The 70,000-nt window shown below is 41.5% G+C and overlaps 2 protein-coding genes, 1 long non-coding RNA gene and 1 pseudogene across 3 annotated transcripts in view; all 4 read left to right on the top strand.

Annotated features, from left to right (window-relative positions):
• Window positions 1–1,611, top strand: part of LOC113017700 (mamu class II histocompatibility antigen, DR alpha chain-like) — a gene marked incomplete at its 5' end in the record, with an annotated part of 1,727 nt that extends 116 nt beyond the window's left edge. The window contains 3 exon segments of the mRNA XM_026160816.1: window positions 1–194; window positions 647–928; window positions 1,015–1,611. The exon segment at window positions 1–194 is cut by the window's left edge and continues 116 nt beyond it. Coding sequence (XP_026016601.1) covers window positions 1–194; window positions 647–928; window positions 1,015–1,145 — 607 coding nt within the window.
• A 925-nt stretch (window positions 1,612–2,536) lies between these two features.
• On the top strand, window positions 2,537–6,137 carry LOC113017706 (H-2 class II histocompatibility antigen, I-E beta chain-like). Its single transcript, XM_026160822.1, has 6 exons — window positions 2,537–2,640; window positions 2,749–3,021; window positions 4,829–5,042; window positions 5,140–5,207; window positions 5,295–5,414; window positions 5,774–6,137. Exons 1-6 carry the CDS (start codon window positions 2,586–2,588, stop codon window positions 5,797–5,799), a joined length of 756 nt encoding a protein of 251 aa, XP_026016607.1. The 5' UTR covers window positions 2,537–2,585; the 3' UTR covers window positions 5,800–6,137.
• A 24,532-nt stretch (window positions 6,138–30,669) lies between these two features.
• LOC113017705 (H-2 class II histocompatibility antigen, E-S beta chain-like) lies at window positions 30,670–61,898 on the top strand (annotated as a pseudogene).
• Window positions 61,899–66,865: 4,967 nt separating this feature from the next.
• On the top strand, window positions 66,866–67,977 carry LOC113017704 (uncharacterized). The gene is made up of 2 exons (XR_003271552.1): window positions 66,866–66,897; window positions 67,708–67,977. It is a non-coding gene; the product is annotated as an uncharacterized LOC113017704 (long non-coding RNA).
• Window positions 67,978–70,000: the final 2,023 nt, after the last annotated feature.

The following is a 70,000-nucleotide window of genomic DNA, read 5'->3' as shown; positions in this document are numbered from 1 at the left end:
CATGTATGGACTGGATGGTGAAGAGAAAGCCTACACAGACTTCAACAAGCAGGAGATGATCTACCCTCAGCCTCCTTTTGTTGATCCTATGACTTACCCAGGAGGTTATGAATCAGCTGTGGCTAATCAACAGATCTGCAGAGCTAACCTGAAGGTTGACAGTAAAGGCATGAAGGACTTCCCTCTCAAACGCAGTAAATACAAACATGTAACACCTGTCTGACCTCACCTGTGTTTACCTGCACGCTCTGTAGAGTAACACACTGATGACATCATCAGCGTTGAAGTAATCAGTCCAATCAAACACAGCCAGCTTCAAACTGATTAAATATATGAAATAATTCCACCTTAAGCACATTCAGACTGATCATGTGTACAGAAACACTGACGTGTTTATATTTGTGTTTATATTAAAGATCACAGTTTATTTTATGTTTCCTCCTTTTAGTTCCTCTGAAGCTGAACTGAGTCTGTCTGTAGTTTAACTTCATGATTCTGACCTCACTCTAGCTTCTCTCACACAGACAGTGATGACATCATCTGACTGAACACCTGAACGTTTCATTGATGTTTATTATCATCATGATCACCTGCTGATGGGAACCAGCTGAAGCTCTGATCCTCTGCCTGATGTGTTTGTGCACAGATGCTCCTTCAGCTGTGATGATCTACACCAGAGATGAGGTGGAGTTTGGAGAGAATAACACTCTGATCTGTCACGTGACTGGTTTCTATCCTGCTCCTGTCAACGTCTCCTGGACCAAGAACGAGCAGAAGGTCACAGGATCCAGCATCAACGTTCCCTATCCCAACAAAGACGGGACCTTCACCCAGATCTCCAGACTGCAGTTCACCCCACAGCAGGGAGACATCTACAGCTGTGCAGTGCAACATCTGGCCCTGACAAAACCAGAAACCAAAATCTATGGTGAGAAAACTTTATTTACACTGAGATCACTGATAGAGGTACAGAGGTGAAGAGGTTCATGTCACTCTGTGTGTTTTTGTCTCCAGATGTGCAGGCAACTGGTCAGTCTGATCCAGGTGTCGGACCCTCTGTGTTCTGTGGAGTGGGTCTGACTGTGGGTCTGCTCGGTGTGGCTGCTGGAACCTTCTTCCTCATCAAAGGAAACGAGTGCAGCTGATTGGCTCACAGTGATGATGTCATCAGTGTTATATGATGAGCTCATAATCACTGTGACTGTCCAGATGTTGTTACTCTTTGTGTGTGCAGAGTTCACCTGTAATGAACATCAGATTCCTCTGTCCTGTTTGCTTCCTGTGTGCCTGTTTTAAGTTAATCACATCTTTGAGCTGTTCTGTCTGTCATCATGTGTGTCAATAAAGTTTGACTCTGGAATTCAAAGTAAAGCTTCTTTCAGCCGCTCTCCACCCACAGCTCCACATGTTTGAACCAGCAGATGTTACCTGGACTCTGTTCCTGCCACAAAAACAAAGAAGATGAGAGTCAAATTAATGTTGGTGAAATCAGTTTCATCTGAACTCGGGTGATCTCAGTGTGTTCATAAGCTGCTATAATGACTCAATGTTTATCAAACTGTTTTTCAGATTTCCATATATCAATAAAAACATCTGAGTAATAAACACAAATCTGTGAGTCTGTTCTTTGTGTGTCTTTATCAATCTTCATGGATCCATTTCACTCTCTGTGGTTTGAGTCAGGTGTGTCTCAGTGGGTTCATGTTTTTAGGTTCTGCTTCCTGTTCATAATCATGTGACTTCATTGGTCACAGAAAAAAAACTGAAGTCCAGGTTTTGAGGAAGATTTCAGGTCAAACATACAGTTTAATGAAGGAATCTGTGTCAGACTTTGAGCTGTAACTCATCCTTGTGTTTAACAGTAGACATTTATTGACTGATCATAATGCAACACAAAGATGTAAAACTACATATGTGATGGATTTAAAATAGATTTGAACCTTTACTCTGAATGTAACACAGTGAAATGTGATTCAGCTGCTCTGGAGCCTGAAATAATAAATCTGTACATGATGACATCACACTTCACATTAATTAGAAAACATGCCTGATTTCATGTTTGAGACGCATTTTCAGTCCAATATCCATGAGATCTGTGCTGTTCATGCAGAAGAATGTCAGAGCTCCACGGACGTGTTTCACAATAAGAGTGTTTCTGTCCTTTTAATTTGAAAGAGACAGGAAGTGTGAGTATAAACAGTGTAATGCAGTAAATTCAATTGATTAAACAGGAGGAAATTATTATTTGCATTAATATTACAGCAGGGCTGTGGTCAGTGGTTGGTTCCATGTGTTTGCAGAAAGTTAGATTCCAGCTCTGACTGTGGAACATACATGAAAACAGAAGGTTTTCAGTGCAGCAGAGAGGAAATGTGCTGAGGACGTCTCAGAGTGCCGATCTCTGCTTTTAAAGCTTTAATGGACTTTAACAGACAAACACACACGGTGATGAAGAGTGTGAGCTGTGAGCTGGTGTCACAGAGTTCTTCCTGGTAACAGATGACACTGTGGTCATGTGACCTCTCCTCTGTTTTTAGAGCAGCTCTGAGTCAGACTGAGTCAGTTTGTCAGGAGAACTCAGGAACATGGCTTCATCCTTCCTCTGCCTCAGCCTCCTCTTCATCAGCCTCAGCACAGCAGGTACCATCAATACACTCCTCAATGATCATTAATACACTGATTAATACTCTGATCTATGATGTGATCAGTCCACAGTCTGATGTTTTGTGTGCTTCTGTTTGTTCTCAGATGGATTCGAAATGTATACGGCAACGCGCTGTAACTTTAACTCCACTGAGCTGAAGGACATCGAGTACATCAGCTCTTACTATTTCAGGAAGGTTGAGTTCACCCGGTTTGACAGCAGTGTGGGGAAGTATGTTGGATTCACTGAGTACGGAGTGAAGAATGCAGAGTACTGGAACAATCAACCAGGACAGCTGGCTTCAGAGAGAGCTCAGAAGGAGAGGTACTGCGTACCCAACATTGGTGTCTACTACAGCAACGCTCTGTCTAAATCAGGTGAGTGTGCTGGTCTGTGTGACATCATCAGGTGTTCATGTTACTCTGAATCACTCATGATGGACTCACAGCTGCAGGTCAGACTCTGGTGATCAATAACTGTAATAAATCACTGATCACAGCTCTGAACACTCTAACCTCAGTCTGTGGCGCTCCCTGCTGGAGAAACAGGCAACCTGCAGCTGTTCATCATAACACACTGATGATATTCATTTGGTTGTTTGTTTTTTTACTTTTTGAGCTGAAAAATCGTCCACATTTGTTTTCTAATATTTTCATATAAATATTTGTAACAGCATGAAGCATCTTTACAGGTTAATAAAAAAACCTTTCATTCTTTTCTTCTAATTCATTGATTTTAAATCAGATCAAATTTAGAAACACTGATGTTTGTTTAAAGCTGTCTGCAGTTTATTGATTCTGACTTTCAGAGCTTGTGTAGCAGCTTCACACCTGCAAACATTTACAGCTCAGATCAATGAGTCAGTGTAACAGTGGAGCCATTAAATATAATAAAATAATTATTAAGTTATCATCACAACACACACATATAAATGTGACTGCTGTTATTTAATCTGTGTGTGAAGTGTCTCACTCTTTGCAGCATCTCTGCAGTAAAGTGAGCTAAAGTGCTGAAACATGAATCATCTGCTGTGCTGACAGGCTGACCTGACTGATCAGTGAAATGTAAGCACACACAACCTGTGAGCTGTGTAACATGAGCTTAATAATTCATGTGTTCCAGTGTGACTGTAGTTCATACAGTCAGGCTCCCAGCAGCAGCAGCTCAGAGGAACATGAGGAGAACCAGCTCAGACCTCCTGTGGAGGGGAAGCTGTCTGATAGTGTGAAGTCATCCTGTGTGTTCTGCTTGTGGGTTATAGATGGTTAGAAGTGCACCTAATGCAGCATGCATGCTGAACCACATGAGCAGGCTCTTTACAGGCTGTTTACAGCAGTAACTTCCTCTCTGGAGTGAGACGGTGTGACCTGAGTGAAGGAAGTGTGCGAGAGATTTCCTCCATCATCCAGCAGCTCTCGTCTCACTCGTCCGTGTGTGACTGGTTACAAATATGACCAAATATACAGACACAGCGCCCCCTGCAGGCTCTGGATGGTACAGTCTGATTAGAGTGACCCTCCATCAGGTCCTCGCTCACCACCACCATCACCATCTCCTCCACCGTTGTTGTTCAGCCTACAGTTGTCTATACCTACACCCAAACGTAATGAAGCAGCAACCAATGTAAAACATTCATTAATCAGCTGCTGTGAGTCTTTAGCTGTAAAAAAGTGCATCTAAAAATAATAAATCATTTGTACTTCATAGTTCCTGCTCATCAGTTAAACATCTGGATGAGCAGAAATTCAAAGTGGGACCAGCTGTGGATTCATTCCTTTAGTTTCATGTTGATATATTAAACTGAGTGAAAGCAGGCTGGCTTCATCTATGTGTGGATGATCTATAGCGATAGTTTATCATCTGGTCTCCAGATGTTAGCTTTTAGTTTCAAACCACAGCAGCTGATCTGCAGGAGGATCAGTTCACTGATGGTTCAAACTGGTGTCCCTCTGACTCAACACTTCACTGGATATTAATAAAACCTGATCCAGATCCAGGTTCAAGTCCAGTAGATTTCCAGCACATACAGCTCTCCATGTGTTACTTTATAATAAATGATGTTTACAGCTGCTGATGTTTCTCCTAAAAGCTGATTCATCATCTGATGTCAGACTGCTGATATGTGACTGTACTGTTGACAGCATCTTTATTAATGCACATATATACAATCATACTGTCTTCCAGCTAAACCCTACGTCAAACTTCACTCCACGACTCCTCTCTCCAGTCAGCATCCTGCCATGTTGGTCTGCAGCGTCTACGACTTCTACCCCAGTGAGATCAAAGTGAGCTGGCTGAGAGACGGACAGGAAATAACCTCTGATGTCACTTCCACTAAGGAGATGGCAAATGGTGATTGGTACTACCAGACCCACTCCTACCTGGAGTACACACCCAGGTGAGCATCATAATCCATGGAAACAGACTTTTAATATAAAGTCTAGACTACAATTTAAAAGTTTAAGATCTGAGAGTCACTGATGTTTGTGTTGAAGATCTGGAGAGAAGCTCTCGTGTAAGGTGGAGCACGCCAGCCTGAAGGAACCTCTGATCACTGACTGGGGTAAATACCTGTCTGTATCTACACACCTGTCTGTCTGTACACACCTGTACATACCTACCTGTCTGACTCTCACCTGTGTGTCCTCAGATCCCTCCTCGTCCATGCCTGAGTCAGAGAGGAACAAGCTCGCCATCGGAGCCTCAGGACTGATCCTGGGTCTGATCTTATCTCTGGCTGGTTTCATCTACTACAAGAGGAAGGCCCGAGGTCAGAACTCCCACTCACAGACCAGTTCATACCTGAAACCAGTTTAGACCAGTCTAAATCTCAAACCACATTATATGAGTCTAAAACTGGTTTGGATCATCAGTATTTTTCATATATTGATGTTTCAGGCAGGTTTAGACCAGTAGTGTTTATTTCAGACAACTGTTAGTTACATTAATGTTTCAAACACAGGTTTTGACTGTTTTTTTGTTTTTTTTAAAGAGGACTCTCAGACCTGGTCCAAGCTCTTAAACATGAAACTTCACTGAATCATTGCCATTGATCTGTAAAAAAATCAGCTTCCATGGTTTGTTTTCAGAGTGTGTTGGTGACTGTGTCCTCGTCTCTTCTTCTTTCAGGTCGCATTCTGGTTCCCACTAACTGAGACTGGATCCTGGTCCTGGTTCTGTCTGATGTTATAAAGGCAGCTGCTTCCTGTGTTCAGACTGATGATGATGATGATGATGATCTCTGTCTGGACTCTGATCCAGGACCATCTCAGTGTTGTTGATTGTTGTGATTTCACTGGGATGGTCTTGGATCAGGTCTAATGTAGACTCTGCTGTTTGATGCTTTATGTGCACGTCTGCTGTTTAATCCATGTGATGTAATCCCTTTAATCCATGTGTCTGAATGATTTGGGTGTTTCTGCTGTTCTGATTACCATAGATCACAGATTTGTACTGGAGGTCATTGTTGCAAAATAAATGACTCAAACTTTGAGCTGTGTGTTTGTTTACCTGCATCCTGTTGATGTCAACCTGAAGATTTTATTGAGGTCGGGGAGATGTACCGCACACTAACTCACACTAACCATTTTCCCAAAGGGCCACATCAGTTGGGGAAGGCATCACCAACAGTCAAGCTCATTTGATCTCTGGCAGATCACCTGGTTCTTTTCAACAGATCAAATATGGAAGCATCTGATTTTTATCCCCACTATATTAATTAAAACTAAGAACTCGTTATCTCGGCCTAAAAATGAACAATCAGCATTCTGTGTGATGCACTTTCTGTGATCTCAAACATAACTAGAGAAAGTCTTGGAATTCCTTCAGTTTTTTAGACTAAAACTACTATTTCCACCAAAGAACCTGCAGCTCGTTTGCTTTTAAATGTCACTTTCCTTGGAAAGAAAACTATTGTAGATGGTTGGACCTCAAAGGAAACCAGAAATCTGCATCAGTTATTAAAAAGCTTACTGGTGCATCTCTAAACAACTGAGTATAAATATAATAGCCAACACTACACATGATTTATTGCTCGATTGCTGCTGTTTTAATGTTCAGATAATGATGTGAGGTCAAAATGATGAAGTCCAGATTTCTGCGTGGATATGATATAAATTAAACCAGGCATGAACATTTTATTAATAGGGCCGGGGTTTATCTAACAAACCTGAGTGTATTACAGAATTAAAGCCAAGATAGATCACAGGATATCAGTTTGTATACAGCAATGAATGTCAGCACTTACTTTGTTCAAAAAAAAAAAGTTTAACACTGAAGTGTTTGAAACAGGCATTCAGTGATTTGTAAAACTAGTAGAAAAATTACACTTAACCTTCTCGTTAGTGTGAAAATATTTAATTGAAACATATTTCACTAAGAAATTTAATAAAGTTACATTTGATTTGGATGTAATCAGGTAATGTTTTCTATCCATCAAGCTTTGCATCACGTGACATAAAAGAAGAAATGTCAAATATTTTTGGAAACTTAAGACAGAAAATATTTAGTTATTTCCAATGAATACAATAATGGTATTACAAAAATAAAAACAGCATTGGGGCACTCTTTAACAGAAAATATTCACAGAAAATCCAAATCGAATGAATCTAAAATCTATACAAACAATTCAAACATGACCCTGATTATTTTATATGAGCTGTATTTAAAATAAAAAGATTAAAATATTAAAATGTGGAATAACCTGATGGGGAAGAGATCAATAAACTCACAATCTTATGTTTTAAATCAAATGGTTGTTGGAACTGTGAATATGTCACAGTGTTTGAAACGGACTCATGCGCAGACCAGGAATCTTTGCAAAAGAGACAGTGCGTTTATTTACAGTGAGACACCAGGTGAGTATGCAGTTTGGCAGGGGAAAGGGTCCGGGGCGCCAGGGTCCAGGGGAAACAATCTTATACAAGCTCCTCTCCTCGCCAGATTCCAAAACACACACTCGCTCGGGTCCAGGATCTACACACACAGACAGAAAGATGTCCAGGGGTCCGTTCTTCGTACCTCGCTTACTACATCCAAGATCAAATCATCGCGCCAACTTTGAGCTCGCTATTCTGGTTCTCCGAACACACCTGTTATTGACGATTAGTACAGCTGGATGCAGTAATGTGACATCACTGGGTGTCGTAAAAGGGGCTACGCATCGATAGAAACATTGATCGGCAACCCTTTGATTGGTCGGCGAAAATGTCGAAGGAGCGCGCTCGGTATTTTCCGGCAGCAGAGCAAGAACTCTTGATTGAGGGATTTCAGGAGTTTCAGAGTTTAATCAGAACGCAAGGGAACACTGCAAAGGCTGCAAAAGCAAGGAGAGAGGGCTGGCAGGAAGTTGCTGACAAATTAAACTCGTAAGTAATTTAATAATAACAATAATAATAATAATAATAATAATAATGGATTGCATTTATATAGCGCTTTTCAAGGCACCCAAAGCGCATGACAATGCCACTATTCATTCACTCTCACATTCACACACTGGTGGAGGCAGCTACGGTTGTAGCCACAGCTGCCCTGGGGCAGACTGACAGAAGCGAGGCTGCCATATCGCGCCATCGGCCCCTCTGGCCAACACCAGTAGGCGGTAGGGTAGATTTATTATATTACACTATATTATCCAATATTATATTACATTATATTATATTATATTACATTATATCCCCTTTCACATTAGAGCCACAACAGGACCCACTAGAACATGGGAACAAGTAAAAGTGAAATATAAGAATATTCTACTGAATGGTAATATTTATCACTTATATTGCTTTTAGTCTCTTGAAAAGAGACCCTGGAATAATCTGTTTGTTTATAACAGCAACCAAGAAAAGGGCAGAGGAAAAAAAGACAGGTGGTGGTCCTGCACCCCCTCGTCAACAAGTTGGTTAAGTGAATAATACCCTCACGGGAAAATCGATATCTCTCAATGAGCACACTGTCGCGCTGAGCTAAAGGATCCTGTCTGTCCCGCAATATACGCTGAATTCTGAGGACTCTCCTTATCAATCTTGCACCTTCCGCAATGGGTGGCTCGCATAAACGGACAGGACATGGCTGCGACAGGCTTCCCAAATCCACCTTCGCCTTTATAGCCGTGGTCTCTCATCTTGATTACACGAAGTAATTTACAATTACTACTCTGAAATATGAATTACATCTGTAATAATCACATACATGTAATAGAATGTTAATAGTACATTTCCCTTTTTTAGGAAATGACCTGTATGTATCTGTGTGACATCAATAAAAGGATCAAGTGCTGCATTATCTTTAGTTACATTGATGTTATTTATTTATGGTGAAACAGTGGTGGAATATCGCTGTTGCTTTCGTATAAATGAAGCGGGCATACCTGCGTGGCCGCGATCTAATCCTGTTTACATAAAGTAAACCTGCTCCCCAGCAGGTTTACGCTTACGGCTCTGTTGCTATGACAGCAAGTCCCGGATGAGCTTCGGGGAACCGAACGATCCCGGATCACGCGAAATCGTCAACAATCAAATCCAGCTAACTTACTTAGCGCGATACGAAGAACAGGCCCCTGGTTAGGAACGATCTCAAACTCACAGGTTCAGATTCAGAGACTGACACTGATGGCTCAACAATCCAGCAAAGAAGGACACAGGTCCGCCATCATGAATACTGCTCCAATCAGCTGGGGTCGGCTGCAGGTGTGACAGTGATCACAGGTGCGTGGGCCAGGGGCGGGAGCCCGTAATGAGCACCGCCCTGGCGGGGTGGGGGGAGAGAAAACAAACAAAACAAAAACAGCCGAGACCTCAAATGGACTGATAAAGTCGGGGGAGAGCTTCTTGGATTCTACCCGAAGAGGAACAAAGCGTGTGGAAGGCCGTAGCCGTAGTCAGCCGCTGGCATCCGGCGGCGATCTGCGATCTATTTGTTTTGGTCCTGGGTGCGGCGCAAAGCTGCCTGAGTGGCCCGCCACACCCAGACTAAATACACACAGGAGGTGATCAGGGGAAGTGGGAACACCTGGGGACACAGCTGACACATATTAGCATAATGACAACAACAAGTGAAACTAAAAAGATGAACATGGAAGACCCACAAGACCTTTTTAAAAATAAAACAGGAAACATAACGACACAGACGATACAAGCCTGACAACACAGAAAACGTGACAGATTAATGCACGCAGACTCAACATGACGAACCAAAGAGGAAGACTTAAACACCGGGGGACAGCACCAGTGTTGGGTGTAATGCGTTACTAAGTAACGCGTTACTGTAATTAAATTACTTTTCCACTGAAAAAGTAGAGTAACTGATTACTGTTCATTTTTAGGTATTTTAATTACAGTTACTTACAATGTACCTGCGTTACATTGTAAAATAATTAAACTCGCTGAATATCATTATTTAATTTCATTAATTTATCTTCTAAACGTAGAAGTAAACTCTGCTCTTTAACATGGCTGTAGTGCAGCTACTCGTCATTTCGTGGCAGTTTGCTGCACAGTCGTATTCTACAGCGGAAGCTGTCTGACTCGGCTGAAGCGAGTGGCTGTTTCATGACATGGACATATTCCCGTCTCTTCACTCTTCTGAAACAAGCAGACAAGAACATTACAGTAATATGTAAAAACTATCGGCTGCTGTTAATAGCACGAGTAACCTACTGAAGCGCCTGACACGGAGCATAGACGAACACTTCTGAGTGATCCTTGTTCATCATCCATGGATAACACCGCGGCAGCTCCTGCTGAGCAGCAAAACCTGATTTTACTTCAGCAGCACAGAAAGCACCTGAAGGTGAGCTTAAAGAATGATTGCAGGCTACACTGTGGAAGAGATGCTACCGCTGCGTACTGTAGTCTCCGTCTTTAAAAAATATTCATTATTTAAAGAGTTTCTATTGTTTGTCCACTCAAGGTTTATATGGAATTTATAAAGTATTTCGTTAAATTACTTATTGAGTAATTAAGTTACTTTTCTGACACAGTAATTAGATAAGTATTTTAAATACAATATTGATTAAGTAATTAGTAACTGATTACTTTTTTTTAAAGTAACTTACCCAACACTGGACAGGACAGACCAGTTAATACAGGGAATAGGAACAGATAAGTTCACTGAGTGAATGGGTTAAATAGAAGAGGAATTTCCCCACCCTGAGAAAGTTTGTCTAGGTCTACCTCTGTGAAAGAGAGAAAGATGGCAGCGTGGTCAGCACTCGTGGCCTCTATAAGGTGCGCAAATGTATTTGGGTCTAAAGCCCCGCCCCTTAAGCACGCTCTGGATGCCAAAACAGTGCCAGCAAATTGTAAGCAAAAACAGAATTATGTAAGTGTGAAAACTTAGTTGTAAATAACTTATTTGTTTTAATGTCTATATTTACAGTTTCAGTTCATCTTTTTTCACTATAAATTTTTTTTCAGTTTCATTTTAAGCTGGCATCGTTTTAACCCCACACCTGTGGGACACGATCACTCGTTTCCACTCGTTGTCTTCTCTCTGCTGCCTCACTGTGAGGTTTTACCACAGAGAGCAGAGGATGACCTGTAGACTCACCTGGATGCTGTGCCACAATCAGCTCCTCCATATCTCTGCAGGATCCCAAACAGCAGTACTTCTACTGTTCCTGCATGAATGAGCCCAAACTTACAGACACATGGCGCCTCCTGCTGCACGGAGAGTGCAATAACAACAAAGACTTGCTAAGAGCTTGAAAGAATGAACTGGATTTCTTTTACTTATTGAAACCTCGTTTTGTTTCAGGTTCTTAAGACAAGCACATGTCACATGACTGAGGCCCTGCACAGACGTCAAGATTATCTGTAATTCACTGGCTCAGAGGAAATATGTACAACATCAGTGTGTGTTTGCCCTGTTTGACCGAACAGACAAAATAATGTCTCATGAAACTGTGTGTGTGTGTGAGATTTCAGCATGGCTTCATCAGAAACTCTGCGTAACAGCAGTGCGCCTTAAAAGAGGCTGCCAGCATTAACTGTAGTTATAATGAAAGTCAGACAGTGACTGATGGACATGTCTCAGATGTCCATAATAAAACTACCTCAGCAGTGTGATGGGAGCGTCTCTTCAGATTTGTGGTATTTGAAATCCTGACATCCCAAACTAAAGAGGACAAACCTACACTGTTAAAAATCTGATCTATGCTGTCCAGCATCTATGTAAGAACCCCACCCAGGTCAGTCAGCAGGTGGAGGACAAGCAAGTCAACTTCTGGCACCACCCTCGACATCAGCCAATCACAGGTGGGGACAGTGAAGGGTCAGAGCTGTAAGCTGTAGCTTTAATCAACTTACAAACTAAAACTAATGAAATATGAGAGAATGAGCAGACAGAGGACGTCTTCATGTGGGGTTTACAGCATGGAGAAACAAATCTTTACAGTTTCTAAGTTAGAGTCAGACAGAGCTGATGGAGATGTTCATTTGTGAATAAAGTTTCTTCTCTGTCACATTTACATGGAACCTTAAAAACACGGAGCAGGGACGAGGACAGCAGCCCCTTTGTGGATCTGTCAGGTTAATCAGGAACAGATGCTTTTATTTCAAATATCAACACAGGATTCAGTTATATATAAAGACTGTACAGTCAGTGTGTGTCTCAGTCACATTTAGGTCAGCATGTTGTTACAGGATGAGTCAGAGGGGGCGCTGTGGAGACAGGCTGTGATCCCCCCAGTCTGTGTGGGACCACCCACAGAAACCAGTCATGTCACAGTCACAGCTCAGCATTCACTGTGGTGGAGGTCAGGAACTACCACATGCAGTGATGCTCTTATACTGGTCTTATACTGGCCATGGAGTTGTTCTCCTGTACAGCCTGGAGCTGGGACCACGAGGTTAAACCAGAGGTTACAGAACCAGGAGGTCCTGGACTCCAACAACATCCCACATGTTGGACCCTCAGTGTGACCATCTGAGAGCCAGATCGTTGGGAGATGAGAGGAGTCTGGACCAGTGCAGACACTGATAACTGAGTAACTGAGTGAGTTTATTTACAGTGGAAGGTGAAACACAAAGAAAAGCAGAGCATTGCAGTGAACTAAACTAACAAACTCTAAACTGGGAGCAGCTACAAAATAATAAAACAAAGGAACAAAAAACCTGTGACTAGAAACCTGGAACATGAAAACCTAAGACAGGGAACATTGAACAAGAAGACACCTGGAGATGTCCAACAGGAGACACGCAGACAAACCAGCAACGAACAGAAGCAGACACAGGGCTTAAATACACAGAGGAATAACAACGGTATGAGACACAGGAGGAGTAATGATGATGAGACCAAGGGGAAGTAAAACTGAAAACACTAAGAGAGAACACAGACTGTCAAAGTAAAACAGGAAACACAGAGACGTGGACTTGACGTGGCAGACAGAGCAACATGGAACAGAGACAGAAACCAAAAAGAACTGTAAACAACACTGAAACCAAGAGACTAGAAATGTTAACTAATGAACTCAAAGATTATATCATGATTCAAAATACAAAACACTGGGTCACTGACAGTCAGCTGTGTAAATGGCCTGCATTTGTATAGCGCTTTACTCAGTCCCTAAGGACCCCAAAGCGCTTCACACTACACCTATTCACACACTGGTGATGGCAGCTACATTGTAGCCACAGCCACCCTGGGGCGCACTGACAGAGGCGAGGCTGCGGACACTGGCGCCATCGGGCCCTCTGACCACCACCAGTAGGCAAACACGGGGTTAGTATCTTGCCCAAGGATATTTGGCATGCAGCCAGGAGGCAGCCTGGGATCGAACCACCGACCTTCTGATTAGTGGCTGACCTGCTCTGCCACCAGCTCAGGTGGCAGCTGTGTGGCTCAAATCCTTCCTTCACCATCAGGCTGAGTTATAAACATGACACTGTAATGTCAGAGAAGTGAGGCCCTTCAGTGATGTCACAGCACCTCTATTTATTTATTTAATTATTTATTTATTTTGGAGTAATGATTTATAGAAATGAAATCAGTTAATCATTGTTTTTGTTGTTCCTGACTGTTTTAATAAATGCTTTTCAAACTTGCAGTGTCTTATTTAATTTTATTTAATACTACAAATGACCTGAGGGGGGCACCACTACATTGATAAATTCCAGCTGAAGAAGGCGGAGGAGAAGAAGAAGAGTTGTTCCTATCCGGTCTTTAAGTCTGACACTGTGGCATCACTGAGAGTTACAAACTGTGCAAATTATTTCATCTGTAATAAAATCATCAGTGTTGCTGCTTTACCAGGTGTAACAATTAAGTTTAACATCCAGGCATCCATGAAAACAGAATTTATTAAATTTAACGGAGTTAGAAGTTACCAGGAAGTTACCTCACTAGCTTCCATCTAAATATAATATAGCATGTTCAGACTGAGAGATTTAAGAAACAAATTCAAACGTACAGCCTTGCTGTCGCTTCCAACATAAATCAAGACAGGAGCGTAAACAGCAGTGACGTTTGCAGGGTTACTGAATTTGGGCTAGCTGGTATATAATGGTGTGCTAACGTGATTGCTAGCTACACACATATGTTAGCATAATATAAACAGTGAAGCTGGAGGGCGACTGCTAACGAACGGAGGACTTTTTTCCGCTCAATTAAAGTTAACATGAGGGTTCCCGATGGTTAGAGACAAATGCAATCACATGGCAGGATTCTGTAAACAGACCTAACTTCAGTCTAACATCCTGGGCCATTTGACCTCAGGAAATCACATGATAGGGTGGGGCTAGGGTGGGGCTAGGCTTTACAATGAGCTCACCTGAAACCCTGGCTGATTTTACTCAAACCAACTGTTTGAGTAAAAAAAAAAGAAAAAAGAAAAGTCTCCTCAACTCTGAAAGTCTCCGTGTGGTCAACAACATACACACATTATGCCCTTTTCGTGGTCTAAACCAATCACAGATAGTCAGGGGCGGGACCTCTTTGATTGGCCGTTGTCCAGTTGAAAATGCAGGTGGATAAAGAGAGGTGAGTAGCTTGAATAAAGCAATAAATGAAAGCAGGTACACGGATTCCAGAAAAGAGGAAAACACAGAGCGAACCAACGCATCAGAATCAGCTGTGTCTTTCTTGGCTTTCTCACCTGTTGGCACGTAGACGGACACGCCATCGGGGCTGAAAGCCGACAGCTCACTGTTTCTGATGCATCAGGTCCGCGCTATGTTTACATCTTTTTTGGGCTAGATTCTGAGCTGCAGGTTTTGTCTTTCTCCAACCAAAATTCACTAAACCATCAGCAAAAGAAGATCCAAACTACACTTCACATTTGATAAATGTCGTCATTTATTCCCTGTCTTTTGCTGTTTTGCTTCCACAACGATAAAAATCACACTTCATGCACATTTTTCATTCTCTTGTTTTTTATTATTATAACCTTTATTTAACCAGGAAGATCCCATTGAGATTAAAAACCTCTTTTTCATTAGAGACCTGGCCAAGATAGGCAGCAGCAAGTGTCTCACAGTTACAGAAATTACTCAATTAAACTCAGGCAGCAACAACACACATACAAAAATAAAAAATAAATAAAATAAAATTCAATAAAATTGTGTTCAATAAAATTGTGCCTCACGTGTGAAAGTACCAGGTAATAATGTAATGTTTAGTGTGTGTATGAGAGTGTGTGAGAACAGGAACCTTTGTATATAATCTTTAATTTTTTAAAACATTTCTGTAAACAGCCTCGACCGATTACAATGAAATTGTGATGCAGCTCATTGTTTCAAAGCATACCGTCGTTAGAGAAGGCACTGAACGCAGACTATTTGCTGGGGAGGTTGCATAGCTGTGTAGGTTGGCGAAAACAGCCGGTAGCTGGCCGGGGCATCATGATGGTTGCTAGTAGTGGGTTGGGGGGCAGACTGCAGAGCTTAACTTCAAAACGCTAATTTATGCTGCTGAGTATCATCATATTTGGCTCTTTTAGATTCCAGAGAGAGGCAAGTTCTAAAAAGTTGTACTTTGACATTTTACATAGGATTTCATTTATATGTCAAAGGCTAAGTTTTAAACAGTTTTAACAGATTGAACTACATAAACCTGAATGCAAAATGTGAAGCCATCACTTATGGATATAGTTGTTTTTCTCATCACAATGCTTATCCAGTTTATCACAAGCCAGTATTCTTTGTGTTATTGTTCCTTTCAACAGATGCAGCCTTCCAAAAACTTATAATCATGATAACAGAGCTGATCAGAGAAGTGAGGCCCTCCGTGAGGAGTTCAGAGCCTTCCATTAATCCTGCAGCACCGAACCTGTCACAGCGGGACTGAACGAACTCACGCGCAGGCTCTAGCTCTTGAAAGCACAAGACTCTTTATTACAATACACCAGGTGATCTATTTACAAAGGTGAGGGGAAAGCCGGGCTCCGGGGGGTCCACACATGAACGGGAAAGACGCCGAAAGTCACACACACACACTCCATCCACTCCTCACGCTCCTCTTCACACTCCAATCACTCGAGTAACACAGGGGTGGGTAGTGATGGGACGTTCTGTAGCGAGGCTTCGGAGCGTGTGTCGAGTAATGGAGGGGGCGTTTCCGCGAAGCGCGTATCGAGGCTTGCTTCATTTATGGGAGGAGCTGAAAATGATGACGTCCGAAGCCTCGCTGCCCGGCTGTACCACGTGACTGGTTCATGAAGTGGTTCGAACTTTGCCGCGAGATATGACAGCGATATAAACCCCTCAGACTTCATTCAAAAATGTGGGTGTTTGATGGAGAGTTGCGGTTAGTGAGAGTTTGGAGACAGTTTGGAGGTTTATGAGAGTGAGGAGAGAAAGTCAGGAGAGAATGGAGCCAGCTAAGAAGAGGAGGATGTCCTCCCCTGTGTGGGAACATTTTGATCTTATTCCTCCCAACAAGGTATGTAAATTTCTACAGAAGATGTATTTTCATGATACTGATGGTGCAATACAATTTATGTTGAGCTGTCTTGACTTTTGTACAAGGTGAAGTGTTTGCTATGTGCCAGGGAGCTGGGATACAACAGCAACACCTCATCCATGCTTAGGCACTACAGAGCTTTGCATGAGAATAAGAGGAACACCGATTGTGGAGCAAGACCAGGTGAGCCATCAAATGCAATGATAATATAGGATGCAGTAATGTTACTAAATGATATAACAATATTATACAACTGTTATAAGTTACGTATGTGATATTTATATTTGTGCTTTATCTTTATTGTCTTTCCTCAGGAGAACAATCTCAAATAGATGAAGACCTGGTCAGCATGGTGATTGAGGACTCCCAGCCATTTAGCATTGTGGAGGACAAAGGATTCAAAAGATTTGTTAAATCATTAAATCCTAGCTATGTTCTCCCCACTAAAAAGGTCATAAAAGCAGTGAAAATTTAGTTTTTACAGAATAAAATGTGAACAGGCAGTGTGTAGCTGTCCATACCTCAACGTTACAAAAGCACAACCACTGTCCACACCCCAACCACACCTCACCTCACAGTAAATGATCATTTCCATTTCAAGCATTTCCAAATAATCATTTCCCATACTGCCACTATAAATATACACAGTATACTGCCATCACTACAATATACATGTTTTACACACTCCTTTTGTTGTTGACATTTACAGGCTGTGTGCAAAATGCCACACTCTTCAAATTCATGCCAGCTATTATTTTTACGTCCAGTAGGTGTCCTGCTAGAGCAAATGAAGCTTCATGAAGCTTCGCGTTGGGGTGAACCAATTGGATGAAAAGCTTCAGTGCTTCATGGGGCTTCATCTGCCCATCACTAGGGGTTGGTCCAGGGAATCTGTACAGAGACACGAAGGGATTATAAAGACAAATCGCTGAGAAAACACTCTAGTGGTAACTGAGCTGGGGTTACACTGACGAGGGTCGTCAACAGTCCAGCGACGAGAAACACAGAGCTGCCATCTTATAAAGGAGCTGGAACACTCGTGATGAGCCACAGGTGCGTGATTGCGACCAGGTGCGTGGGCCAAGGGCAGCAGCCCACAGGTGAGCTCCGCCCAGGCAGAGGGAGGAGGGAAAGAGGGGAAGGGAGAGAGCAGGAGCAAAAAAAGAAGATAAAACACATATGTAGCCATACTGAGCCGGCCGGGTAGGCACAGGGACCCTGACAGAACCTGTTGATGCTGGGGTATTGCCTCTGGATTAGCCTTTGCACAACATAGATCAGATGAACTGCAATGAGCGGAGGCAAATAAAACAATGGTAAGTTCTTAAAGGTTATGTGTTGCGCTGACCTAGTAGGTGTGGCTGTTATTCCTCTTTTCCTCCTCCTGCCCTCTACCTGTTCGGTGCTGCTGCTTACCCATGGCCGCTGATTAGACCTTGGGTGCAATCAACAACTAAGCACGGCCTGGTGTGCGCCGCCCTGCCAGGTGAGCCACATTAGAGCAATCAAGGGTGGGCGTGCCGAGTAAACCTTTAAATGCATGCAGCAGTCATTTGACCCGGGTGCAACATACTGAGAGGACGGCAAACAAAGCACTTTTCCACTGTGAGGAAGACTTTGAACAAGACAGGCTATCGGTAAGCTCTTGAGTTCACATTTTGCTTTTGCAGATGTATCTGGGACTATGGAAGCTCAGTTGTGCAAATGTTTTACGCTTAGGGAAATAGTTGCTGCATTTAAGTTTAATTATATTGACAAAAATGAATGTTTAAGTTTGAATAAATTGTTTGTGCAGTTAGTGTTCCCACATATTTATGTTAATTAATATTAAAAATAGTTACCCCAAATCCTTGGGTGGATCGTAAAACTAGTGAATAAATGTTTGGTTTTGATTTAAAGAAAATAATTCTTTGTAAAGAAAATCCTTAGTTAAAGTCTATTAAAATGTTTGTGAACTCTAAAATGTATACTTTAAAATACAATTGTTTATAAAAAAGTGTTAAATGCAAAGAAGACACATTGTGTATATTTATTTAAGAACCACAGTTAAATTAACACAGTTAACCACATGGTAAATGGCTTTACTGAAGTGTATTTTGTTATTTCATCTGTCTTCTGTGTAATTTATCTGAATGGTTAATGAAATGTTCTTTATTTTTGTGTTGAAAGGTTTTTTTACCTGCTGCTACCTAACAACTATCAAACTAGTTGGTCTAAATAAAGTTGAGTGAAATTCAAAGTCTGGTCTTTTTCAAGTGTGGACACCTCACAGTCAGAGGAACACTTGACAGTAAAAAACTGGCCTGGCCAGTAGAGAAACCGGCCTTGACCAGTGAAGACTCCACAAAAGCTCACCACAAAGACGGAGAAGACTCCACCTGGGGGCCTGGAGGAAATCGCATGCCGTTTGCCAGTCCATTCAACAACCGAGAAAACAGCATGGCTGAGTCCAAGTCACTCGAAGAGCTGAAAATAGAGCGAACCACTGCAAAGAGACTGTTTTCCAGACTCACCAACCATATAATAAGGACCCACATGGATATGTCTGTAGAGGAGCTGCAGGATTCCTTCAAGAGACTCACAGTAGAGGGCTCCAAAGTGATTGACGCGAACGAGGAGCTTGAGGCCGCCTACATCACGCAGTGTGAAGCAGAGGGCACACCGGAGCTGATGGGCCAACAGAGAGCAGACGTCGAAAAAACGGAGAAAGAATGTGAGCAGAAGTTGAAGGAGGTGAAGCACCTGATCAGAGAGACACTGTGGACATCATATGGTGAAAAAAAACTGACCCTTGCTCTAAAATCAGCAGAAATGGAGTGTGAGAACGTCACATCCACTCAGCCTGATACACCCCTGGAGGCATATGATTTTATGCTCCACCATCTAGAAGAACTGGTGAAGAAAGCTAAGCAGGCACACCAGACATGGAACCGCTGGGCTCCACCTGCTGAGAGGCGAGATTGTGATCGTCGACTGATGGAGCTCGAAACCTGCCTTCCAAAGCTGGTGTCAGGGAAGGCAGTCCTGATCAAAGCAGAGAGGATTAAAAGAGATGCCGACCAAGCAGTTGTCACAGTCCGCAACGCAGCCTCGGTCGCAGCCACAAAACTGAAAGCCACAGCTTTACCAAAGTTCACCAGCAGCCAGCGTGAGTTCTACAGATGGCGGAAGGAATGGGAGGCTCTGCAAAAGCAAGGTGAACCAACCGGGTCCGTGGAAGTAAAGAAATTCCAACTTCTTGATAGCCTCGATGATAAAGTGGCCAAAGATCTGCGCCTGTCCACATACACCTCGGCCGATGAGATCTTCAGAGTCCTTGAGAACCGCTATGGAAATCAAGCCACCATCGCCATTGAAATCATTGAGGAGCTTCAAGCTATCCCTCCTGTCCGTAGCAACCAGCCTAGAAGAATTATAGAGCTTATCCACGCAGTTGAAAAGGCCCTCTATGATTTGAGTGAGCTGGATGAAGCAAATGCCATAAAGAACCTCTTGGTAATAAAGTCTATTGAAAGGAAGCTGCCTGAGTCCCTAAAGAAAGACTGGCTTACCCACGCTGCTGATCCAAAGAATGCTGTGACTCATCAGAACCGGTTTGACAAGCTGCTCGCATACCTCCAATCTCAAGAGTCCATCTACGAGCAGTTAGACCAGCTGAGAGACATCGACCCTGCCAAGGAGAGAATAAAGTTCCCAGTAAAGTACACCCGTACCAAGTCAGTTAAATCCAGTACTGATCCAGCAGGCTGCATCATCTGTGGGGACCCAAAGCACAAGAGAAAGCTCTACATCTGCAGACTGTTTCGAACCAACACAAAGTTACAGGAGAAAGAGGATGCAGTGCAGCAACTTGGAGCCTGCAAGAGATGCCTCGAGATCCACGATGAACCCTGCAGAAAGACTACTTACCTGTGTGGAAAACCAGAGTGCAAAGACCAGCATCATTACCTTCTTTGTCCCTTGCCACGACCCTTATCACAAAGGCCCAAGTCTGGTCCGGCGAGAGCTGAGGGGAGGAGGTATACAGAGGTTCAAGAAGAGTTCATCTCTAAACTATCGCCAGAGCTAGCGCAGCAGTGTCGGAAAGCTTTCTGCAACGTCTCATCACGAGCCTTCAACTCCATGGCAGCAGAGAGAGGTCTACTGGAGGAGACTGGTCTAAAAGAGTACCCTGTGATCCTGATGCTCCTTGACGTCATCGCCAATGATGGGCAGAGAATTGGGACACTAATTGATCTAGCATCTGACACAAACTACATAACCCATAAAGCCGCAAGTAAGCTCAACCTTCGCAGTGAAGACGTCATGCTTGTCATCCAGGGTATCGGAGGTATGAAGGTGTCTGTGGCAACCAAGCGCTACCTTCTCAAGATCCGTGTCAACACCTCAAGAGGAACTTTAAAGCCTCACCAGTTAGTTTGCTATGGTCTTGACAAGATTGCTGAAGTGACAAGACATGTTCCACCTCAAAAGCTACAGAAGATCTTCCCTGACATCCCTCTCCAAGACCTCATCAGACCCAGAGAGATCCAGCTTCTAATCAGCCATAAAGAAGGCCAGCTGGTGCCCCAAAAGATCCGTTCCATCGGTGACCTGGTTCTCTGGGACGGTCCACTTGGCAAAACAATCGGGGGCACGCATCCAGACCTCTTTGAGGAAGTCACTTTGATGGCCCACACCTCCAAAACTCACTTCGCAAGATCAATGAGAGCTGCTGCACTCAAGTACCAAGAGTTCACTAAAGACCTAGCTTCCTGTCAGCACCCTGATCACCCTGAGACTCTATCCACCACAGCTACCAGCAGCAGAGACTTTCTGAAGTGGTGGAGGTGGGAAAGCATCGGAGCCGCTTGCCAGCCGAGATGTGGAGGGTGTCGTTGTGGGAGCTGCCAGCCAGGGGGTAAAGAAATGACGCTTGCAGAAGAGAGGGAGATGGAGATCGTGAGAAATGGCCTGACTTACTCAACTGGAGATGACCACAACAGTGAACCGCATTGGCATGCTAAATACCCATGGGTAGAAGATCCAGCAACCTTGCCAAATAACAGGAAAGCAGTAGAAGCAACATTCATCAGAACCGAGATGAAGCTATCTAAAGAACCTGAATGGAAGAAGGCCTATGCTGCACAAGTTCATGAGATGGTAAACCGCAGAGCTGCAGTGAAGCTGTCCAAAGAAGTCCTGCAGAGTTGGACTGGGCCAGTATGGTATATAAGCCACCTCATCGCGCCAAATCCACACTCTGTCTCTACCCCAGTGAGGTTGGTGTGGAACAGCAGCCAGAAGTACAGAGGCCTCAGCCTGAATGACATCCTCATCAAAGGTCCTGATGTCCTGAACCCGATAAGAGCTGTCCTGCTGAGGTTCCGAGCTGGTGTCTACGCCGCCCTTGGTGACGTCCGCAAGATGTACAACTCCGTCTGGCTGGAAGATCGAGAAGTCCACTTGCACAGATTCTTGTGGCGTGACACAGAAGATGCAGACATAGAAGACTATGCCATAACAAGAGTCAACATTGGAGACAAACCTGCTGGTTGCATAGCCCAAGTCGCCATGAGAGAAACTGCAAACCTACCTTCATTCAGTCACTTCACAGAGGAGAAACGTGTGCTGGAAGAAGATGCTTATGTCGATGACATCCTGACATCACACAATGACCTCGACCATTTGAGACGCCTAACAGCCAACATCGAGCACATCCTGAGAGCTGGAGGATTCTACATGAAGCCTTGGGTCTACTCCAGTCAAAGTGGGAGGGAGGAGTCAAAGACAGAGTTGCCTCGATCAGAGCCAAAGACTATGATCCTGCCAAACCAGCTGACGGAAGATGACAACAAAGCCCTTGGCCTTGGCTACACCATCAATGATGACAAGCTTCATGTCATGGTCGCAGTGAACTTCTCAAAGAAAAGGAGGAAAATGCGCCTTGGTCAAGACCTGCTCAGAGAAGAAGTCAGAGAGCAAACACCTGATCCACTCACCAGGCGAGAACTGCTAAGCCAAGTCTCCGGCCTATACGACCCACTCGGTCTAGTGACTCCCGTCAAACAAAAGGGTGCCATCCTGGTAAGGAGAGCTTTCCAAGAAGCAAAAGTAAAGCACTGCCTCGAAGACACATGGGACGCAGCCTTGTCTGAAGGTCTCCGAGAAGACGCTATAAAGCTTCTGGAAGAGTATGCTGACCTGAAGAAACTGCATTTCACTAGAGCCCTGACTCCACCAGATCCTTGTGCAGAGCCCAGTGCCATCACGTTCTCTGATGGCAGTGAACATGCATATGGTGCAGTGATGTACCTTCGCTGGAGCTGCAGCCATAGTGTCATTGTGAGACTAGTAGAGTCCAAAGCCAAACTGACGCCTCTCAATCACAAAGGCGATCCTGTTAAAGCAGAGATGTGTGGCGCAGTCTTTGCTGCCCGTCTGAAGACCTACTTCCAGAGACACTGCAGAATCCAGGTCAAAAAATGGTACCACCTCGTTGACAGCCAGACCGTCTTGGGTGCAATCCAGCGTGAGAGCTACGGTTTCCAGACCTTCTTCGCAAACCGCGTTGGTGAAATCCAGAGTAGCACTGATGCCCAGGATTGGTGGTGGATTCCTGGGTCAGCAAACATTGCAGACATCCTCACCAGAGGGGCCAGTCCGAATGCCCTAACCGAGGACTCCGAGTGGCAGCCGGGTCCAAAGTTTCTCCAACTTCCTGAAGATGAGTGGCTGAAGAAATCCGCCGGAGAAGTCGCTGCCCAAGCTCGAGAAACGGTCACAAAGCTACAGAAAAAGACTTTTGTTGCGGTCCTTACCAGAATGCACATCAAGGCGGCTCAGGACTCAGTACACGTAGAGTCAAGAAGGCCACTGGCAGGAGTAGCATCCCAACAGCTAATCGATGAAAGGCGATTCAGCAACCTGAGAAGGCTGATTGGGACCGTGGCGTGGGTCTGGAGGGTTGCCAAAAAGTTCATGAGATCAAAGACCAGAGACCAAGAAAAGTGGGAGGTAGTACCATCTTCGGGTGTCCTCACAGTCTGCGAGAGACAAGATGCTTTTCGAGACCTTTGCCTAGCAGCACAAGAGGGCGTCAACTTCCCAAGCACCACAACAGACAGACTAGTCGTTTACAGAGACCAAACAAGTGGACTTCTAGTTTGTGGTGGCAGAATCCAAACCTTCAAAAAAGACCGCAAAGCCGTTCCCCTTCTACCATTCCAAGCCTGGCTATCCACCCTCCTTGCCAGAGAAGCACACAGCGAGGGACATGGCGGAGTGGCAGAAACCTTACTGCGGATGAGAATGAAGGCTTGGGTTGTCAGAGGAAGAATTATTGCCCAAAAGGTCGTTGACCAGTGCATCATCTGCAAGAAGGCAAAGGCAAGAACCTGTAAGCAAGTAATGGGAGACTTACCTGAAGAGAGGTCAAATCCTGCTGCACCATTCGAATTTACATCTGTTGACCTGTTTGGACCCTATCATGTGAGGGATGATGTCAAGAGAAGAGCGACCATGAAAGTTTGGGGAGTTGTGTTTTGCTGTATGGCAAGCCGAGCCATTCATGTCAAACTAGCGAGCACACTATCAACAGAGCTTCCTGCTTGCCTACCAGAGGTTCACTTCTGTCCGAGGCCATCCCCGGAAAATCTGGTCAGATCCTGGCACAAACTTTGTCGGCGCCAAACCTGTGTTGGAAGAAATGTATGCTTACCTGAGACAACAAAACAAGGAGTCGCTTGAAGAATACTCTGCCAAAAATGAGACCACCTGGGCATGGAAGATTCTTCCCGCTGACTCACCTCACCGAAATGGGGCCGCCGAAGCTGGTGTCAGAGTTACCAAGAGAGCCCTCCATACTCTCGGCAATACTGAGGCTCTTACCTTTAGTGAGTTTCTGACAGCACTCCAGCTAGCCGCCAACCTTGCAAATGAGAGACCCATTGATGCCAGATTTCAGAGCCGAGAAGATCGCATTGACTACATCACGCCGAATAATCTGTTGCTTGGTCGAGCCACACAAAGTGGGGACTTCAAAACTGTTGACTTCACAAATTATCCTTTCAAAAGGCTGAAGGAAATACAAACCATAGTCAACAACTTCTGGAGGTCCTGGAGCCAACTCGCTGGACCAAACCTGTTCATCCGCAGTAAATGGCATACTGCAGAGAGAAACATTGCTGTTGGAGACATAGTTTGGCTCTGCGACCAAAATGCCCTTAGAGGACAGTTCAAACTCGCAAAAGTCATCAGCGTGAATCCCGATTCTAAAGGGATCGTTCGAGATGTGCATGTGAGGGTCTCTCCAAGTTCCAGCATTGCGATCAAGAGTCCAAAACCCGCTACCACAAGTCCTGAGCTGGGCACCACCTTACATCGGGACATCCGGCGTCTTGTGGTCCTTTTACCGGTGGAAGATCAAGTAAGGGACCAGCCCACCTGAGTGCGATCTTTCCAGACAGTGCTGAGCAAAGATCGAGTGGGAGGTGTCGCGCTGACCTAGTAGGTGTGGCTGTTATTCCTCTTTTCCTCCTCCTGCCCTCTACCTGTTCGGTGCTGCTGCTTACCCATGGCCGCTGATTAGACCTTGGGTGCAATCAACAACTAAGCACGGCCTGGTGTGCGCCGCCCTGCCAGGTGAGCCACATTAGAGCAATCAAGGGTGGGCGTGCCGAGTAAACCTTTAAATGCATGCAGCAGTCATTTGACCCGGGTGCAACATACTGAGAGGACGGCAAACAAAGCACTTTTCCACTGTGAGGAAGACTTTGAACAAGACAGGCTATCGGTAAGCTCTTGAGTTCACATTTTGCTTTTGCAGATGTATCTGGGACTATGGAAGCTCAGTTGTGCAAATGTTTACGCTTAGGGAAATAGTTGCTGCATTTAAGTTTAATTATATTGACAAAAATGAATGTTTAAGTTTGAATAAATTGTTTGTGCAGTTAGTGTTCCCACATATTTATGTTAATTAATATTAAAAATAGTTACCCCCAAATCCTTGGGTGGATCGTAAAACTAGTGAATAAATGTTTGGTTTTGATTTAAAGAAAATAGTTCTTTGTAAAGAAAATCCTTAGTTAAAGTCTATTAAAATGTTTGAACTCTAAAATGTATACTTTAAAATACAATTGTTTATAAAAAAGTGTTAAATGCAAAGAAGACACATTGTGTATATTTATTTAAGAACCACAGTTAAATTAACACAGTTAATTACATGGTAAATGGCTTTACTGAAGTGTATTTTGTTATTTCATCTGTCTTCTGTGTAATTTATCTGCATGATTAATGAAATGTTCTTTATTTTTGTGTTGAAAGGTTTTTTACCTGCTGCTACCTACCAGCTATCAAACTAGTTGGTCTAAATAAAGTTGAGTGAAATTCAAAGTCTGGTCTTTTTCAAGTGTGGACACCTCACAGTCAGAGGAACACTTGACATGACATTATGGGACTTTTGTAACCCTGAACTTTAGAAATTGTCAAATTTGGTTAAACTGCTTAAAAATGTCCTTCTCCTGTATGTTCTGATTGAAAATACAACAGCAGGCTATTGTTGGAAGATCCAACAAACAGGAATAGAAATACATTTCACTGCCAATAGTTTGGTTTATTCATTTTATCTCTAGAAAATTAGGCTTTGAGCTTTTCAGCTAATGGCTCTTTGAGAATCAAAGTGAGGCAGCAGTTTGCTGGTTTCTGCCTTGTGACTTTCATATTAATCAGCCTAGTAGTTTAGATGCTTTCTCCCTGCTGAAGACAATTGACAAGAGGTTATTCATATTTAAGCTCTAATTTGGCCTTCTTTTTTTTCATTCTTTTTGTGTTTGTTTGTGTCCTAGATCAGCGTTCCCCAACCCCCGGGCCTCGGACCGGTACCGGTCCGTGAGTCGTTTGGTACCGGGCCGCAAGAGTTGAGGCTCAGGTGTGAAATGTCTGGTTTTCAGGGTTTTTCTCGGTTTTCAGCGTTATTTTGTTATCGTTTTGATCGTTAACTCGGTTTTCCTGGGTCTTTTCACGAATAAATCTTCTTTTTTTCAGTACCGGTACTAGTTTTATTTTGTTGTATTTATCCGCGACACCTTAAAGGCCGGTCCGTGAAAATATTGTCGGGCATAAACCGGTCCGTGGCACAAAAAAGGTTGTGGACCGCTGTCCTAGATGGCCTGACTCAGCAGGTGGGGGTAAACACTGTTTCTGAGTTTGCCTTCGCCCAAGCAGTGCAGAAATGTCTCCGCTACGCTCCAGATCACATGGGTGGTGCAGGATGCCCGATATCCAGCTCGATCCCTGAGTAAACTAAAAAAAAAAAAAAAAGTGACCTGTAACCAATCCATGTAACAAAGAAACTTTTTTTAATATAATAAATTACTTTGTTAATGATACAGAGATGTCTGTCATTTTTTATTACATAATGCCAGATGCTTCATATTACAGGGATATTATTGTGGACATGACAAATTGTAAGACAATGTCCAGCATATAATGGGTTTCCTATTTGTGGATCATACACAATTGTCTTTTTTGCAGGTTTAAGTATTGCTGGTAATTTGCAGCGGTTTAGTATTAATACAAATACCTGTTAAGTACTGATTTTTAATCATGACTTTATTGTTTCAATAGTAACCAAGGGTGCAAAAGTGATGAAAAATAAACGTCAGTTCAACAGTGTTTCAATACCAGAATCTGACATTGTTTCAACATTAACAGTGTTTGAAATTTTGATGTTGAATTGATGTCAGTGTTCAACATTGATTCAATATCAAAACCTGACGTTGTTTTAATATTAAAAAAGGGTGCAAGAGTGCCGTTAGGTCAACATCAGATTTCAACGTTGATTCAATAGAATCACCTGATGTTGGCTGGACATTGTTTCAATGTCTCCTTGCTATTATTCATATTTCCATCTTTACTGGGTGTTGCTGCTGCTTGCTCATTAATCATTAGTTATGTACTAATATGCTTGAAATAAATGATTAATTAATTGTAACGGTTGTCAGTCCCGTGTGCTCAGCCTCATGAAGGTGCTGCTCAATATGGAAAAGAAATGGAAAAAAGACTTGCATCAGATGTGGCCTACTTCATATAGTGAATCATATAAGGCTTATATGATTTACTCATGAAAGTGGCCACTTTCTCATTACTTTCATATATTGTTTTAGTAAGTATACAAAACATACAAGTTTCATTTATATAATTTTTCAAAGGATCTTGTATCTGTTTTCACTCTTGTATGCTTTTCATACAAGTTTCACACAAGACAGATACAAACTTTATAGGATTTATATATATCTTTTCCATATGGGGCGTGTTTCCTGACCCACACTGTTTATAAGTTTACATGTGTGGGGTCTAGTTTGATAAGTTATGTATTTAGTTATTAGTTAAACTCATTTGAACACAACTGGAGGAACAATAACACATAAAAACAGCTGTATAATTCATATCAGTGTTTATCACACATGATTATTATAAAGACATAGAGATGAGACACAAACATGAACAGAAATAAAGTTTCTGTTCCTTTATACAAATATATTATTTAACTATTATGTTCATACAGCACCAGGTTCACTCAGCTTTGATAGGAACGTCCTTCAAAGAGCTGCTTGTTGCTGCTCTCACCAGAGTATTTCAGCACAGGTATGTGTACTTGTACCTGAGTGAAGTATGTGGACTTTTCCTACTTGATTTAAGAGGAATATACACAAACTACAGTTCACATTTATGTGTTGACAGTTAATATGATTTTGATCTTTGAGAAGTTAAATTAAACCTGAATTACTCTACTGATAAACCAAGAACATCATCCACATATAAAATAAACATATGTGTGTCACAGGCTCAGCTGGTTGGACTGAACCAGAGTCTGCTGTAACTGTGAGACTGGCTGTCCCCAGATCAGATAACAGTGCATGAAGAATAATCACATATACAAAACAATTATTAATGATTGATAGGGATTGGAAGCTCTGTGAGGACAAACAAGGAGGAAGCGGAAAGCTTCTGAAAATGAAAAAGTCAGTGACTGCATGTGTGTTGGTCTGACTGTGGCTCCTGTATTTACTCTAAATAACATTTTCTGGATGATTAGTTTAGCAGTTGTTTTAAATTCTTGTGTTTCTTATTAAAGTGTAAAAATGATCAGATATAATTTGACTGCTGCTGTTTTGTGTTTCAGCCAGAGAATGAAGCTGTCGGACAAATGTCTGTGTAAGCTGAAAAATCATTGAAAAGACTCAAAGGACCTCCACCCTGCACCAGACTGAAGAAGGCAAACAACTCCTGGACTCCTCAGTGAAGCTAGAAACATCTTGACCCTGTGGTCAGGACCAGTCCAGTGCCAGGCTTCAGATGCAGGATCTAAATTCAGGACCACAAGATGAAGCACTGGGAGAAGTCCTGACTCCACCCCTCACTCTCAGGACTTCATCCAGTAATTCAGCTTTCAGTATCAACTAAGTCTCCCTACTGGAGGAGCCTCTGGTCTCCATCTCCAAGTAATTCACTTCCATCAGGCTCCTGAAGGGAAATTGTTCCCCTCCAGGTGACAGCTCAAGAATATCGGAGCCTCACCTCCTCCACAGCATCCTGCTCCACCTCACCCTCCACCCACAGCAGGCTGTTCATGACAGCACAGTGGATCCAACCTGTCTTCTCTCCTTCAATCCATGCTGCCTCACCCTAACCTGAAGACTTCATCCAGCAAGAGGATGGAGATGAAAAACCTGCTCAATGATTTCCTAAATCCACAGTCTGACCTGTTAAACCAGATGTTCTGATCTGTTCTGCATCTGTTTGGAGTCCTGCCACACGTTCATCTCAGTTTATCAGCTGAGTGGTGGGACATTTCAGTCTGATGAGCTCACACACCTGACTGTCATCAGTCTTTTGTGACTGTTATAGAAAACTTTAACCTGCTGTGGGAGCACAGAGGGACGACCAACAGAGCTGCTTCTCACATGATGTCTGCAAACATATCTTATATAGTTTACAGTGCTCACACGTGCCATCAAACCTCCACATTCACCAACCGAGCACCAGTTTCCCAGTGAGAGAACAGCTGAGACTCAAAGTCCCTGATCAGACTCTTCCAGGTCAGCAGGCTCTGAAATGATCTTAAAGATCATAAATATTCACACATTTAACTAAATATTTTTCTCAGGGTTACTGTCCGAGCAGCAGAACTTTGTTCTCCGTGGATCAGAGTATCTGCTGATGATTTACTTTTTGTGCTGTAACTTGTCATATTTGTTCAGCATGAAAGTTAATTTAAAATGAGATTTTCTTCCTTTGAGTCTTCAAACATGAGACTTTACAGGACAGCTTGATTTTTTTTTATTATTGTAACATACAGATTGTTTGATGTTACAGGTCCTGGTTCATTTAGATGTTAAGAATGATGAAGGAAAGTTTCAGGCTTTTATCTTTAACAGCATCTGAGATAATCATGTTCAAACATGTCAGTGTGTGAAAAATAACCATGCTGGAGGTCGACCACTTTAAAACATAAATATCTTACATGTTTAAATAAGTATCTTATCTTTAAACATATATCTTACATGACCATCACATTTTCATGAAATCAGTGATATAGAACAACCACAATGATCTGAGATGGAATGACTCACCTGCACAGGTGAGCTGTGTGACAGCAAACAGCTGATTGGCTGATAAACAGCAGAGGAAACAGTTTAAACTCCTCCTCAGCTCTAACTCAGCTGCTCCTCTGACAGCATGTTAACTATCGATCCCGTACCTGTGATCAATAATCTCTGGATAATCTCTGAAAGCTGATCAGGTTAAATCAGAGGTGTTGAACATAAGGCCCGGGGCCAGAATCAGCCAAGCAAAGACTCCGATCCAGGCTGATGGATGCCTCTACAACATATGATGGAGTTTTTGTGTTTGTAAAAGTTTTACGGAGTTTCTTGCTGACAAACACAGCTGTGACTCTCAGCTCCACAGTAACACGCATGAATTCAGGTGTGTTTTAAACTGGGAACTAATTAAATAAGACATCAACTCATATTTTACAGTGCTTTAAACAAACTGAATCATTTTATTAAAATAAAGGTTGTTTTATTTTGAAAATCCTCAGAGTGGAAAGCAATCAGAGGAAATTTATTTTGGAGAATCTATAAATATTGATTATCGATCAGAGCTGTCTGTATCATACCATGTTCACCTTCAGCTGCTGTCTGCCTGGACACTGATGACATCATGAGCTGTGAGCTCTGTGATTGGCTGCTCTGTGTTAGAGCTCAGCTGCACTTTCAGTCACTCAGAGACTCTCACACACTCTGTGAGGTTCACACACAGACACAGACACTCACAGTTTAACTGTCAGAGAGCTGCTGATGAAGATGAAGGAGCTGCTCAGATCAGATCACAGAACTACATCAGGGTGTCTCATGCAGCACTTTCAGTGGGGTTGCATCGTTTATGTGACTCCTGATACCTGGCATCTGTAGCTTTCACCAGCTCATCAATATCAGGCTTCACATCCTGAGCGGCAGCTAACTTCAGGATGTGATTCAAGTGCCTGTGCGTGAGCCTTGAGCGCAGTTTTGTTTTATTTATGCTCATTACAGAGAAAACTTGCTCACAAAGATACGTGGTTCCGAACATGCTCAACAGTTTTGCAGCGAGGGCTGTCAGGTTGGGGTAACCTGGCAGGAGATTCTCATAGAATGTGTGCAAGCCAGCTGTGGCAAATTTGCCCTTCAAATCCGAGTCACACTGCAAGTCTATTATTTCAAGTTGGATGCTGACGGGCAGATCAGAGGGATTCATGGTGAACGGCGAGCAAAAAACTTTGAAGTCTTTCTCCAGTTCACCAAAAATCTGAAATTGTTGCTCAAACTAGTAACAGTCCCGTTATTTTATCTTTAAACCGCTTCATATCTGCCACACTTTGGGTCGTGCACACATTTTTCAGTGGAAGTGAGCTGCATCACCACCAGCGAGCTGCGTCTCCCACAATAACAGCTTCAACTTGAAAGAACGTGTGCTGTCATAATAGTGCGTGACAACTTTGTTGCGTCCTTGCAGCTGTTTGTTCAAGCTATTCAAGTGCTCTGTAACATCCACCATAAATGCAAGGTGCTGCATCCATTCTGCAGAATGAAATTCTAACACTGGTTTGCCCTTTTCTTCCATAAACTGTTCAATTTCTTCTCGTAAATCAAAGAAACGCCTCAGCACAGCACCTCGGCTCAACCATCTTACCGCAGTGTGGTACGGCAGGCCATAGATGTGGTCTTTCTCTCTGAGAAGACTGTCAAACTGACGGTGATTGAGGCTTCTGGATGAAATTAACAGTTTGGATGACCACCTTCATGGCGTTATCCATTTTCAGTGACTTGCAACACAAAACCTCCTGGTGCAAAATACAGTGAAAAGTCCAAAAACCACGTCCTCCATTTGCAAATTGCACTTTATCTCTGAACTTTTTTACAACGCCTGCTTTCTTCCCGATCATTGAGGGCGTACCATCTGTAGCCAGGCTGACAGCGCGGGACCAGTCCACTCCGACCCTGTCCAGCGCGCCGACGAGTGCGTTGAAAATATAGCTGCGGTCACTGTATCTGTCATCGATACCAACTCCACAAACTCCTCGGTGACGGTCAATGTGTCATCAACTCCGCCGATGAAAATTGCCAGTTGTGCAACATCTGTAATGTCCGTGCCTTCATCAATTGCAACTGAAAACACAATAAATGACTATTTTTTGTCCAAATCCGCTGAAAGATCAGAAATCCTGTCAGCAACTGTGTTTCCTGTCAGGCTGATATTTGCAAAGGCCTGGCACTTTGCAGGGCACACAATCTTAGATGCCTTCATCATACATGTTTTTACAAATTCACCCTCACTAAATGGTTTTGAAGCTAGTGCAATGTCATTAGCAACGAGGTAGCTAGCTTTCACTGCAGCGTCACTGATGTCTCGGCTGTGAGTAAACACAGACTGCGGTTTCTTCAGACCCGCCAACAGTTCATTCACCTTCTCTCTTCTCCGCTGTCCTTGAAAGTTGTCATATTTGTCGGCATGAAGATTCACATAGTGGCAACGGAGGTTATATTCTTTCAGCACTGCAACATGCTGGGAACACACCAAGCATACAGCTTTCACTTCCGTGAATAAACAGGATGACCATTTTTCTTGGAACACTCTGCACTCTGCATCCACTTTTCTCTTTTTGACAGAGACATATTGGGGCAATGAGGGTGCCAAAGCACATCAGGTTTAAATTTCGTGGGCAAAACAAAGTAGCTCACAATTGCTATTGCGCCATCCAAGGGACACAATTGGAACAGCAGTTTCTTTATTGAAGAATTGCTGCTCATTTTTATACTTTACAAAATCATCTCACGGGCCGGATTAAACCCGTTTGCGGGCCTGATCCAGCCCGTGGGCCGTGCGTTTAACACCCCTGCCTTAAACAAAAGCGCTGCTTTGCACTCTAGTTGCAATTATGCAACACACTTCTTTATCCAACACACATGGTCCTGCATACTACACTCTATTTCATACATAAGACACTTCGTTCACAAAATGAAATTTCAGGGTGCCATTTGGAAAACACATGTATCCAAAATACCAAACACATCGGGTAATTGCAACCACTCAAATACACACCTGAAGGCACTTACTTGCAAAACTGAACACCAATTAGCCAACCACAAAAAGCCCTCAGTTTAGCCATTTCAAGAACTTTGCAAGCATGGATGGAGGGAGAGCAAGAGGAAGAGGAGGAGGAGGTCAAAGAGGCCATGCACGGACCCATATTTCTGATGATATAAGAGCAACTTTGGTGGACCATGTCATCAACCACGGCCTGACTATGAGGGAAGCTGGGCAGAGAGTCCACCCACATCTAAGCCGCTTCACAGTGGCATCTGTAATAAGAAAATTCCGACTAGAAAACAGGTCTGTCTTCATCTCACTGCCTTCTACTCTACTCAGATGGTTTTCATAGTACTGTTCTACAGTTACCATATCAAGTGTGCAGGGTATTGCAGGGTGCTAATGCTGCTTTTGCAGCCAAAGTGGTAGTTTCTGTGAAACATACCATGATTACTTATATTGAAGTACAGTGTTGTACAGTGGATGACACAGTACATACAGTGAAGTACTGTAAGAAAAATAAGCAAACCGATGACAATATGTGGTTGTATTTCTCTAGAATGACTCGAAGACCTTCTGGGGGAGGACGCCAACGCCTGTTCACACAACGGCAGGAACTTGCTGTTGTGGACCTAGTGAGGGCAGACAATGCCATCCGTCTCCACCAGCTACGACGGAAAATACTTGCAGACAGGCGAGTGTTCAGCAACATAGACCATGTGAGCATCACCACCATCAGACGCATTTTTGGTAAACACAGCATCACCATGAAGCAGCTCTACAGAGTCCCATTCGAGAGGAACAGTGACAGGGTCAAAGGACTTCGAGCTGAATATGTACGGGTACGTGTAACTGTCCCTTACATTTACAATAGAGTATTGGTGAAGTCCAGCAGCAGCTGAATATGTACCATATCAGTACCACATGGATCCATTCTGAGAGCTACACAGGTACCTGTGTGATGGCTGAGGGTCCTGTATGTGTAGCACTGTAGTACCCCGGTTTTCCCCGGTGCCCAGCGGGAGAAGACATTGCTTGCGATGTCGATGAGGTCCTGTGGCCAGACCCCAAATATGTCTTCTGAATAAACAATGAAAATCAAAGACTGCAGTGTTTTATATGAAGTAGACGAGTGTGTTCCCCCTGATCTGAAAGTGTTTGCATGTGATGCAAGTATGTGTCATTTTGTCAACAGGGTTACATTTTGACAGAGGAATGTTAGGTTTTGACAGCAGAGTTTAGGTTTTGAGAGTAGAGTTTCAATTTGGCACAGATGTGAATGGTATATTTCAGTGTTGTGTCATGTTTACTTGTGTTTAGAGTTTTGGCACAATGAGCAAAGTTTTGCAAAATGTGTTCAAGCAACGGGCAAAAACTGTAATACTCATGAATACAATCATCCCTGATGATATGACGTTAACAATAACAGTAAAAATGTCTTCCAGCTAAGCCCTACATCAAACTTCACTCCACAATGCCTGCTTCCAGTCAGCATCCTGCCATGTTGGTCTGCAGCGTCTATGGCTGTGTCCCAATTCAGGGTCTGCACGCTTGAAGTACGCATTTTAAGTGTGATTACGTCACCGCCACGCGATGACGGCTGTCCCAATTCGAAGTGTACTTCAAATGCATACTCCAAATGCACCGTAGATTCCCCCAAATATCAAGCGTGGTCCGGTGCATGCTTCATGGTCCAAAATATCCCACAATTCATTGCGCGGCGGTGGGTGTGGATAATTTTGCCGCAAAATACGGCAGAAGGGAGCGGCCGAAGAGTGAACTGTCAAAAGTAAGTACTGAATATGATGTCAGTCATTTATGTGCGAATATTTAATAATGAAGAACATTAAAACATTACTGTTGGCCACATGTCGGCAAAGTTATGTGACATTAGTGAAGTTTGTTGGTTTTAAAGCCTTTACTTTAAAATAAACGCCGTTCAATAGTCAACCTTAATCTTAAAGAGAATGTGATGATTTTGTGGATAATTAAAGTCAGTCATATATCCACAAACACAACAAGCTGAAAGTCAGTGATGCTGCTCGGTTTGCAGTCCTGAATATCACGGCACAAGCAGGATTCACTGCACTGTTAATGTGAGCTGTGTTATATTGCTGCCTCTGTTCGGTGGTGTCGAGCCAAACGGACTTTAACGTGTGTTTGAACGAGCTGACGGTTCACTCGTTAAGCTGAAAGAAAGATGCTTTAATCACAGCAGTCACACATGTGTCCACTGCACCATCTGGAACTCTTCTTGTTTACACTCGTAATAACACAAACACTAAATCCTGCTTCTCTGGTGCTGTTGTGTAGCAGTGTGTACACCTGAGACTGTCACCTGTCTGTCTGTCCTGCACTCTCTCTCTGTTTCTTTCTCTCTGGTTGTGGAATAAAAGTATGAACATGTGTTTATAAGTTACATTTGTGTTTGAATCCTGCAGCTTATCACACATTTGATTTCCATGTGTGACGACTGCAAGTGTCCAGAGTGAGGACAGACTGAGGGAGCCACTGCTGCACATCATCTGTGAGGCTTTGCAGCCCTGATGATCCACCAGGACAAACTCAGCAGTGTGTGAGGAAGAGGAGGAGGAAGAGCCAGCAGCAGCTGACAGATGGAGAGAATAGACAGACTGTTCCCTGTTTGTGAAGGACTGCTAGGAAAGTTTAACATAACTGTCTGTGCTGAATCAGTCTTATTAGGTAATGTTCAAATAATGTGATCATCCCAGTGTTTCCAGTGTGGGAGAAAGTACTCAGGGCCTTCAAGTTACACACTATGAAAGGCAGCAACAAGTTTAATGTTCAGAAACCTAAAGTCTGTATCAGCAGCAGAATGGAGCTAAAATAAATGTTGGTTTCAGTTCTATGAAGCTTTGAGTATTTTGGATCAGTAGCTGCTGTGTTTGTTGCATCATATTGCTGTAATTGTTTATATGCTTTATATATTCTGAGCTAAGTTGATCTATAGTGTTACATCATATTCTATAAGGATGTTATGTGTTTGTAGACTTTCTGCCCAGTTTGACCCATTTAGCAGACGTCAGCCTGTTTAAGGCTCTGATATCTATTCTGTGTGACTTACAGCAGTTATTCTTACTTGGCTCTCGGTGAAGGCGGTCGCACTTTTCTCCTCTCCTCCTTCCCCTTATCTTCCCTGCTTAGCCTCTTGTGTCCTGTCTTGTCTCGTGTGTATTACTTTTCCCTGGAACAGTCTCTCACTGTCGTTCTCTAAAACCTAACAGAGAATTATGGATTTGATCAACTGGTCTCTGAATGCTATTGACACCCTCTTCTCAACGAGAAGTCTGGGCTCGGGAGAACCCGAGTGCCCTGGAGAGACTTTCCCTGCCGGATACACGATGGATGGGTGGCAGACCTGGAGGATCTTGTGCCTGGCGGGACTGTCTATTGAGGACGCTGAGGATATTTACCTATTCGGAACCATGATAACAGGGTTCTTGCTGATCGGAGCTGGCTTGGCCCTGACCTATCGGAGAAATAAGAGAGCGGAACCAGCTGTTCAAACCCCCCCTAAGCTGACCGCTGGAATTGAAGCGATGGGACGAGGCGCGGCCTCCCACACCGAACGCAGCATGGTTAACACCTATTCCTCTGTGGGGCAACCTGCATATGGCCAATAAAGCATTCATTCATTCATTCATTATGACATGGTCTGATTCTCTCACCCAATAAAGGAATATTTCATATATCAGTCTACTCTTCATTCTATCAGACACAGTTATCACAGTTCGTACATTTGCTTTTTACACATGTATGTAAGCATTGAGCCAAATTTAGTAATGACAACATATTAAACGAACAATATTTGTCTCTTATGTATAACACATCTATATATACACTGTTAAAGGTACTTGTCTTTGAGTGAAGATTTAAGGTGATAGGAAATATAAATAACTGCAACTTGAATCTTTGACACAGAGTTCAAGCTCACTGCTGTAATATATACACAACACCCAGCACGCCCCTGCGGGCGGTTTATCCTTCAAGCTCGGGTCCTCTACCAGAGGCCTGGGAGCTTGAGGGTCCTGCAGTATCTTAGCTGTTCCCAGGACTGCGCTCTTCTGGACAGAGATCTCCGATGTTGTTCCCGGGATCTGCTGGAGCCACTCGCCTAGCTTGGGAGTCACCGCACCTAGTGCTCCGATTACCACGGGGACCACCGTTACCTTCACCCTCCACATCCTCTCGAGCTCTTCTCTGAGCCCTTGGTATTTCTCCAGCTTCTCGTGTTCCTTCTTCCTGATATTGCTGTCATTGGGAACCGCTACATCGATCACTACGGCCGTCTTCTTCTGTTTGTCTACCACCACTATGTCCGGTTGGTTAGCCACCACCATTTTGTCCATCTGTATCTGGAAGTCCCACAGGATCTTAGCTCGGTCATTCTCCACCACCCTTGGGGGCATCTCCCATTTTGACCTCGGGACTTCCAGGTTATACTCGGCACAGATGTTCCTGTACACTATGCCGGCCACTTGGTTATGGCGTTCCATGTATGCCTTGCCTGCTAGCATCTTGCACCCTGCTGTTATGTGCTGGATTGTCTCTGGGGCATCTTTACACAGCCTGCACCTGGGGTCTTGCCTGGTGTGATAGACCCCAGCCTCTATGTACTCAGAGCTTGTTCCTGTGCTGCCATGATTAGTGCCTCTGTGGTGTCTTTCAGTCCAGCTTTGTCCAGCCACTGGTAGGATTTCTGGATATCAGCCACCTCCTCTATCTGCCGGTGGTACATACCGTGCAGGGGCCTGTCCTTCCATGATGGTTCCTCGTCTCCCTCCTCTTTCTTGGGTTTCTGCTGCCTGAGGTATTCACTGAGCACTCGGTCAGTTGGGGCCATCTTCCCAATGTATTCTTGGATGTTCGTTGTCTCATCCTGGACTGTGGTGCTGACACTCACCAGTCCCCGGCCCCCTTCCTTCCGCTTAGCGTACAGCCTCAGGGTGCTGGACTAGGGGTGAAACCCTCCATGCATGGTAAGGAGCTTTCTTGTCTTTATGTCAGTGGCTTCTATCTCCTCCTTTGGCCAGCCTATTACCCCAGCAGGGTACCTGATCACGGGCAGGGCGTAGGTGTTGATGGCCCGGATCTTGTTCTTACCGTTCAGCTGACTCCTCAGAACTTGCCTGACCCTCTGCAGGTACTTGGTGGTTGCAGCTTTTCTAGCGGCCTCTTCATGGTTCCCATTCGCCTGCGGGATCCCCAGGTACTTGTAACTGTCCTCTATGTCTGCAATGTTGCCTTCTGGTAGTTCAATCCCCTCAGTTCTGACTACCTTCCCTCTCTTTGTTACCATCTGACTACACTTCTCCAGTCCGAACGACATTCCAATGTCATTGCTGTATAGCCTGGTAGTGTGGATCAGTGAATCGATGTCTCGTTCACTCTTGGCATACAGCTTGATGTCATCCATGTACAGGAGGTGGCTGACAACTGCTCCGTTCCGTAGTCGGTATCCGTAGCCAGTCTTGTTAATGATCTCACTGAGGGGGTTCAGGCCTATGCAGAACAGCAGTGGGGACAGAGCATCTCCTTGGTAGATCGCTATGGTCTGCCCTCAGATCCACTAGCCACTGAGCATTGCCGTTATGGGTTGCGTCCTTCTCCCATATGCGCTTCCAGTATTGCTCCGTCTCCAGCCTTGGTGGTGCTGTTCTCTTATTGTTCCCTTGCCACTGAGAGTACAGCTTTGCTCGTTCTGTCGAGAACAGCTGGTTTATTCTCCTGCCTTCTATCTCTCTGGTGTACCTCCTCAAGCGGCTGGCCAAGGCTGTGAGTCTTTGCTTGGCAGTTTCCAAGGCCTCAGGTATGGACAGCTTGCTGTATTTCTTATGCACCTTCTTTGCCGAACTTCAATCTATACATCTAAAAACCACAAACCAGGCGAGAAATTTGGGTGTAGTGATGGATGCAGACCTAAACTTAGAAAAACACATTAAGACAATAACAAAGTCAGCTTACTATCACCTCAAGAATATTTCAAGGATAAAAGATCTGATGTCTCAACAGGACCTGGAAAAACTAGTCCATGCATTCATCTTTAGTAGGCTTGATTACTGTAACAGCATCTTTACAGGTCTACCTAAAAAATCAGTCAGACAACTACAGCTCATTCAGAACTCTGCTGCTCGAGTCCTCACTAAGACCAAAAAAGTGGACCACATCAGTCCAGCTCTGAGGTCTTTACACTGGCTGCCTGTCCGTCAGAGGATAGACTTTAAAGTTCTGATGCTGGTCTATGAAGCTCTGAATGGTTTAGGACCAAAATACATCAGTGACCTCCTGACCCAGTATGAACCTTCCAGATCCCTCAGGTCATCTGGATCAGGTCTTTTATCAGTTCCCAGAGTCAGAACCAGACACGGAGAAGCTGCATTCAGCTTTTATGCTCCTTATATCTGGAACAAACTCCCAGAAAACCTCAGATCAGCTGAAACACTCAGTTTATTTAAATCCAGGTTGAAGACTCACCTGTTCTCAGCTGCATTTGAATAAAGCACCAAATCCACACTTTAAGCTTAAATTTCAAAACTTACATTTAACTACTGATTTTATCTACTGTTCTGATTTTATCTGTTTTGACTTTATATACTGTTTTGTTTGTTTGTTTGTTTGTTTGTTAATTAGTTTGTTTGTTTGTTTGCTTATTTTAATCAATTTTAAATCATGCTTTTTATTTGTTTTTGTTTCTGTCTCTGTAAAGCACTTTGACTGTTCTGATTTTATCTGTTTTGATTTTATATACTGTTTTGTTTGTTTGTTTGTTTGTAGAGCTCTGGGTAGCTCCCCAGCTGGGTCTAGACTGGGTCTAGAGAGTATTTTAAATTTTAAATTCAGGGAATTTAAAATAGAAAGTAGCTCGTCCGCAGAAGGACTGGTAGCTCCCCTTTTGTGGGTTTAGAGCTCTGGGTAGCTCCCCAGCTGGGTGTAGACTGGGTCTAGAGAGTATTTTAAATTCAGGGAATTTAAAATAGAAAATAGCTCGTCTGCAGAGGGACTGGTAGCTCCCCTTACGATAAAGGTTCGGATCGCGCGAACAGGTGTGAATAACACAACCTAGACTGGGTCTAGAGAGTATTTTAAATTCAGGGAATTTAAAATAGAAAATAGCTCGTCCGCAGAGGGACTGGTAGCTCCCCTTACGATAAGGGTTCGGATCGCACGAACAGGTGTGAATAACACAACCTGTGCCAGAAACACGACGCTGATGAGCCTCAACTGTCGCTCCAACAACAGTATGCGACACAGGAGCATGCAAAACAGTTTTGAGGCAGCCACCTAAGAATTTCTGGTGGCAGTTTGTCTGTTAATTAGTTAGTTTGTTTGCTTGCTTGTTTTAATCAATTTTAAATCATGCCTTTTATCTGTTTTTGTTTCTAATGTCTCTGTAAAGCACTTTGAATCACCTTGTTGTTGAATTGTGCTATACCAACACGTTCTCACTCCCAACTCGTCAAACGTGTGACGCATGGTCAGGCTCCCTCTGCTGCACTTATGGACGCGCAGGGTACCCCTCTCGCGTCGGGAATTGACGTGAAGGGTCCTCCGATTGAAGAGATTGCCGCGGAAGTGCCTTTTGTCGGTATATTTAGACATTTTCCAAATCACATTGTAACGACCTATACTGAACACAATAAATTATATAATGCAGGCAACTATCTGAGAGAAAATTACTGCAGATAAAAGTAATTACAGGCTGTTATTTGTGTATCGGTTCTTGCATTGACGGAGTGAGCGATGTATGCTGGGTAATGGCACAGCTAGCGATTGGGTGAATTTATTGCACCGGTTTTATAAACTGTTCTACAATCCTTTTGATATTTGGAAATCTGTCGATCATTCTGCTACAGCTGTAAGATATCTTCTCCAACTCCTCTGAATACATGCAGTCATTTTACCGTCTGCTTTGGCTAATCACGCTCTTACGTATTAAATTAAATTAAATTAAATTAAATGCCTAATAAAAAAGCTGTTTTTTTTTTTTAGGCAAAAACATTTTCGGCAAAAAAACATTATGCAAAAACATTTTCGGTGCTGTTAAGGAATTCACAGCGACTCACTTGTTTATTTTTGAGAAAGTTTATTTTTTTATCATATTAGATGAGCGGCAGTGACGTCAACGTACTCGATCGTACCACAGGTAAGTGCGAATCTGAATCTGTAGATTTTTTAAAATTATTTTTCTTATTTAAAACCAAAAAGAAAAACCCGAAACAGTGAGCTCACAAAGCTGCTTTTAGCAGTTCCATGGGTTAAGATTAGCAATTTTGTGGAACAGCGAATGACTTAACATTTAATAGCATATATGTTACCACACCACATGTGCTGTAAGCTAGCTAAATTCATTTCTGTTAGCCAATCAAGTTAAGTTTATCATATATCATCATCCAGGGTACAGTGATAGAAAAGTGTGTGCTGACGTTTGCTGTTGTTGCCACTTTGTAAAGTTTGAGGGTTCTAATAAGGGTCAGTGTTGCCAGATTGGGGTTGATGCTCAAATTCAAGATAGACGTTATCTATCAATCTAGCTCTCTCTTTATGGCTCTCTCTCTCATTCTGGCTCTCTCTCTCGCTCTCGCTCTCTCTCTCTCGATTTTAAACTTAATAACAGCATTACATAATCATTAAATAGCAGACCGATCATCTATGCTGCAAATGAAATACAAATGGACACTAAACAGGATTTATCTAAATCGTTACAATAGGGTTTAATGTATATATTTATTTATAAGGTGCTTCTGAATTCTGAATACTTTTTTTTTTCTAAACAGGTTCTTCATCAATCAGCCTATTATTGATTGATTCCTTCCTACATCTGCTTTTTGAAAAACTGCTAAAGGCACTTTTAAGAGCCACGTCAGTCTGTTTGTATCTGTTCTTACTGCTGTCCTTATTGGTCTGTCTCTCTGTTTCTATCCGCATTTCTGTCTCTTTAACTCTTCAGCTTTTTTCTTGTTGTCAGTGTGCTGGTTAACCTATAATTTGCCTTTTGTCTGTCTGCTGCCTTTTCCGTCTGTAATTATTCTTTGTTTCAACATGACAGGCCCCAAATTCAGGCCCTGTACATTTTGCCAGACTCCCAATCAGGCAAGCAGAAGAACCTGCTATGTCTGCTTCGGAAGTCTGTCCAGCAAAAAGAAGCTAAAAGAAAAAGTAGAATCATTGGATAGTCAGTGGGCACAAGTTGTCTTGAAAAACAGAAATGTTTGCCGGATAATTGATTCTGCCCGTATTGCAGTAAGTAAAAATTCTTTTGTTTCATATATTATCATTAAGATGTTATAAGATGTTGCTGGCACATTAACACAGCTCATCATATGTGCTTTAGAGAGCATGCAACAATATTTTATCTACATTTTGCTAAAGACAAACAATTACTTTAACTGTAATACATCAGTGGTGGCTGTATGTATTCAAATCAGTATGAATGGTCTGTATTTGTATAGCGCTTTACTTAGTCCCTAAGGAACCCAAAGCGCTTTACACATTCAGTCATCCACCCATTCACACACTGGTGATGGCAGCTACATTGTAGCCACAGCCACCCTGGGGCGCACTGACAGAGGCGAGGCTGCCGGACACTTGCGCCACCGGGCCCTCTGACCACCACCAGTAGGCAACGGGTGAAGTGTCTTGCCCAAGGACACAACGACCGAGACTGTCCAAGCTGGGGCTCGAACCGGCAACCTTCCGATTACAAAACGAACTGCCAACTCTTGAGCCACGATTGCTGTGTGTGAATGCTTAAATGGAAACTTCTAAGAAGCTGGTGTGAATATGGGTTAATATTGCATGTTGTATAAAGCACTTTTAGTGCTCCACGAGAGTAGGAAAACGCTATATAAGAGTCATTTCATTTACCATTTAACAACAGGCTGTGTTTGACTAATTTGTGCCAACTATTTTTTTTATTAATTTCAGGTGCGGAAACTTGAGTCTATAGGCTACAAGCCCATTTTATTTATTGGCAAAAAAGACAAGGATTCACATAAGTGGGTAGCAGATGTTATTACCCATTTGGACCCCACTTCTACTACAAGAAATTTCCTGGAGAAGATGCAGAGGGCTTATGAATTTATACTGTAAGGGTAAGAGTGAAGTCTGTTGTATACTTTCAGTCCAGTTAATTAATGCTAATTTATATAGCAACTTTTCACAACAAGTCGTCTCAACTTGCTTTCACAATCAGAATACTTCATTAATCTTTAAGCAAATTGTGTAAGTATTTAAGGTCATTAAATAACCATTGAAGGATATGTTATCAAAGGCTTCGTTCACACTGCAGGTCTTAATGCTCAATTCAGATTTTTTTTGTCTGCTTGTTCACACTACAAATAAAATGTGACAGCAAACGCGCTCTAGTGTGAACGCCCAAAGCGCCTGCATGCGCAAAAGAAGACGTCACACACAACGCGCTCTGTTTAGACCCAGACCAAACAGTATTTTTTGACTGATGGCCCTTATTATAAAGACTTGTTTGAGACTTTATGTTTCCCAATTTTGCTTTAAGTTATTTTGTTATTTACATATGGCCTAATAATGATCCTTATTGCTGTTTTAGAGAGGAGCGGTGCTTCAAAAGGTAGTTTCAGATTTCTGTCAGAATCTGCAAATAAAATGTTCACGTTTCTCCAACATTGTCTTCCCAACAGTTTAGCTGGATGGCCAGGAAGCGTTCATGATGTCTTCTGTGGTGCTTCTCTGGCGCTGATAATTGGCGTCTGTCTTGTGTCAGTGACGTGGAAGATCGATTTAATGTGACATGACCGTTCAAACAGCAGTCGCTTTCTAAAATATCAGCTATGTATCGGATTCAGTACCACATACGAACGTGACCCAAATTGGATTTGAAAATATCGGATTTGTGCCGTTCACACTGTCAGACCATGATCGGATATGAGTCGCATAGGGTCAAAAAAGTCGGATTTGATGCGCTTTCGCCTGCAGTGTGAACGTAGCCAAAGTGTAGTTCCTGCAAAATATAAGGCCTTTTTTGAAAAATATTTTTATGAAAGTAAATATGTTTAATAGGAACCTCCACACCAGTGGAACCCAATACCCCCACAGAACAGCAGCTTGTGCAGTCCAAGAATGCCACCAAGGAGCATTGTGCCGACAAACAGACCCACATCAAAGAGCACGCAGAGATCCCCAGTGAAGAACAGGCAGAGACCCTGATCAACAAGCAAGCAGAGAGCCTCGCCAAGGAGCAGCCTGAGATGACCACCCAGGAACATCAATCGTCTAGGCTCCTCGAGGAGCACCCAAAGAGCCTGTCAGACGAGCAGACAGAGACTGATTTTGTTCTCAATCTTGTTCCTTTATCTCCTTCTTCTGTTCCATGCTCCCAGTCTTTCCAAAAAAAGAAGAGAGACAGAAGCACCTCACAAACAACCTCTCCCACCTCTCCACCAGCTTTTAAACCCGCAGACCAGCCATCTCTGCAGGCTCTTCATCCACCTGCTAGCCACGCGATCTCCCAGTCCTTAAGTGAGGGTGGCCAACATGAAAATAAGAAGAGAAAGAGTAAGTATTATATATATATATATATATATATATATATATATATATATATATATATATATATATATATATATATATATATATATATATATATATATATATATATATATATATAAGTATACAGAGTCTTGTGTTTTTTTTTAAATGTAATTTTTCATTTCTTAGGCTGTCGAAGATGTAGTAGGCAGAAGGTGTTCCAGTTTGAAGCAGTCACTGAAAGCAGGATAAATGAGGTAGTACTTAAAATGTTTTAATTTGCTTTTCAGTAGACTTCTTACAGTAAGCCTATCTCAAGTTGTTTTCATCCATGCACTACAGCCATGAACTGTGCTACATGGGTAAATTCAAATGTACTTTTGAGATTAGTGAAGGGAAATGATTAATGGAATTACATTAAAAGATTGTATTTCATGTGTATGTTCTTAAGCAATTCTGCAAAATGAATCACAGACATTGAATACTTGCTACATCTAAGCAGCAAAAACCTACATGGCTAACATAGAAATGACTGTATATGAGGAAGGATCATATTTTTTTCTGTGTAAGCCTATATCCTCAGTTGTTGTTCTTGAATCAAGATCATAGAATGCACAATTTATAGATCCTGATAGATGCTGACCAGCCCTGTCTCACTGTAAATAGTAGATAATCATGTGTAGTTTGAAGTGTTTAAATGGACACAATTCTAACAATTCATAATGGGATAATATTGATTATGTCAGTGTATGATGTTACAAGTACTTAAAACTTTCAGAAGAAAAGAACATAGCCAGAGTCAAAAACAGATGGACACAGTAAACTAAACCTGTGGTCAAAATATTTTTTGTAAATGGCACAATTGGATACATGCTTTTCAAATTCCTATTATTTGTTTTTATAAACAGAAATGCCTTTACATACACATACCTACACATCTATCAAAGTGTGTTTACATGGGTCTGTGTATGTCTCAGGTGTGCACACTGGATTACACACAAGCTTTATGAAGACACCTATCCATTAACCATGTTATTTAACGATTGCCTCTCTGATTCCTTCTGTCTAGGGGAACGCAGAAGTAAAAGTGCGTCGGTTGCCTTGCTCTGTTTGGTAAGAAGCTCTTGATATTTCATTCTCTGAGAATGTTCTGTTTCCATCTATTAACTTATTGGAGCAGAAATGAAAATGGAAAACCAGGTGTTTTGTCATGTCTTACTTCTCACTTTTTTTTTATTATTCTATCTCGATTATTTAATCAATTAAGGATTATTGGAAAGTTTCTTGCCATCTTTGTGGAATCATAAAATAAAAAAATTTAATAAGAAATATATTTGAAAATGTTCAGAAAACACAAGTAGTGTCACACTTAGATACAAAAGTACTGGGAATTATTCTGGCTGGACTTTGCTGTGACCCTAAGAGCACTCACATTAATGGTAAGAAATATATGAAAGCTATGAGGACACTGACAAAGTGGAGAGAATATGTCCATGTCTTGCACAGATTTATGTGTGCCAAAGGATAAATTGCCTAAGCAGTGGAGGAAGTATTCAGATTCTGAACTTTCCAAAGAAGTACTAATATCACACTGTGAAAGCTTTCAGTTGTTTTGCATCCTGTATTTCTAGCATTATAATTGTGTGACAGCAATGCATCTCTACAAATTAAAGAGAAAACAACAGCCTTTAGAATGATCAAAAGGAAATTAATTATCACATTTGGACAATTTTTATTTTCACTTCACAGAAAGGATATTATGAAATGTTAAACTGAAAAACTATAACTAAATCTTTCATATGTGTTGAGTGTAACTGTACACTAGTGTTTTGTTTGTAATCCATCTAAATTACAAATAGTGTAGCAGAAGCTGAAAATATCCATAAAAATGACAATTTGCATTTTAGTACAGTACTTGCAGAAATGTCTTTATCATGTTCCACCTCTGGTGTTAAACATAAAAAGCACGAAGTAATCCCCAACATGATATTAATGTTTTTGGTGTTGTTTCTTTCAATAATAATTATATTTTCCAGTGGGAAACACCACTTTGCCATGCCAAATGTGCCACCTCCGTCAGCCACTGAGGAAGTCTTTTTATGATGTTGTGATGTTTGTTTTTCCATGTTACAAACAAGTAAGATATAATGTCTGAAAACTGAAGTTGTGTACTGTCTACAAGGAACACTTTCAGAAATATGTGGAACCAAAGGTCCATACATCCAGATGTCACTTTGATCTTCTCTGTTCACAGACTGGATATGTTCATTTTCAGCAGTTTGATTGTTTAGAAACGATAGACAAATATTTATACTTGTTAAAATGCATTGTGTTACGTAAAAAAAGACTTTATCTTATGTTGTTAACTACAATAGTAGTTCTGTGTTCTTAACTTGAATGTTTTTGTACAGCATTTATATTTGCTACATTCTTTAAAAAGTGAGTGTAGGCTATTATAATTAGTACGGTGAATATGACCCGCAGCTAGCAACTCAATCCATAAAACCCATCAGTCTGTTTCCCTTTGTTTCTCATATGAAGTTGTTATTGTAAACAGGTGTTCTGTTTAGTATGAGTATGAAGGCTGGTGAAATTGTACTGAGTACTGTCAATGAAAAGTAAAATAAAAAATCAAAGGTCTATTGAGATGTGAGAACTTGTAGTACTGTTTTATGTTGAGACTGAAAGTTTCCGTTACTAGTAGTATCAACTTTCATAATTTTCTTAGATGCTCAACATTGACTTGGCCTTGATCCACCTACACTGTTATATAACTTCATTCTCTATGCAAATTTTTTTTTGTGTGATGTGTGATGTCCCCACAAATAATAAGCATGTTAGATTATGTACACATATTTTCAAATTAAAATCAACATTGAATGTGGCTTTGTTCCATTACCATTGACAACATTGTTTTGAGTATTTTAACTACATTGATTATTAGAAGGTTAAGTCAACCCTCTGAGCTGTAACAGCACTTAACCCTGTATTTTGGGAATATGTCATTTTTGGCTTTAGAAGATTACTAACAAATATTGGCCGTCATAGGAGAAAGAGAATTAAGCTGTTTCTGTAGAGAGATATGACCTGAACTAAAATTTAGGGTTAGGGGCCAGTACAACAGCAAAACTGCTTAAAGAGATTGGAGCCAGAGGACAGGTGCTGCAGCAGGCTATAAGAAAATTAGCTAACACTGCTGAGTGGGCCAATTACTGGCTGTGGTTAAAGAGGGCTGAGATCACTTGGGCAGTCAGCTAGCCGCGACACACATGCCCAGAACTGATCAAACTGCGGTGGAGCTACCTAAGCAGAGGACATTAAAAGGGTAGAAAACCTAACACTATAATTTGTACTGTGATAAACCAGAAGCCTTGTTGACTGATACAGCTGTCTCAGGGCCTCCTGGGGCTGTGCAGTTAACCTCATGGTAGTGAAACATAAGGGAGGAATGAAAAAACGTTTTGCTTCTACCCTCAGCTCTTTTTCCTGTTTGTTGGAGGCAGTGGAGATGTAGATGGTACAGCCCGATCTGGGCGCGGAGGTATGGGATGCCAGATCACATGCCCCAGTTCCGGCTCTCCTCTCTCCTATGTTATCTCTTTTCTCTTTCACCTTTTCTATCTCTTTAAGAAGTGAGGCTCTTTAAGCACTAAAGACCTAAATAGTACTTATCGTTTTGCGGTGAAGTGATAGAAGAAAATAAATTGTAGAAAACTAAATAGGAAAAAGTAGAAGAGAAATAACAATTTCACATCAACCAGTGACATACCCCGTGGCCTGATCAACCCTGGCAGGGCCTCCATTTATGAGGGTGTCTACTGGTAAGGGCCAAAACACCCAATAAATCCAAGGCCCACTACTGATGATGTATCACAATATTTTAATATTATTATCTAGATTTGGTCTTTAATCCCTAAACCTAACCAAGAACTTTAAAAGAAACTAAAAAATGGCAAATAGCTTTTGATAAAAGCCCAAAAGACACTGTGAAGTTGATGCACACAACAATTTGTCCTCCTGATGAAGTTTCAGGACTGCCTTTCTCCATAGTGGCCATCCATCTATTCCTTTTGTGGAATAAATTTATGTGCTGTATGTGTCACAAATACCTAAATTTGATCTGGTGTGGGCTATAGTATTGAAAGGGTTGCATAATAAGAAATTGTTTTTGTTTGTGAAATAGATTTCTACGTTCTTTTTCACAAATTACTTACATAATTTGCAGTCATTTTCAGTTGTTACATATCAAGTCTACAGTCATAACTATATTAAACAGAAATGTGTTTTATGTCTTTGTCATGGAAATATAAATGTCGCTAAATTTTAACTGTGGTGACAAAATGATCCATTGAAACTGCATGAAAACATCAAACTGACAGTTATTTTTCAACTTTATTTGATTGTGGTCATTGGTAATATAAAAACAAATAAACTACAGTGATACAGACAATTTAATGAAATTTGGTGGGGGTAAAATGACAATGATGTTGGTCCACCCTAAGACACTGTAGGCTTAGTAACCACTGGATCAATTAATACTCTAAATTTTAAAAAAAATATGGTTGAGCACATCGCTGTACAACTGGAACTAAACAAAAAAAGTTATATATCCAAAAGTTAATTTGTGGATCAGGGTTGTTGTGACAGAATCAGCTGAACTGCCTACTGTACTGTAGTATGATTATTTTAAAAATAAGCACAAGTACTAGTAATGCACTCAAACATTATTGATACTGTTGATACTAATGATACATACCATGAAAATATACTTAACATGTAAATCAAAATACTCAAGAATGAAAAATATCACCTGTGACAAGCATACTTGAAATTTGCTTACAAAGTTCTATCAATCACATTTCAATATGTCTTGTAAATTCTGTGAGCCAAAAATATATTACAGTAACTTAACATGACAGAAATGTAAAAAGTACAAAATCTCCCTCTGATACATAACAGTGTACTATTATGTATTACCAAAATGCATGTTTAAAAACAGTGTAACAGGGTTGTTTTTAGCTCTACGAATGACATTAAATAAAAATGTGCCAGCTTTCTTTGTAAAAAACTATATGCATTGATGTGATGAACTCTTGGGAATGCACTGTCAAGGACTGTTCTATGGCAGACATGAAAAAATTTGGGTCTCCAGCAATAAACCTGCAAGGTAGGAAGTTGATATAACTTTGAGGACAAACTGATATATTACAGATATTTATTACCGACTTTAATCAGAAAATTCAGAGTCACTGTAAAAGTCATCGTCGGAAGTATGATCAAGGTTTATGTTCTTTGCTCCTGACAAAACTTGCATGTAACACTGTCTTGCGTGCAGCTTGTTTTGTTTCACATTCTGTCGTTTTCTGAGGATGATGCTCTGTAGACCTCTCAAACCCTCCTCACTTAGGCCACAATGCGAACCTTAAAAATAGAACATATAATTTAGTCTGCTTTAATGCCTTAAGAAACAGTCAGTGTTTTGTATGCATTACTTAAATACATACTTTTAAATATCTCACTGGAAAACAGGCCGGACAGCTCTTTCAGGATATCATCATATTTCGAAAGAGATTTCCAGTGATGGTCCATCTCTGTAACAAGAATCTTCTTTTCCTCCTCAAGTCTTCTTATTGCCATGATGATATCGAATGCCCTTCTCTTTGTTGTAAGGCTGACAGAGTCTGAAATGCATTTATAACAAAGTTATAAATCAATTCACAAAGAACGTCTGAAGTCGTAAATGATTTTAGGTCAACACCTGAAGCTTAGGGTTTCATTATATGTCAGATATGCTGAAAGTAGACAACATATATGTACAACTACCGCTGTGTGCCCGCTGCCACGGCCAGCTTGTGTCACCAGACAGAATTTCTTCCAAGCACAGAGTTTCTTTGTCTGGAAACATTCTGTTGTATTTTTCCACAGCAGAAGTCAAGATTCCTTTCTCTTCTCTGATCTTGCGACGAATCTTGGCACGGGCTTTATTTCCATCGGTGTCTTTGTACAGACGCTGGGATCGTCTCTTTATGCTCGCTACGAGCACTTCGATTCTGCTCACCAAGGGATCAATATCACTTGTGCTTGTTGTTGCTGCTTAGAAGAAATAACACAGCTACACTTACATAAAGTCATTGTACAATTGCATCACATTTTTGAATCAGTTTTTGCTCACCTTCTGCCCACTCCTTTACATCACTGACCCATTCATCCAGTTGACTGTCAGTCACTGCTAATTGGACTTTTAAGGACTCCAGGTTCTGAAGCTGGGTTAGAAGAGCTTTTGTGGCCTACATTGTCAATTTGAGATTAAAAAACAAACAAACAAACAAACAAAAAACACTAAACACATGTTTACTCCAAATAATAAGAACACAGAGGAGTAATCATCTAAAAATAAAGTAACAATATCATTACCTTCTGATATCGATGGGTCAGAGAGGTGGCCAGCTGGTCTAGCTTTTGTTGATTCCAGCGCATGGCCATAAGAGTTAGCATGTCCCTCCGTCCTGCAAACACAGAAAACGTAGTGTTACCACTTTCATCATAATTACACACTTAAAATCTAACTAGTGCAGGATTTGCCTTCTCACCTGCTTTGGACATATGTTTTGTGGTAACTGCAATCCTTGACAAAAAGGCATTACATTGCTCTACCTCCTCCCCTAGAGTCAAACCAGCCCCATCTTGATATGCTCCACTCCATTTCACCTGGAAAAAACACACACACACACACAGATAAAATACAAATTACACAAAATGTTGATGTGCAATTGTTCAGATAAAGTCATTAAAGTCAGAATTTCATACCTCACATTTGAAATCGTGGGCTTTAGCATGAAAGACTGAAAGAAATGGCTTCATGCTAAGAAGTTGCTGGAGCTCTGGACAGCTTTTTGTTACTCTTTCAAGATATGGCCAATACTTGCAGGTAACATCCATACAAAAAAAGTGATATGTCTATTGGCCAGCTTTTGTTGCAGGTACAAGGGATAAGCAAAAATTTCACCCCTGTACATATTTAGAGCACAGAGCAGCACTCCATGCCTACACACTGCAAGCTCCAGTCCCTCCTCATCCACCTTGCTGCTGGATCTTTGGGAGGTCTCTCTGGCTGCTGACCACTCCCCTCCACAAACACCTCGTCCGGAGACCTAAAATGCATTAAATAGCTGGTGACAATGTCTTTTCACAATCTCTTCAACAGAGTGTTAAAGGTTACCATAATTATGTCTATGTAATTAGAGCGTTCAATCTTACATGTCTGGATGTGCTGTGTATGTAGTCCACAAATCTTCCCACATCTTCATCCTTTGCTATGAAGGCGTCTTCAAAGATGCCCTGTTCCTCAGATCTGAACAAAATAGCAATACAGTATACTTTATGGTATGACAAAGTAAGTCCAAAGTTAATTGGTGCACCTTATAGTCACATTGTCTGAAACAAACGTTGGTATTACACATATTTTGCTGTACCTGGCTGCATTCTTGAAACGGTAATGCTTGCGGTTTCCATCCACTGAAATTGCAAGCATGTCTGGGGCACATGCATGACATGTGAAGGGATCCTCCTTTAAAATCTTGTCTAATTCATATCTCACGGCTTCCCACTCAAAGAAACTTTTCCGAAAGCCATCTGCAGAGATCTTTCCCGTCTGGTTTAAAATGAAAGACATAAACAGAAAACAACTACGCTACACGTGACTTTTAAATCCTGAATAACACAGAAGAACCATACTGTAAAGGATGCATAAACTAAAATGCTCACACGGCCAAAGTGGAGAGTTCGTTGATCAAGCATTTTTAAAAATGCTTTGCAGGAGAGTCCGGGTGATGCCATCTTCATTTCTTCAAATGTGAAGAAGACATCTGTTGCGTACACTGAAAAAAAGGGACTGGCCATCTCTTGGATTTATGTAAGCATCTTGCATGTATTTAACACAATTGCCTCATGTTTTAAAGATAAATGTAACTATATAGTGTAAAAACTACATGATATGCAGAAAGGGTGTATTAAAATGTTCATATCACGTTCAGGTGAAGTAAGTCAATAAGATAGCAACGTTAAATCTCGTGAAACCACGCGTGATTTCATCTCGCGGGCTTTGGATCGTGGTTTAAAAAATGCATCCATCTCAGTAAAGTCGAGCAGCCAACTCTACGTTTTTTGGTATGTCTTGATTTTTTGAATTAATTTTTACCATATTTCAGCCAAATGTAGTTAAACGTCTAGAGTGCCGCCATGTAACATGCTAAAAAAGAGCCGTTAGCTTATTTGCTGTTTTATCTGTTGTCAAAGAATTGGCGCTTTTTCATTTGAATTTGTCTTTGGCACAAGAGCCGTAATATCACATTAAACCTAATTACGAGGCACTCACAACATAATTTGGTTTTCTGTGTGAATAGATTTGCCAACTGACTCTTCAGTTACATTGTGTATTTACTGCACCGTGGTGTTAGTGAGATTTTGGACATTGAACAGCTTTAGCTAATATCATCAGTGGCATTATGCTAGCTTACATCCCTACCCTTCCTGCCCTCACCTGCTGTCCTTTTGTTTTTGTTTTTTTTTTGCTGCACATTGAGAGATTACCTCTATTCTGCATTTCACCAGGAGTCAGCTGATGGATTGTGGGTTCAAGGTGTTATGGTAAGAAAGTATATTCTATTTTCGCTTAAGGTTTCTGTAACTTAATTATAATAGGTTTTTATAATTATTAGGTGCATGCATACTCAAATAGACCACCCTATTAATACAACTGAGAGATCCAAAATCTGCCATAGGTTTAACTTATACCTGTATGTATTGCCAGAAAGGTGATTACTGGACTCGCATTAATGCACACTTGAACTGAAATGAGGTTGTAACTTGTGGGTTCTTGGGTTGCAAATCAGAAACAAACATCTTTGGATTTTTTTAATCCCATAAGATCTGGAAACACAGTTTTTATTCAACAAAACATTACTGATTAACCAAGCACAGTGCCTGCTGTTATTTCAAAATAATTTTATGTCATTTTAGATGAAATGCAACATTCCAGTGCATCCCAACCATGCCTTTACAGGTTTCTGACGGAGCTGAGTTTCTCTCTGACAGTCTGCTGAAAGTGTTTGCAAAGTGATCGGGGGAACAGGGCACAAAGCTAAAGGATGTAGCTGCCATAATGACAGTAAGAACTTTAAAATTCTTTAACTACAAAGTGTATATGTATTGCATTAGGTCAGTAAAAGATTTTTATGCTGCATCCATTGAAACAGTCAACTATTACCTGTGAGTAATGATTCCACTAAAAGGATGCCATAATTTTCGTCATGCATTTACTGGCCCACTGAGAAAAATTTATTTTTTTTTAAAAATAAATGTTCTGGAAACTATATATCCATAAAGTTGATGTCAAACAGGAACTTTTGATATTTCTTTGTAGATGCTGGTGTTGCATGTTGACTGGTTTAAGTTTTTGTCTGGGATCATTTTCTTCTGTGCTACTGAAAAGTTCACAAATCTCTGTTTTCTTTGTTATAATACTTTAGGATGACATTAATGCTCGAAGGGAGTCTCATCAAAGTGCTCCGCATCTGTGTGAAAGACAATTGCAACATCTTGGTGCAGGAGTTCATGGTGAGTGTTTTATGAGTAGATTGTGGCTTTGCAACATTTAAAAATGCATTTAGTTATCCACTTGATCCTCATTGGACTGGTTAGGACCAGTAGTCCTCTTTAATAATTTGAAGTTCACATGAGGCCTGGTAGCGAACTCGGCCGCCGGCCCTTGAGGCCCCACCCCCCTATATTAGGGGTCACATCAGTGTGAAAAAACTTTAAATTTGTCATTCTAGTGAACAAAGGAAAATCCCACCAATATTTACATTAGCTTTTGTTTGGAAAAAAAAAAGACCAACAGCTAACCAAATTGTGGGGCTGAAAGTCTAAATTCTAACATCTTCTGTTAGAAAGCATTTGAAATTATTATGTTTTTCACCCTCTCTTAGAAACTCTGTTAGACCATGAATGGCAGCATGGCAGGCCACTCTTTGGCTATAGCTATTTACTATGTTGCTTGCATTGGTTTAAATTACTCTAACATTAGAACTGGTAGATTCAAAAGAGATGAGTTTAAAAAGGAATCTTAAAGAAATGTTTTGTGTTTAACCAGGACTTGACTGAGGCCACTGCACAGATTGAGAAAACCACAATGAACATCTGTCTCCAGAGGATGCACCAGGCAATGACTTTTCTGATGTTGGCATCATCATCGAGGGTATAGTAGTTCTTCAAGATCTGGATAACGTGACCTTTGCAGTAGCCATGCTGTTTGGACCTTTTTTATTCCTTCAACATGAGTTACTCATCACAACTCTGCTACACTTTTGAGGTGATTCAAACGGTGGTAATGGAGTTGGATGCAACTCAGCTCTCAAGAAAAACTCACAACTAAGACAAAACTGCTCCTGCAAGGAAAGCTCACTGTTATGCATGCAAGCTGATCAGCTCTAGGTGAGAGGACATTTAAATCTCACACTTGTTCTGCTGCATTTTTGAAGCTCAATTCCAGGAACAGATCGCAGGGTTCATTTTTATATACTCTGCAACTGCCATGAGGACGAGCCGTTTTTCTTGTTGTTGTTTGTTCTTCCTTTTGCTCTGTACAGCATTTTGGCAGCATTTTTAAATTTCTCTTTGTATTTTTTCTTTCTTTTACTAGTGAAGAGATGTAGCATGAACAGTTATGCAGTCTAAATATCCCATATGGGTCGTGTGAAATGGTATTTTCAGTTTCATTCAGTTGAAGTAAAGAACGTTGAATATTTCTAAGTGTGCTGTTTTGAACCAAGATGTCACAGTATGATCAGTGCTGTAATTTTTGACAGTCACTGTATCAATGTTATTTTTGCATCTCTTGAATAAAGGTTTTGACCTGCAAGTGCTAATTTCTTTAGTTATTGGGGTAAAATGGGTAATGTTAATAGGAAGGTGTTTGCCAATTCAGTAACCTAATTTAATGTTAATGGAAACTAACACTACCTCAAATTGTTTAGTTATAATTGTTGTTTAACTGAATCTTGACGTCAGAGGCCTTAAATAGAATGTTTTGATTTGTTCTTTCCCAACATTTTTCAAAAGAAACAGTCTAATTTCTTTGCTGTGATTGATTCCAGAGAACACGGAAGAACTGACATTATTTAACTGTTGGTTTATATAGATTCAGTAGAGGAGTAATGTCAGTTTAATTCTTTACCTACTGTCAATGCAGTGAAATTAGACATTTTGTTTTGAAAGGTTACTGGTGGATGCCAGCAACCATCTTGGAAGAGAACAATACAATCTGTTATAAGGCCTCCATTTGAAAATTGTGTATTTGATACTAGAATATAATAGCAAAATGTAATTTGAAGATAACATGTAGCATTTAAGTGACCAAGTAGTATTGGGTAAAAGTTATTGAATGGTGTTGGGATAAAGTGAGAAAATTGTGAAGGATTAAAATATTTCAAGAGCTCAAATTACTTCATCAAAACATGTTTAAGTCACATTTTATCAACACAAATTGCACAGGTTTATTGAACATGAATAAATTGTGTTAATTTAACTCAATTGTTTAAGTTGCTGCCAAAGCAAAACATCTGTGTGCAACAAATGTCCACCATTGAATTAAGTAAATCCAACAACATATTTTTTTCAGTGTACAAAGTAGAAAAGTGAAGGGTAGTGGGTCAGTAATCACTTCGATTTAGGTCATCTACTCCAGCAGTCCAAGAAGCTTCACGTCTCACACCTCAGCATGCTGAGATCGTGACGTCCTAGAAAAGTGAAAAACTCATGACTCCAGAGTAAATGTTTATTATCTTTGGATTGGGTCTTCTTTTTGTCTCAGACTATACTGCAACAACGCTTGTGAGGGTTTAGTTTTAGGTGAATTGTTTACAGATGGTTTTCAGTCAGGACAAAATGAAGTTCTTCTTACCATTCATTGTGACCACAGCAACAACCTTTCCTGGTCTGACCCTCAAACACTCAGGTGGACAGCCGCAGATTCTGACTGGGCTCTCCACAGGTACAAGTCGTGCTAAAGAAGTCAACATGTATGCGTAACATATGATTTAAATAAGTTTATTAACTATGAAGTAAAACGTTGAAATGTGACTAAGATATGGTAGGACCAACTGAGCCTTACTTGAAACAATAAAAAAACTTAACAGCTAAAGGCTAACAGTGTAGTTGGGAGCTGAGGAAGCATCACCATTTTTAAAAAATGAGAGAGAGAGAGCGTAAGGGAAATGTATAAACAGTAAACATAATAAATTTAGTCACAGAACTTACCATCATGGCAAAGGGTCTTATTTACAATGTAAGTTGTTGGAGGCAATGGCTGGAAGAATCCGGCAGTCATGGCACGTCTATTGTGAAGGACATATCTGGTGTGCATGATGACATCACATTTATCACAAAAAAGGGGGCGTGGTAGACAGTCACAACAACGAAGCACAGCTGGATTGCTCCCACATTGTTGGCATATATGTTCCGACACACTTTCTTGAGCTGCCATGGTATTCACCAGATGGGGTCTTTTGGCCCTCCAACTATCTGAAAAAAGAGTTTTTCTTGTGCTCCAGTTCAAGGAAGCCAAAAGAGGAGCTTTTGGTGGTGGTGCTTCATGGTGATCGTCTGAAGAATCATTCAGTGAGCTCTGGAGTTCTTGTAGAAAGCGCTCTGTTAAAAAAAACAAATACATTTTCTATTAAAATTGATTAAATTATAAAAGTGTAATGGACAGAGTAGCTATGAGAGTAAAGCTTGATGGCTATAAATATGCTAGCAATTGCTGCAAACACATGAACATACTGCTTTGATCTAGTGAAGACACAGTGGAGTACATACCAACAGTCTCTGGGGCAAATGCCACCTCACAGTGACTGTTATTAGTGGTAGAATTGGTCTTCTGACTGTGGGCAGCTGTATAAAACATCAACAGTATATCAAAAACACAAATCAAATCCACATTTATAACACAGAAACAATTTAGAATCACCAATTAGCCAAACTCCACATCTCAGGACTGTGGGAGTAAACCAGGTAACCTGCGAGCAGAGAAACAAGGGAAGAACACGCAAACTCTACACGCAAAGACCCTGGTCTGATAGTGGAATTGAAATCAGGACATTTTTTGATGTGCCACTGTGCTGCCAAGTACCAATATCTTTTACCAAAATCCTTGTGAGGAGGTAACTGTCAGCCACATTTTGTTACTGCACTAACATAATGAAATGAATGCCATACTTGCTAGGGGGAGCATTCAGTTTTATGAGATAATTCTGTGGTTTATTTAATGTGCTTTTGTGTCAAAACAAACAAATGACTTTCCTGTTTCTCTTTAGAGATATTTCAATTAATTAATACGTTAAATTTAGGGTTTTGTGTCCATACAATCTATATCTTCAAATTATCTTGTATGAAAGAGTACTGACCCTTATGTAAGTGACTCCGGATTGATATTGGCCTCGCATAGAGTTGGTTTCCATCTTTGTCTCTTTTTTTTCATTTTACTGTTGGTTCAGGTGGCTTCACTGGTACTGGAGCTTCCTCTTGCTTCAGCTCACCAAGCATGTCATCGAGGTGTTGGAGCTCATCAATTTGTTGCTGCTGATCAGTCAGATTATCTAGGATAATTAAAGGATCTTGAATTTCGGAGTCACTCATGGCAGAAAGAAGAACAAACAAACAAACAAACAAACAAACAAACAAACAAACAAACAAACAAACAAACAAACAAACAAACAAACAAACAAACAAACACGCACGCACGCACGCACGCACACGCACACACACAAACAGAATAATCAAACAAGACAGAGACCAACAGAGAGAGGCAGAAACAGAGAGACAGACCAATAAGGACAGCAGTAAGAACAGATACAAACAGACTGACGTGGCTCTTAAAAGTGCCTTTAGGAGTTTTTCAAAAAGCAGATGTAGGAAGCAATAACAGGCTGATTGATGAAGAACCTGTTTAGAAAAAAAAAGTATTCAGAATTCAGAAGCACCTTATAAATAAATATATACATTAAACCCTATTGTAACGATTTAGATAAATCCTGTTTAGTGTCCATTTGTATTTCATTTGCAGCATAGATGATCGGTCTGCTATTTAATGATTATGTAATGCTGTTATTAAGTTTAAAATCGAGAGAGAGAGAGCGAGAGCGAGAGAGAGAGCCAGAATGAGAGAGAGAGCCATAAAGAGAGAGCTAGATTGATAGATAACGTCTATCTTGAATTTGAGCATCAACCCCAATCTGGCAACACTGACCCTTATTAGAACCCTCAAACTTTACAAAGTGGCAACAACAGCAAACGTCAGCACACACTTTTCTATCACTGTACCCTGGATGATGATATATGATAAACTTAACTTGATTGGCTAACAGAAATGAATTTAGCTAGCTTACAGCACATGTGGTGTGGTAACATATATGCTATTAAATGTTAAGTCATTCGCTGTTCCACAAAATTGCTAATCTTAACCCATGGAACTGCTAAAAGCAGCTTTGTGAGCTCACTGTTTCGGGTTTTTCTTTTTGGTTTTAAATAAGAAAAATAATTTTAAAAAATCTACAGATTCAGATTCGCACTTACCTGTGGTACGATCGAGTACGTTGACGTCACTGCCGCTCATCTAATATGATAAAAAAATAAACTTTCTCAAAAATAAACAAGTGAGTCGCTGTGAATTCCTTAACAGCACCGAAAATGTTTTTGCATAATGTTTTTTTGCCGAAAATGTTTTTGCCTAAAAAAAAAAAACAGCTTTTTTATTAGGCATTTAATTTAATTTAATTTAATTTAATACGTAAGAGCGTGATTAGCCAAAGCAGACGGTAAAATGACTGCATGTATTCAGAGGAGTTGGAGAAGATATCTTACAGCTGTAGCAGAATGATCGACAGATTTCCAAATATCAAAAGGATTGTAGAACAGTTTATAAAACCGGTGCAATAAATTCACCCAATCGCTAGCTGTGCCATTACCCAGCATACATCGCTCACTCCGTCAATGCAAGAACCGATACACAAATAACAGCCTGTAATTACTTTTATCTGCAGTAATTTTCTCTCAGATAGTTGCCTGCATTATATAATTTATTGTGTTCAGTATAGGTCGTTACAATGTGATTTGGAAAATGTCTAAATATACCGACAAAAGGCACTTCCGCGGCAATCTCTTCAATCGGAGGACCCTTCACGTCAATTCCCGACGCGAGAGGGGTACCCTGCGCGTCCATAAGTGCAGCAGAGGGAGCCTGACCATGCGTCACACGTTTGACGAGTTGGGAGTGAGAACGTGTTGGCTATACAAATAAATTTGCCTTGCCTTGCCTTGCCTTTCTGCAACTCCGTTAGTTGGCTAACCTCCCTCCGTGCTACTTTGATCTTGCTCTCTAGCCTCCTTCTCCATGGAGGGTACTGCCCCTTGTGGCTGTTCAACTTGTAGCCAAGCATCTCACTGATCACTGCTGCCGTATTGTAGATCAGCTTGTTAGTGTCGGTAATCGTGGCTGTAGGTATCGTCTGTAATGCTGCATTAACATCATCTAGCAGGCCTTCTGAGGGTACTTCACGTAATCTTGGTACTGTTCAGTACAGAAATGAAGCCCAACAATCATGTTTTACAGTCCTGTGATCTCAGCCTCAGATACTCAACTAATGAAAGTGATGTCATTACAAAACATTTTTTCTCCTTCATTTCTGTCAAACAAAGCTGTATGTAACGTTTCTCGCGGTTAGTATCATGGTTGGTAGGCAACCTGAACAGCGTGACGAAGGCTAGACCGTCCCATTTCACAAGCCTCTCACTTCCGCACTTCTCGTACTTATAGTACGCACCGTACATAGTACGCGTAGTGCGCGTACTTCAAGCGTGCAGACCCTGAATTGGGACACAGCCAATGACTTCTTTCCCAGTGAGATCAAAGTGAGCTGGCTCAGAAATGGACAGGAAATAACCTCTGATGTCACTTCCACTGAGGAGATGGCAGATGGTGATTGGTACAATCACCATCTGCCATGATCGGGGACCATTCTTAATTTCGTTGTTCTCATGACAATGACAATAAAGTTTCTGATTCTGATTCTGATACTACCAGACCCACTCACACCTGGAGTACACACCCAGGTGAGCATCATTATCCATGGAAACAGACTTTTAATATGAAGTCTGGAGAGAAGATCTCCTGTAAGGTGGAGCACGCCAGCCTGAAGGAACCTCTGATCACTGACTGGGGTAAATACCTGTCTGTATCTACACACCTGTCTGTCTGTACACACCTGTACACACCTGTACATACCTATCTGTCTGACTGTTCACCTGTGTGTCCTCAGACCCGTCCATGCCTGAGTCAGAGAGGAACAAGCTCGCCATCGGAGCCTCAGGACTGATCCTGGGTCTGATCTTATCTCTGGCTGGATTCATCTACTACAGGAGGAAGGCCCGAGGTCAAAGCAGGACTCTCACTCACAGACCAGTTCATACCTGAAACCAGTTTAGACCAGTCTTAATCTCAAACCACATTACATGAGTCTAAAACTGGTTTGGATCTGGTTTACATCAGTGTTTTGTTTTATATACTGATGTTTTAAAATTCACTTTCAGGCAGGTTTAGACCAGTGCTGCTTATTTTCAGACCATATTTAATTAAATTCATGTTTCAAACCAAGTTTTTACTGCTTTTTTAGAGGAATCTCAGACCTGGTTCAGGCCCTGATACATAGAACTTTACTGAATCATTGGCATTGACCAGTTTAAAACCAGTGTCCATGGTGTGTTTTCAGAGTGTTGGTGACTGTGTCCTCATCTCTTCTTCTTTCAGGTCGTATCCTGGTTCCCACTAACTGAGACTGTTCCTGGTCCTGGTTCTGTCTGATATTGTAAAAGCAGCTGCTTCCTGTGTTCAACAGACTGATGATGATGACGATGATGATCTCTGTCTGGACTCTGAACCTGATCCAGGACCATCTCAGTGTTGTTGGTGGTTGTTGTGGTTTCACTGGGCTGGTCCTGGATCAGGTCTAATGTAGACTCTGCTGTTTGATGCTTTACCTCTGCTGTTTAATCCATGTAATGTAATCCCTGTAATCCATGTCTCTGAATGATTTGGGTGTTTCTGCTTATTTGATTACCATAGATCACACATTTGTACTGGAGGTCATTGTTCCAAAATAAATGACTCAAACTCTCAGCTGTTTACCTGGATCCTGTTAATGTGACACTGGAGATTTTATTATTGTCACAAAAACCAGTATAAATATTGATGGAGCCCCACTGTCCTGCAGGAAGGCTCAAGATCATATAGGGAGCTTTTGGAGGTGATTGATATGAGAAATATACAAGCAGTGTATGAATTAAATAGTGGACAGTCTCAATGGAATTATCATAATAACTAGAAAGAATTGCATTTTCTGCAAAAATGCTGTATTGCTGAAGTCAATATTAGAAAAGCTGGTGAACTTTAATAATATTAACTTTAATAACTCAGAAAAAACATAATAAATTATCAGAAATATCACAATTTAGCAGAACTGTTTAAATTTACCCAGCCAGCATTTACATGTGGGCCCCATATGGTTTGGAAATGGGCTGAAAATGGGCGCCATATAGGATTGTTGATAATGCCCATAATGGCCCCATGTTAAATGCCCGTATTGGTGTTAAAATCTGGGAACTAAATGGGCCCCAACTATAGGCAAAGTACACAAAAACCCACCCAGGCCCTGTTTATCAAGTTCTTAGTAGGTACAACAAGAGGACAACATGAGCTAAAAAGTGGAAATAGGATTATGAGTGGGTTCTGCACAAAATAAATTTAACAGACAGCCAATACGGGTTGACACAAAGACACCAAAAGTATTAAAGCTGACTGCAAACAGAAACAAGTTTGTAAATATAACCATTATATAAATCACGAGGGTACACAAAATAACGTTTTTCACACTTATTTTGTCCAACAACTGTGATTTTAAGTAATTGTATGCTGAACTGCAAAAACTTTTTGAAAACAGGAAAAGTCAGACTACATTAAAATTCCTTACATATTTGGAACTGTAGTAAAATGGGAAAAAGCCAGATGGAAAACTCAAAACCTTATCTCAAATCAGCAGACCTTTTCTTTTGGTTCTTTTTACTGGCCGTACGTCTATTTTGCACCTTTGCAGCCCTCAGTCCTCCACTGTCTCTAGTTCCAGAACCACTTGGGCAGAGCCTTCTCTGCTTCTTGCAGGTTGACTTGTGACGTCAAAGAATTCTTCTTCAGTGCCTCTGCACAAGAAGAAGAAACATGGGTAAGCCAAACTAAATGTCACGGGCTGCGATGGCAGACCATGGAGTTGCAGTGAAAGTAGGGCCCAAACGCGAGACTCTTAGTGAAGGACAGTGGATTTATTGACAGGGGGTGGAAAACACACAACTATACACAAAATCCCGGCACTGTGGTCCCGTGGCGATTCTCCCTGAATCCCACACAGTGCACATGTCCGTGAAAGGTGAAAAGTGGCGACTCCAAAAACTCCCACACCGTGACTTCCAAAACACACTCCGCTCCAGATTCCTGGTAACACAAACACATTCAGGTTAGCAGGGAATCTACTTTCTCAAAGGTTTATACCAAGTCCACGGCTGTACTGACGAGTTCTGACTCAAGGATCCAGCGTCGGCATCAGCTCAGCTACAGTCTTAAATCCTGCTCCCTTGACCAGCGCAATCTGCTGCAGCTGGCAGAGGACGACGAGCGGCAGGTGTGGCTGTCTCTAGAGCAGAAACACTTCCAGGTTTGCAGTCTCCTCAGCAAACCAAAACCTCCGGAAGCTCACACGGAGAAACATGGAGAAAAAGGAGAGAAAACCAAAACACCACACGGAAAATATAAACATAACCATACACTAAAATACATGAGCCCTGGGTCCCTAGACCCAGGCCATAACACTAAAGTTAACCCTTGCTTAGTTCCTTGGGTGATGATTTACAAAGACCAATGTTTATTTCTGTTCCTTGCCTCAAAAATATATGAGATTGCACTATAACCAATCTCAGTTACACTTTAGAGACTTTTGAGAAAGGGGGTGACACCCAGTGGGGGGAAATTCCACAGGTGGTGAAGCCTTTAGTTCTGTTTTTGAGGATGTGGAAGAATCAAGGGGCAATCACTGTAAGAGGAAATAAGGTTGTAAAAATCTCTCCCATTCTGGAGAGGGTCAAGGGTGTGAACAACAAAAGAGGACTGTGCTATCCATCTGAAGAAGAGAGACTGGGTATCAGTGCCCCGCTGAAGGGCTGCTCCCTCTCTCTCAAGTGCTGAGATTGGTGTTAATGTGTTAATGATAAATACACTTTACTTTCTTCCTAACTTTACTAACCATGGGCCACATCAGTAACTGTGACTGTTGGGGAGGACATCACTAACAGGCTGAACTTTGCTATTCAAGATGCTAAAATCAGTCTGCCAAAGATCAAATTGGCCATCTTCTATCACCTGGTTCTTTTCGACAGGTCAAATATGGAAAAATCAAAAATATTTATCCCCGCTGTATTCATTAAACCTGGGAACTCACTATAAATTAACAAACAATCAGCATGCTGTGTGGTAACAAATATTTGAACAAAAATAGAATTAAAATGAATATTCTGTACCTTTAAACAAGCCAACAAATTCCTTTCATTACTAGTTTTAACATTGCTGCTGTTTTAATGTTCAGATCATGATGTGAGGGCAGAATGATGAAGTCCAGATATGAATGAAACCAGCCGTGGACGTTTTATTAAGGTTTATCTAATAACACTGACTGTGTTACAGGATTAAAGCAAAGATAAATCAGTTTGTAGACAACAATGAATGTCAACATATTCACACAGTGGCTTAGTTTCTTCAAACAACAACCAAACGTTTAACAGTGAAGTGTTTGAAACATTCAGTGATTTGTAAAACAAAAAGTCTGTCATGTGGAAATATTGAACTTCAACACAAATATAGAGACTAACAGCAGAATTTCACAGGTTTGATTGGGAGTTCCATAATAAGTTAGTGCTACCAACTATGTAAGCTAACACAAAGACTGCTGTTATCCACACCTCACCAGGTGTGCTCAGCTAGCAACAGCTGGACATTCTTGCACTGCCACTGCAGAGAGAACAGGAGCTGCAGAGGGGCAACAACACTGAAAAAAGTTAGACTGGATTGATAATTATGTTTTACAAGGTCAAACCCAACATTTTTTGGTTTTCAGCTAATATTTTTCATCCATCGAGCTTTGCATCATGTGACACAAAAGTAGAAATGTACAGTAAATATTGAGTTATTTCCAATGAATACAATAATGGTATTACAAAAATAGAAGTAGCACTGGGGCGCTGTTTTTAACAGAAAATATTCATAGAAGATGCAAATCGAACAAATCTAAAATCTATACAAACAATTCAAACATGTCATGTAAGAACCCAATTATTTTATACGACTCGTATTTAAAATTAAAGCATTAAAATATTAAAATGTGGAATAGCCTGAGGGTAAAGAGATAAACCCACAATGTTATTTTTTAATCAAATTATAACATGTGAACAAAGTGAACTGAGGAATGGTCGTTGGAACTATGAATATATCCTTGTTTGCAGTGTTTATGTTGATGTTTATGGCCCAAAGATGATTAATGATAAACATGGCACCAAAATACAAAATTGTGTTTGAATGACGTCCACATTGTGATATACTTCAGGCATGGACAGTCACACAGCTGAACACGTGATGCACACATTTAGATAAAAGAAAGAACATTAAAGTTGTATTGTAAATAAATCACACTGGAAAAGAATCACTGCCCTGTGTTAGACAGTCACTTATGATGAATTATTGCTTGGCGTAACTTTACTATAAGGTGTCCAGATTAGGCAGGAGGTTAGGTGATGGTTGTGTCATCTTCTCCATTGAAGACGCACTGGTGTGGCAGTTCATAAACTGGAAGTCCCTGTGTGGCATGTAGTATCTGTGTGGTCCAGCACTGATGGATCAGGTTTGGATCAGCAGTTCATGAAGATGGTGTTAAGATGTTGTTGTTTCAGCTGAGGATGGTGACGTTTGAAGGTTTTGCCACAAAGATGACAGGACTGTGTGTGCCCTGTCTGAAGAAAATACATCTACAAAACATAAAGTGCTTTTATCTTTAGCAGCCTAAAGATACTTACCTATCTATAAAACATGATCAACAAAAACTCATTCACCCAAAAACTTTTGATTCTACAAAATCTACTATAGACAAGAAAACATAGATGTCTGTATTTATTCATACAACCCATAATAAATACCTGCATTTATCGAGGATTTATTTATTTACTATTTAATATTTAATATATGGAAAACCTTTAAAGGAAAGCTCTCATTTTTAACAGCGTCGAGATACAAATGTCAACAAAAAGACAAATCGTGAAAAATGCATCTTACATTATTAAAATTAAACATAGGAATGAAAAATAAATGTTGGTTTAATACTTTATTGCAGCATATTTCAGATCTGAGGTGCATGATTACAGAAAGCAGATCTTCCCTGCTCTGTATAAAGTTTATCCATGATTTACTGAAATGATTACAAAGAAAGGTTTGAAAGGAGGACAGTCTTCTTACAGACAGAGCAGGGAAGCCAGTGTTTGATACAATCAGCACTTCCTTTATCTCCAGCAATGATTCCTAATGCAGACTAACGGTGTGTTCACACCGAACGCGATGGACGCGAATAAAACGCCCCAAACGCCCCTAATTTGACGCGTGTACATTCGCGTCTCAACGCGTGTCCAAGAAAAATCCATCGCGCGTCAAAATATGATATTTTGACGCGCGTGAACCGGGAATGTGGGAGGGAGTTGTGCCAGACCTGGTTTTGCAAGATGGCAGCTATCGAGCTAGCGCTTGAAGAGAGAGTCTCCCTTCTCTATGTACTGTGGAGAGCAGAGCAGCAGCGTAAAAGACGTCCTCGCTGTACCTGGGTCCATCAGGTCCTCCAGGCGCGTGAGCAGTTTGGTGAGTTTCACCATTTGCTCCAGGAGCTGCGCCTGGATGACGGCAGATTCCAGCGATATCATCGTCTGTCACCCGGCCAGTTTGAGGACCTGCTTTCCCGTGTCGGTCCCAGAATCGCCCGCCTAGACACCAATTACAGGCGCTCAATCCCACCTGCAGAGCGCCTGTCCGTCTGCCTGAGGTTAGTAAAAGTGGTCAATACGGTAGTCCTTTATTGATACCTGTGCTAATATATGCTAAACCAGCCATTTATACACTGCTAACATGGATGTGCTATGCTAACAGTGAATGCTGTCGGTGTTTACTGATGGCATAGCACATCCATGTTAGCAGTGTATCGTGTATACACTGCTAACATGGATGTGCTATAACAGTGAATGCTGTCGGCGTGTATAAACTATCGTTTATACACTGCTAACATGGATGTGCTATGCTAACAGTGAATGCTGTCGGCGTTTACTGATGGCATAGCACATCCATGTTAGCAGTGTATCGTGTATACACTGCTAACATGGATGTGCTATAACAGTGAATGCTGTCGGCGTGTATAAACTATCGTTTATACACTGCTAACATGGATGTGCTATGCTAACAGTGAATGCTGTCGGCGTTTACTGATGGCATAGCACATCCATGTTAGCAGTGTATCGTGTATACACTGCTAACATGGATGTGCTATAACAGTGAATGCTGTCGGCGTGTATAAACTATCGTTTATACACTGCTAACATGGATGTGCTATGCTAACAGTGAATGCTGTCGGCGTTTACTGATGGCATAGCACATCCATGTTAGCAGTGTATCGTGTATACACTGCTAACATGGATGTGCTATGCTAACAGTGAATGCTCTCGGTGTTTACCGATAGCAAACTGGTACTGTTTATAATATTTCTAGTGATACTCAGATGGTCTCATCAAGTCCCGATTTAATTTAATTCGATTTATGCTGTTATCAGTGGTTGAATGATAGCATGGCTGTGGTGTCATAGGTATGGTGAGCCAGATCATCCCCCAGGTAGCGACGGCCATCTGGGACTGTCTAGTGGACGATTTCACGGCTGTGCCTTCAACTGAAGACTGGCGGTCCATCGCAGAGGGATTCCAGGAGCGCTGGAACTTCCCCCTCTGTTGTGGAGCTCTGGATGGGAAGCACGTCCAGACGAAGGCACCCCCCAACTCAGGATCCATGTTCCACAACTACAAGGGAACTTTCTCCTTTTTAAAATTTTCTTAATAAATGGATCTCTACTCCAAAATAACCTAACCTCTCTTTATTCTCTTAAGTAACTTGTCTTCACTATGTTCCTATAACCAGTGTGATGCAAAAGTTTGAGCAACCTTATTAATAGTCATTATTTTCCTGTATGAATCGGTTACAGTAAAAAATGTCAATTACATATATCATATAGGAGACACACACATTGATATACACTACATATTTATGTTATTTCTCTTTTTATGTGTTGCCAATATATGCACCTGCTTTATTTAGTGTAAAGTTATTGCACACTTTCTGTAAATCCAGTGAACTGCATTTCACTTCTCAAATATCACTGTGTGTGTCTCCTATATGATGTATTTAACTGACAATTTAAATTGTGACAAATAACGATTTGTACAGGACAATGATGGCTATTAACAAGGTTGCCCAAACTTTTGCATCCCACTGTATCAGTATATTTTGTCATTAGTATAATATGAAATAAATTCTACTTGTGTCAAGTCGGGTGCCAATATTTGCTGTGTAGTAGAACAGAGACATTTGTCATTATAAATGTTTATTTGATAAAATATATAAATTCAGTAATAAAAAGATTCAACATAAATATATAAAATTTAACTATTTACAGAGAGACAGGAATAAAAAGGACCCAGCTTGGAGTGGAAGAGCCTCAGGGGAGAAGGAGGAGAAGAATAAGAACATTGTTTCTGCCCTGGAGAGCTGCTGCCTCATCAGAAAACTACTGATCATTAGGGTCCAATGTTTCCAAATTTAGCACAGCTGTGCTGTTGTCAAAAACTAATTTATGAATTTGGAATTTCACGAATTCTCGTGTCTGAGGCGGCATGCTCTCCAGAGCAGGAACAAGGCCGAGGAGGAAATACTCTGTTGCAGACGGGCGTGGCCTCTTTAGGGACTCCAGGATAGCCAGCTCCACCGCCGATGGACCATCCTGGGACCCTTCCCTCGACCGCCTTCGAGCTCTCCTCCTCTGTGGGCCTGTAAAAAACAGAACAAAACACCACAAAGAAATGAGAAGGCTGCTACTAGATTGTCATTTTCAAAATTGAAAAAAAAACAGGATATGAACAGATTGGTTGTAGATATTTAGTAAAGGTGATCACAAGGGAATCCAAGCAAGTAAAAAGCTATCAGTGCTTGATGTTCATACCTGTGGGTGCAGCAGCAGGAGTGGAGGGACCAGGGACTGGGGAGTCAGGAGAAGCAACAGGGGAGGACTCTGCTGCATGATAACTTGACTCTATCAAGACAATATTAAATGTTAACAGGTTGAAGACAATAGTCATAGAGAATATTATATTATTATATACTTATTATTATATACAGTGGTCTCCCATTTATTGCAGCACATGAACAGTAGTCACAGTTCTCACAAGTTGATTCTCAAAGTGCAAACCTTTGTCGATTTTAAAACGTAAAAGTATTATGCCGCGCTTTTTCTCCGTCTGCGGCGCCACTTTTGTGCGCCTTTTTTGCTCCCGGTGCAGGTGTCTATTTCCGAATGAGGGTCATAGTTATGAGTGTTTTTGTGCTGTTTTTTTCTATTTGAAGTGATGGTTATCAAAACCAAACATGATAAGTTTGGCAAGCGCAGGAGACACGACACGGAGGAGATTTGTCATTTGGGCTGCAGAATGCAATGCGCATCGTTGAAAGCTGTACGGTGCAATAAAAAAAATCAGCGAAAAGGCGAAGCGGTGACGGATGAACAGCGGGACTACTTTATACTGTTTATTAATAAACAAAATATATTCCTGTATGACAACACGCATAAATTAACTGCCTACATTAATTAATTGTAAACATACCTTCTGACTGACACTCCCCTGCTGCCTCTTCGGGCTGTCCCTGGTCCTCGGGGGAGAAGTTCTCCACGGTCCGCACCATATTTCCGCTGGTCTCCCGCGGGGTGAGGAAGGGGTCCAGAAACCCCATGACCGCGAAGAACTTCCATCTCCTCCCCGATCCTGCTGCAGACCCACTCCTCTTCTCCTTCTCTGACCTCTTCTCCTTATTATAGGTGTCCCTGAGGCTCTTTT

This window comes from Astatotilapia calliptera, unplaced genomic scaffold (genome assembly GCF_900246225.1).
Source record: "Astatotilapia calliptera unplaced genomic scaffold, fAstCal1.2 U_scaffold_19, whole genome shotgun sequence".
NCBI classification, from domain to species: Eukaryota; Metazoa; Chordata; class Actinopteri; order Cichliformes; family Cichlidae; genus Astatotilapia; species Astatotilapia calliptera.
This window is presented reverse-complemented; position numbering and strand designations above follow the sequence as displayed.

Excerpts from the sequence above, each read along its gene's own strand:
- LOC113017706 (XM_026160822.1), top strand. The coding sequence starts at position 2,586 with ATGGCTTCATCCTTCCTCTGCCTCAGCCTCCTCTTCATCAGCCTCAGC. Across the intron at positions 5,208-5,294 it reads ACCTCTGATCACTGACTGGG|ATCCCTCCTCGTCCATGCCT; the intron begins GTAAATACCTGT and ends GTGTGTCCTCAG. Across the intron at positions 5,415-5,773 it reads CTACAAGAGGAAGGCCCGAG|GTCGCATTCTGGTTCCCACT; the intron begins GTCAGAACTCCC and ends TTCTTCTTTCAG.